This window comes from Nicotiana tomentosiformis, chromosome 12 (genome assembly GCF_000390325.3).
Source record: "Nicotiana tomentosiformis chromosome 12, ASM39032v3, whole genome shotgun sequence".
NCBI lineage: Eukaryota > Viridiplantae > Streptophyta > Magnoliopsida > Solanales > Solanaceae > Nicotiana > Nicotiana tomentosiformis.
Window position 1 is genome coordinate 131,787,893 of NC_090823.1, and position 71,455 is coordinate 131,859,347.

Here is a 71,455-nt window from a genome sequence, read left to right on the forward strand (position 1 = left end):
CAGCGGTACTCAGTAAGTGCCAAGCCTAACATCGGTAGAGTAGTGACGAGGTCAAGTCAGGCCCTACTGGAAAATAAATAATGGCATGGTAAATATTTAATAATATAATAAGATAAAATGATAATGAAAATGAATCAAGTAGTATGTCACCATTTAATTACACCAAATAATGGTAATTAATACCTCGTGGAAACAAAATATAATTCTTTTCAACTTTAAAAAAATCACAACAATAATCATAAGCAACTACGGCCATAAATCAATATCAACAACGGCACTCCCGAGGTACCGGCTCGTAGTCTCAAATCATAAATAAATTCATAATATCTCATTCCCTTATATCATCGCGGGAGCCTTCACAATTTATTTTAAAGAAAATATTTTTCCCGAAATAGCATCCCGCGTTTTAGCCATCCTTATCATACCGCATGACTTCTAGTAGTTTCCCCTACTAGCTACGCATATCAAGCCACCATTATCTCACCTCATGCGTTTCAATACCCAGATCTTATACCACCGCATGCGTATCAATATCACAATTTCCACCTCAAGTGTCCAATATTTCAATTTATCAAAATAAATCAACAACAATATTTTTTCATAATAAAGAGCTCATGCCAAAATAATCCAACAATAATATTTCAAAATTTTAATACGTTGTTTCAATTCTAAATTTAAAATGTCAAATAATTCATATTAATAATATTTAATTTAAAAAAAATCATCCTTCAAATAATGCACAGAATAAAAGAAACCAAGTTTCAAATAAACAGATAAAATAATGAGCAGGAAAAGGTCAAGCAAATTTATAAGTATAAATATTTAAATCAATGATGAAGAATATAACAAGGTAAAATTATTTAATTAATATTCAACAATGATCTACACAATTTAAAGACATAATCTTTCACATTTAGCCCGTGTACACACTCGTCCCCTCATGTACACGACTTTCGATATATTTTAACTTATCACTTCAAATACCAATCCTAGGTAAAATTTTCCCCACACAAGGTTAGACAAGTCACTTACCTCGACTTGCTCTAATTTAATCACGTAATATGCCTTTTTCTCGATTTTTCAACTCTGATCGACTCGTATCTAGTCATAATTAATTAGATACAATCAACAAAAATTATAGAATCAATTCCATAAGAAAATACTACATTTTTTAATAAAATTCGAAATTAACTAAAAAATGACCCGTGGGGCCCACGTCTCGGAAATCCGGCGAAAGTTACGAAATATGAACCCTATTCAACCACGAGTCTACCCATACTAATTTACCAAAATTCGACCTCAACTCGACCTCCAAATCTTCAAATTTTATTTTCAAATTCCTAAGTTCAAACTCCCAATTTACACCCCCAAAACATGTAATCTAGTCGGATTATTCGATGATAATTCAATATTATAGAGTAAAAAAGCTCACAAGGGACTTACCTCAAAATTTCCCGTGATTTCTCGCTCAACAATCGCCTCACCCGCTTTTGGAAATGTCAAAAATGACAAAACCTTGGACTCATCTATTTTTAACATTCTGTCCAGGAGTCTTGCACCTGCGGAATTTGAATCGCTTCTACGGATTTTTCCCTCGCTTCTGCGATCATCCATGTGCAGGTGCGTGTCCGCACTCGCGAGATGCCTTCCGCATTTGCGCTCCACAGCTATCAGCCAAGCCTCCGCTTCTGCGCATCTCAGCTCGCACCTGCGAGCTCGCTTACGCAAGCTTCCTGTCCGCTTCTGCGAACCTTGCGCACCTGTGAGGTCCATTGCACTTCTGCGTGGTCGCACCTGCGAGCCAAGTTCCATAGGTGCGATTACACGAGAAGGTAGAAACTTCAGATTTTTCTTCTAAGTCCAAATTTAATCTGTTAACTATCCGAAACTCACCCAAGCCCTTCGGGACCTCAGCCAAATATACCAACAAGTCCTAAAACATCATACGAACTTAGTCGAGTCTTCAAATCACATCCAACAACATTAAAAATACTAATCACACATAGATTCAAGCCTAATGAACTTTGAAACTTTTAATTTCTACAAACGACGCCGGAACCTATCAAATCAAGCCCGATTGACCTCAAATTTTGCACAAGTCATAAATGACATAACGGAGCCATAAAAATTTTCGGAATTAGATTCCGACTCCGGTATCAAAAAGTCAACTCCCTAGTCAAACTTCCAAACTTAAATTCCTATTTTAGCCATTTCAAGCATAATTTAACTACGGACTTCCAAATAAAATTTCGAACACGCTCCTAAGTCCAAAATCACCATATGGAGATGTTGGAATCATAAAATTCTATCCCGAGGTCGTTTTCTCAAAATGTTGACCGAAGTCAAACTTAGCATTTTAAGGCCAACTTAAGGAACCAAGTGTTCCGGTTTCAACCTGAACACTTCCAAATCCCGAACCAACCATCCCCGCAAGTCATAAATTTATAAAATACATACGGAGAGTTTTATTTAGGGGAACGGGATTCTAAAAGTCAAAATAACTGGTTGGGTCATTACATTTTGAGAAGCAGAAAAAATAGTTTTCCCCCATAAACACTTTTTGAAAAACACTTTCGAGAAAAATACACTTAGAAATACTTTTTAAAGATTGGTCAAATATTAATTGCTGCTCAAAAGTACTTTTCAAATTAATTAGCCAAACACAAAGTATTTCTTACAAAAAGTATTTTTTTGAAATGTACTTTTGAAAAAAATACTTTTCAAAATAAAATAATTTTAGAAGCTTTACCAAACAGACTATTAGTAATGCATCAAGAGTCAAACACGTTGCTCTTTGACCACGACCTTTTTATATGCATATATTTGAATTATTAATTGTTGTGACTTATAGTAATTATATTGTTATGTAGTTTTCAAATATATATAAATTTTATTTTAAAACTTAAAGATTATATGTCTGAATTCATGGTAAGTTAAAAAGTTTGACTCTCAAAATCTAAAAAATATCATCATTTTGGGACAAAGGAAGTAATATTTGACAAAAATCACCGTAACATATTGCTTTAAGGCATTATTGGGAGGGATTCTTAATTTCGTTTAGGGTTTAAGCTATGGAGAAAAAAAGAGAATATTACAAGTTTTCTTCAATAATAAAGAAATTACTGATCTTCGTCACATACTTCTCGCTCTAGTTACCTGAAAAGCTGTATCTATAAATTTTATAAATGTATATAAAAACAGTAAAAGCAAAATAACGTATAGATAATAGTATTATAATTCAAAAATGATTTAATATTTAGCTTAAGCGGGATTTTCTTCCATTGAAAAAGTTAAAAGGAGTGTGATTTTTCATTAGAATGATGATATTATCTGATTATTACTGAAACCATAATATTAATTACGTATTTTTACCTCAATTTATCATTTGACTATAATAAATTAATATGATATGATGTAACTCCTATAAAATTTTAGAAAGAATTACAAGAAAATATACGTGACTTCACACCATAACAAAAAAGGCCCATATTTTTAAGTTTTACCCGACCTAACCCATATTGTACATATTTTGAAAGCACTAGCAAATTCAAAATCTGTGTTCTTACAACCATTGCTTCTAAAAGCTATGAAATTAAATACGTGTTCTCACAACCATTGCTCTCAATCTCTCTCTCTCTCTCTCTCTCTCTCTCTCTCTCTCTCTCTCTCTCTCTCTCTCTCTCTCTCTCCCCCCCCCCCTCTCTCTCTTCTTCTCACATCTTCTACATATGCTTCAAGGGGCCATATATTTTCTGCTTCTCCTGCTGTGTCACCTGGTTGCAATGTAAGAAAATTGAAGAAAAGAAGTGTAATGACCTAACCGGTCATTTTGACTTTTAGAACCTCGCCCCCCTAAATAAAACTTCCCGAATATGTTTTTAATAATTTACGACTTGCGAGGATGATTTGGTTCAGAATTTAAAAGTGATCGGGTTGAAATCGGAACAATTGGTTCCTTAGTCTGGCTTTAAAAGGCCAAGTTTGACTTCGGTCAACATTTTAAGAAAACGACCCCGGAATTGGGATTTGACGGTTCCAACAGGTTCGTATGATGATTTCGGACTTGGGCGTATGTTCGAATCGGGTTTTGGATAACCCGAGAGAGTTTTAGCGCTCAATAGTGAAAATCAACTATTTGAAGGTTTAAAATTCTTTAAATTTGGATTGGAATAGGTTTTGGAGTAATCGAGATCCGTTTTGAATTTCGAGTCTGGGAATAGCTCCGTATAGTGATTTAAGACTTGCACGCAAAATTTGGTGTCATTTCGAATAGTATACGTATATTTCGGCGCATTTAGAGTAAGTTTGAAGAATTTGAAATTTCTAAGTTGAATCGATTTGGTATGGGGTACGATTCTTAGATTTGATATTGTTTTACACGTTTTGAGAGTTCGAGCGAGTCCGTTTTATAATTTCAAACCTATTGGTATGTTCGGACGGGGTTCCGGGGGGGCCGAGTGTTAACCGGACGAGGCTCAGATCTATTTTGAAATTTTGAAGAAGAGCTGAAGCCTTCTGCTTCTGGTACGTACACACCTGCGCTTGGACAGCTGCAGGTGCGACTCTCGCAGATGCTAGGTTTATGCGTAGAAGCGGAAAAGGGAAGGGAAGGCCATCGCCGCAGATGCGGAATTTTGGCTCACCTGCGATCGCGCAGGTGCGAAGCAGTGTGCGCAAATGCGAGCTTGGCCAAGGCTAGTGAGACTCGCACCTGCGAGGAACTTCCGCAGGTGCGAAGCCACAGGTGCAATAAATCTGCTTGGACAAAACCTTCAAACGGACGAAGCTCAGTCCACTTTTGTTCGTTTTTCTTCCATGTTTGGGCGATTTTAGAGCTTTTTGAGAGGGGATTTCAACTAACAACTTGCAAGTAAGTTAATTCTACACCCCTTGAGTTAAATACATAAATTATGGGTAGATTATAACCGGTAAATCTTAGAAATCAAGGGTTTAGATGAAAAACTTAGATTTTTATAAAAATGAGATTTTAACCACGAAAATGGTTATGGAATTGGATAATAATTATATATTTGAGTTCTTGAGATTATGGGTATCGTTTTCATCAGAAATTTTTTGAAATCCGGGCACATGGGCCCGGGGTGAATTTTAGAAATTTTACCATTTTGGATAGGGTGATTTATTTAATAGATGAATTTCGAATTATTGAACATGTATTAATTATTTTATATAACTTTTGGATAGTTTCGAATTTTTCGGCATCGAATTGAGGTTTTTACGCGATATTTTGATCGAAAAGTGGACTTCGAGACAAGGTAAGTCTATTGTCTAATCTTGTAAGAGGAAAATTACCCCATAGGTGATTAAATTAATAATTATTGCTAATTGTGGGGCTATGTACACACGAGGTGACGAGAGTCCGTACGTAGCTACTATCTATGCTAAAAGCCCGTGTAGTTTAGGACTCAAAGCATGAATTATGTGTGTAAATTGTATCCTTTATTTAATTAAATTATTTAAAATATATTGTGAATTGTTAGGGATAGATAGTAAGATATGAAAATCTTATATACTTAATTTTCTGCTTAAATTAATTAATTGTGAAAAGAATTATTCATCCTCTCGAATTTACCAATAATAATATACTTTCCTTCCGGAGGTATATAAGAAAATGTCCTCCTTTCTTGTGGAGCGGGTCGAACGTCTCAGCAGTATAGATGCATTTATGGATTGCGCCGCACGTCCCTCGACAATATACACGACACTCTGGCTCGGGTCGTACGACCTCGGCAGAAATTATGCCTAATAATAATAATAATTATTATACGATGCCTTTTATTTTAATTGCAGTTTGTGAATTTAATTAATAGATTGGAAATTATCGCATTAAAGGTATTTAATTATTTATGTTGGTTAAATAAAGTTATTGTAAACTCTGTGAATCGTATTGATTTAGATATTCTAGTTTTACTTCCATTATTATTATTGACCCTTAGTAAGTGTCAAAGTCGGCCATCTCGTCTCTACCTATTCGAGATTAGGCTTGATACTTACTGGATACACGTTGTTTACGTACTCATGCTACACTTGCTGCACTTTTTATGCAGGACCTGAGACAGGTGCTATTGTCAGATCTATCGGTGTGCACCCTCGATATCCAGATGCTTAGTGGTGAGCTGCCCTTCTAAGCCATTCTGCAGCAACTAGTGCCTCTTCCTGAATTTTTATTCTGTCTATTTCATTCCAGACAGTATTTGTAATTTTTATATAATCTACTAGATGCTCATATTTATAATTTTTGTATAATCTACTAGATGCTCATACACTTGTGACACCAAGTCTTGGCATACATACTAGTAAAATTTTTGGACTTGATTATTTTTTATTTATTTACTAGAATCTTTTCATATTATTTTAAATTGCTGCAATTAAGAAGAGTTTAATTACTCGGTTAATTTTTAAAGAATTAAATATGGGTTTAAATTACTTGTTGGCTTGCCTAGCTGTCACGGCCCAAAACTAACCCCTGTCGTGATGGCGCCTATCGTGGAACTAGGCAAGCCGACTCAGTTCCAAAACAAAACGATATTTTCATTTCAAAGATAATTTCAAGGTTATTTAACATAAAACCTCCATTTAAAGAGTTCAAATCAAAGAAAAATATAAGTGCGAAAAAGAAAAGCCCGACATCGGGGTGTCACTAGTCATGAGCATCTGCTACAATCTGTCTAATAATATCAAGGCTAACTCAGCCTGAAAAATAGCTAAATACAACTAGAGGAAGATAAGAGGGAGAAGAGCAGGGGCTGCGATCGCCAAACAACTACCTTGCTATCTCCAAGAGAATCTGCAACCAGAACACTCAATAACCGCTACCGTGTCTAGCTATACCTGAATCTGCACATAAGGTGCAGGGAGTAACGTGAGTACGCCAACTCAGTAAGTAATAACAATAAATAAAGAATGAGCAGTAGTGACGAGCAATAAAGCATATAACGTTCATATCAGGAAATCTCAGTAAAATACCACATGCTTTTAAAATCAGGATTTGAATCAAACATCTCGTTTAAACCCAGTTCCAGTAAAAATTATTTAAAGATATCTTTCCAACAGTTTTTCAAATGAAGGCTCAATGCAAAAGTGAGCAAAAATGATGAAATCATAAACAGCCCCTCGGGCAAAACATCACTCATATACAGCCCCTCGGGCAAACCTCACAATCACTTTTGCCACTCGGGCATACCTCACAATCACTTATGCCTCCCAGTCACTCAGCACTCGGCACTCGCACTCAGTAGGTACCTGCGCTCACTAGGGTGTGTACAGACTCTGGATGGGCTCCTTCAGCCCAAGCGCTATAATCTACACGGACAACTCACGTGCGATAATAATAAAGTATGCTGCAGGCGGGCAGCCCCGATCCACACTCATCCTCACAAATCAGGCCCTCAGCCTCACTCAGTCATAAAATATGTTGCAGGCGGGCAACCCCGATCCACACTCATCCTCACAAATTAGGCCCTCGGCCTCATTCAGTCATAAAGTATGCTGCAGGCGGGCAGCCCCGATCCACACTCATCCTTACAAATCAAGCCACTTGGGCATTTCAGTAAAATAGGGCATTCGGCCCAAAATATTTATATGCATTAAAATAAAGTCATAAAACTGAGTTATGCGGTAAACAAATATAAACATTACTGAGTATAGATTTTCAATCGAAAGCAGTGAGAGAATGGTAAGAAATAGCCCCTAAGGGTCCAAACAGCATTGGCGCAAGGCCCAAACATGGCATTCAACCCAATTTACAGAAATTCTTTCTAAAACATATAAGTATCAAATGGTTTCGACAAAGTATGCAACTTTACAGTTGCTACGGGACGGACTAAGTCACAAATCCCTAACAGTGCACGCTCACACGCCCGTCACCTAGCATGTGCGTCACTTCAAAATAATAGAATGATACAAAATCCGGGGTTTCATACCCTCAGGGCTAGATTTACAATCGTTACTTACCTCAAACCCGGCAAATCTCTAACCCGCAATGATCTTGCCTCTGGACTCGGCCTCCAAATGCTCCAAATCTATTCACAATCAGTACAATACCATCAATACGCGCTAATGGAATGAATTCCACAATAAAAACTACAAAAATTAGACCAAAATCCGAAATTGGCTCAAACTCGGCCCCCGGGCCCACGTCTCAAAATCCGACAAAATTCACAAAACTAGAAAGCTCATTCACTCACGAGTCTAACTATACTAAATTCATCAAAATCCGACATCGTTTGGTCCTTCAAATCCTTAAATTACCCTCAAAAAATTCCAAGCCCTAACCCCTCGTTTTCACAAATTGCCATGACTAAAACAATGAGAAATCACCATATATACAAGTATTAGGGCTCAAGTAACTTACCTCAACGAAATCCCCTTGATTCCCTCTTCAAACCTCTCCCAAAAGCTCCAAAAACCGAGTTGAAATTGTGAAGAATGACCAAAATTCGCGAAGGGTTCTATTTATGGTTTCTGCCCAGATTTTTCGCACCTGCGGCCATTTTCTCGCACCCGCGCGACCGCACCTGCGGTCCAAGAAGCCGCACCCGCGCAACTCACTTAATCACCCAGATTTCGCACCTGCGGACCCCTTCCTCGCACCTGCGGACTCGCATCTGCGGTCCCAGGTGCGCATCTGCGAAACCAACCCAAACTCCTCATCTCCGCATCTGCGCTCAAAGCCTCGTACCTACGGGCTCGCAGATGCGGCCAATTCTTCGCACCTGCGTTCCCAGCCTTGGTCCAGCATCTCCCGCACCTGCGCACTCCCCACGCGTACCAACGGCCTCGCACCTGCGACCCTTTCTTTCGCAGGTGCGGAAATAGCAGAAGGAGCAGCTCGAGCTGTAATTTTCCAACTTCAACAAATCCGTTAACCACCCGGAATCACCCCGAGGCCCTCGGGACCTCAACCAAAAATACCAGCAAGTCATATATCAACATACCAACTTAGTCGAACCTTCGAATCACTCAAAACAACATCAAATCATCAAATTACCGTCGGATTCAAGCCTAAGAACTTCTAAATTCCCAAATTCGACAACCGATGCCAAAACCAACCAAACCACGTCCGAATGTCCTCAAATTTTGCACACACGTCACAAATGACACTATGAACCTGCTCCAACTTCCGGAATTCCATTCCGACCCCGATATCAAATTTTTCACTGCCGACTGAAATCGTCAAATTTTCAATTTCGCCAATTCAAGCCTAATTCTACCACGGACCTCCAAATCACATTCCGGACGCACTCCTAAGTCCAAAATCACCTAACGGAGCTAACGGAATCATCAGAATTCAAATCTGAGATCTTTTACACATAGGTCAACATCCAGTTTACTTTTCCAACTTAAGTTTCTACTTAAGAGACTAAGTGTCTCAATTCACTCCGAGTTTCTTTCGGACCCGAACCAACTAACCCGATATAACATAATATAGCTGAATAACACACAAAAAAGTAGAAATGGGGAAAACGGGGCTATAACTCTTGAAATGACCGGCCGGGTCGTTACACTAACTGTAGTGTTGGGCGCCATCACGACATATATGTGAAATTGGGTCGTGACATGAAGTCCACCATTGAAGGCCATTCAAAGCTTTGCTTTTGAAAATATGATTTTTTGAGTTTGTTAGTTGTTTGAATTGGGTATTGTTCTAATTGATTGACAATGTCAATCAATTATTCAAAATTTAAATTTGAAGTGATTTGGAGTAGATTTGAGCAATATTTGAGTTAAATTTCAGAAAAAACGCAAGGAAGAAGACGAAGTCAGTTTTTAAGTCAGTTTTTTGTATAATTATGTATAATCTTGTATAATAGTGTATATGAGTGTATAAACACATCTTATACACTATTATACACTTTTATACACCTTTATACAAGCGTCTGTAGACGATCTTCTTCCACGATTTTCAGTTGTAATTCTTGTTCAAAACCAATCCAAATCTTCATTAAATGACTTCAAATTTTATATACAACCTCCTTATACTATTTCTAACAAGTCTAAATAACACCCACTCCAAATTTCTTACAAAATCAAATTCGGAATTTAAACCCACATATTTAAGTTTATTAAAAATCTAATTTTCACCATCCAAATGGATTTGGTTTGTTGAACTAATATTTGAGTCACAGTTACTGATTCGAAAATTAACTTAAAAGTTTGAGCAATTTTTTTTAAAAATTAAATAGTAATTTCGAGAACCTATTGGAATTGGATATTGAATATTAGCCTATTATTTTTGGACTAGTTGGTTGTAAATTGAAATGTGAGCTATAAAATTGAAAAATATGGAGCCCAATTGTTCTTATGCGAAATTTTCCCCAAATTTTATCGACTTACGATATTGGTTAGTGCAAGTGAGCTCAATGTTTGCGTTACGTGAGTGAAACACAAATTTGGCTACTTAAAAAACAAACTAAAGGAAAAATAAAGATTTTGGATTACAGTTTCAATGTGTAATTTCAGATATTTATACCAAAAAGCCCACCTTACTAAACTACGGTAGTCTCATCAAAGAAAAAGATTCGTATTCAAATCAACACCAAAAAAAATAGTCATTACCAAATATTTAGGCATTTAACTCATTGATTAAGTATATTTATGTGCTACTCACTAGGTTTTTGTTACTCTATCTAATTAATTAGGTTGGATTAGTAAGCCATATGTTTACATCAATCTTCATATATCTAGTAATGACAATGCTAGTGGTATGTATTTCTTCATCCTTAGCTGAATATCTTGACGAGGCTCGAGCTCTGAATATATAGTCGTTGCATGTAGCGTTTTGCCCATAATTAAACTTTTCGATACGAATTCAGATTAGTCGGACCCTAAAACGCATACGAAACGTGAGTGAGAGACCAAAAAAAGAATCTTCATATGAAGAAGTGGAACCATGATTTCAAGTTTATGTGTTCGAAATTCTAATCGTTTTAAGTTACTGGGTTCTAAATTAAATAATTTTATATATTTAATTATTTTTTAAAGACAAATACAATATTCGAATCAAATCTACTGGATTCAACCGAACTCGCTCCAGATACTGTGGCTCCGCACCTGTTCATATAGTAAGTAGAGTATTTATGTAACACTCATGATGCACATTGTTTTGCTATTATCCTTCAGCACGTTTTATGTCAAATTCTGACAAATGCAGTAACCGTTGGTTGACTCTCCTAATAATTAGTTAACGTAAGTTTCTCGAAAGCATGGATTAGAATAATTAAGAAATTAGAGGACGAAATCATAATTTTCAAAAGAAAGTGATCGTTAGAAAAATATTGCAATTAGTGGACTTCTTAACGGTAATGATTCTTGTCTATTGACAGCTCAATTACCGGCTAATATTGTTAATTAATTTGGATCACACAACTTTTGGACGGATAAAACAACCACTCCATAAAGGTAGTTTTGGTTCAAATATAAATTTGATGGGTTCACGAACACAATATATTTTTAAAATTTTAGCTTCAAATATGTTATTTATTACAATCTTAGTGCCTTCAAAAAATATTATTTAATTATAATTTTAGTAATTTCTCATATTTATATTAATGTTTCATATCAAAAATATTAAATTTTACTAAAACCAATAAATATAAACTGATCTCTGAATGATTAGATGGACATGACGAATTCGAATTTTAATATCATATACAAAGTTTGGTATTCGAGATTTCGCGTAGAAAGTAAAAATCCCACAATAGATTTTTCCCAATAATAAACAAAAACCAATAACTGTAGGTATACTTATTTTTTTTCTTCCATTTATTAATTTTTATCTTTAAAGAGTGTGATAGTGTAGGAGATTAGGAGTCACCGTCAAGAATTATGATGCCATAAATACAATTCTTTATCGTTAATCACATTTTTCAAGTTCGAACCTTAAAAACGAGAAAATTCTAAAAAAAGTAATTTATTTTTTAATGAATCTTACAATGTATAAATCAGAACTGTTAGGAGCCCAAAAATAATTAAACAAAATATAAAATTGATCGATTGACTGAAACTAATTATATTTGCTATCCAAAAAGTACATGAAATATATATATTATATGTATATAATAATATATATATATATATATATATATATTATCGACTATTATTTTTGGGACCAATTAAATTATATATTTTTCAAAATAATTAGGTGCAGGAAACTAATGCAAGGGTGTCAAAGGAAAAGAACAGAAAAAAGTGTCCATTGGCAGCCTGTACTTCCATTATTATTTTCCTTATTAACAAACACACAAATAATCAATTCTTTTTTTCCTCTCTTTCTCATCCCTTCTTTTCCCTTTTTTTTTTCCCATTCAAGAACCCTAAACCATCCCAAATCCAATTTCTTTTCCCTCTATGTATTTTCTGTCCCTTGTTAAAAACTCAACTTGAGAGCTATCAGTTTTCAATTTCAGTTATTTGCAAAAGTAGCCACTTTTAATCTCTATTTTGTTAAAAATGGTGTGATTTCTGGGTAAATTGTCAATTTTTGCAGAGTTGGGTATTGTTTTAATATCTTTGATCTGCCGGTGAGGAATTTGTTTGGGGTTCTAATCCGGCAATAAACGAAGAAGAAGAAGAATAAGAGAAAATTGGAGGCCCCAAAAATGGCGAATTTGGACTTGCAAATGAACCCACAAATGGAGCAGATCCATGGAGAAATTCGCGATAATTTCCGAGCCCTAGCGTAAATTCTCCATTCTTTTTCTTATTCTTTTTTCATTTAATGAATAGTTGAATACTGTTGCTTTTTTTTTTTCTTCTTTCTTTCCATTTTTGATTTGCATTATGTATTTTTAGATATAATAATTTGAAATAAAAGGGGCCTAAATGAAGTGGGACAGATATAGAGGATTCATATAGCCGACCCCAACTAATTTTGGATTGAGTCATAGTTATTTTTTTTAATGGTGTTTGGGCTAGCTTGCACTCACCTCAATTATTCCACCGGGTATACCTTACAGGTACCGGGGTAACTTTGCACACTAAAGCTTAGGGAAATGGGAAGAAGCCACCTACTGTTTTTTTGCCTCTGCTTGGGTTTAGTGGTAGTTATTTCTTGTTGTAGAGATAAAAATGAAAACTTTCAAGCTTGTACTGTAGGATAGAGCAGTTAATTGAGATATGATTGAAGTTATTGTAGTTGTTGTTTCTTGTTGTAGAGATAATAATGGAATCTTTCAGGCTTGTACTTTAGGATAGAGCAATTAATGGAGATATTATAGAATATAATGAAAACTGTCTGCCTTTCCTTTGTGAGAATGGCTCTGAATTTAATTGCTTTATATTCTTATGCTTCAACAGTGAAATGAGAGAAGTCTCCCTCTCATAGCAGTATAGCTATAATGAAAAACCCGGATGGTTAAATCTTTATTTTTTTCCTATTTTGGTGTCTTGGGTGGAACTCCACCTATGTGCATGTGCAAAAGCATAGAACTTGGATAAGAAAAGATGGTTGTGGTTGGTTAATGGTAGACTAAACAAATAGTCTAATGATATAGGGAATTCTTAATGCCAACCCAGCTAATTTGGGGTTGAGGTTTGGGTGATTCATTTATTTGAAGTTATGGGTGGAGCTCAGCCTACATGCATGTGCAAAAGCATAAAGCCTGGATACAGGAAAAAGTGTCGTGGTAGGTTGACGACTAGGCTAAACAAATAGTCTAATTATGATACAGAGGATTTTGTATAGCCCATTCCAACTAGTTTGGCACTGAAGGTTAGTTAATTGATTGATTTGAACTTGGGGTTTGGTTGGGTGTCAGTTAGAGATTTAAGTTAGTTTGCGGTGGAGCTCCTTTGAGAGATGTCTTCTAACTTGTCATGAATTCTGAGGTGGTTTCAGTATCTGCTGAGTCATTATCTTTGTTGGTTAGTAAATCTGTTAAGTTATTATAGTAGCTTAAACTCTTTTTTCTGAGGAATGATTGTCAAGTTATTGCTCTTGATTTAGGAGCCCCATTTTACTATTTTAGCTAGTCAAATAATCTCATGCTATGGCCCCCAGATGTATTATAGATGAGACAAAAAAATGTCAGAGACTGAATTGCTAAATGAATCATCTTAACGGAGAATGAGAAACTAGGCCGTTTACTAAGTGTACTGTACGTTGGACCAATAACAGATAATAGGAGATTATGATATTGCAAATTAATGCTCTTTCATTTGTTACCCGTGTCACCCATAATTGCTATTTGCTTCTCTGTCCATTAAAGTGCTTTTCGTAACTTTTTGGTTAAAATAGTAAAATATTGAAGGATGATATGACACCGCCAAGGTTTATAGTCCAGCAGTATCAGTGGGATTCTTCCAAACTATAGGTATTGGTTCGATCCCAGTACCCACTCTCCCCGGCTATGAATACATGCATAATTGAAACTTGCTGTAGTCTCCCCCCCCCCCCCCCCCCCCAAAAAAAAAAAAAAAAAAAACCTATCTATCTACACACACAGAGTTACAAAGGGCGTCTGGTCTTAGTAAGATTGTGCTTTTTGCCTGCCAGTGAAGATATTTTTTTGTAACTGTTAGCTCTTTTGTTTTAATCACGACGCCGGCCCCACTAGCTTGGAGATCAAGGCGTAGTAATAATAGTTGTTGCTTTTGCAGCAGATCGTTCAGTATTTATTTCCTCTTTTCTGTTTCTATTGTTTCATTGAGAGTGCTTTGTGGTTTCCTACCAGATTTCTGTTCCTTAACCGGCAATACCTGTGCATGGCCCTGAGCATTTCCTTTTCACTGCATTGTACACTTATTTGCATGTTTGTTTTTCTATTTTTCCTCAGAAATGGCTTTCAAAAGCTGGATAAGATCAAAGATTCCAACAGACAGAGTAAACAGTTGGAAGAGCTTACAGGGAAGATGAGAGAATGTAAAAGGTAGCACTTTTTATCTTCTCCCTGATTCCGTACTTGTATAGATGGAATTGCCCACCTTTAGTGATGCCACATTTGTTCTTTCAATTTCGAGAATTGTGTTTGATCCTTCAAAATTAAATCAGGAATTCAAACAATTAGAACGGTTTATGTCTAAGCTGAATAAACTTTTTTTTATAAAGGTCTCAAGATTAAAAAACTCAATACCGACTAAAAGACATTATAGTATTTATTTTGGTCCTGAATTTTGTCTGTTTTTTACGAGTTCTTATTTCTAGTTTACTAAGGTTATTAGAGTGCTTAACTTTATCAGAAATAACTGTGTTATTACTTGTGAATTCGAATAATTAGTTTCCTTGTTACAGTGATCGTTAATACTTTTACTTTCCAATTCTTCTTCAAGGTTAATTAAAGAGTTTGATCGTGAAATTAAAGATGAGGAGAGTAGAAATCCTCCTGAGATCAGCAAACAACTCAATGATGAGAAGCAATCAATGGTAAGTTGGAATCTCTAATTAAGAAAAGGGGTTTTGTCGGAATCCCATTTGGGCTTGAAGTGGTAAGCAACCCATGCACTCCAATGGTTGACTATCTTAGTTTATTCTATAACCACATGCTAATTTTGATTCATCTGTTTCCCTTTTTCTGTGCGCTGCGCTATGATCACTGTCGTTCTGAACATAAGCTTTGATCGAAGAGTGAGATTTGAAAATAATAAATAACCATGAAAACTCAGAGCACAATCTCAACGTACTGTAGTTACAAAAGAGTGCATTTACCTTGAAAAGGAGAAACAATTATCCATTTTCATTTAGTTAACACTGTTTACTTTTGGAAGGGACATTCTATGTAACTAAACTCTCATTTTAAGGTTACTGGATAAGCAATGAGTTCCTACTTCACATAAGTTTTTATCTATTGTTACACTTTTTACTGCAATTGAATTGAGACTTTGATGATTTGTGCACTTCGGCATTATAGTTTTGGTTTCATTTTCACTTTCCTCAATATATTTTTTTGAGTTAATACCCTAAAACCCCCTTAAACTCTCACGTTTTTGTCAGTTTCCTACTTAAACTATTCGGTGTCCCCAAAATCCCCCTGGACTATATTGTTCTTCATATTAAAACCCCCTCGTTGATGACATGGCATAACGTGTGTAAACACTCGATTGGGAGCGCGTGGCAGCTGAAAAAAGCCATCAAAATGGCTCACATGACAGAAAATAATGGCTAATTAGCCTAACCCTCTTTCACATTTATTTTTTTAATAAATATTCTCCTTATTTCAGTTATATGCACCTTTCTTCCTCATTTTTTTTACCATTCTTCCTTATTATTTTTACTTTTCTTCTTTATTTTTCACCTTCGTCTCATTTTTAAACCTTTTTTCTTCAATTCTCCGTATGAGTTTCCTTTGGAAAAATTTCTCCCTCTCTTGTTTCCTCTGAAATGATTTATTCTCTTTCTTGTTTTAGTCTCTTTCATGTCTTACACATATTGTTGAAAGAATACGAATTTAAATCTTCTTATTAAACCTAACACCTTGTAAAGAATAAAGTTGAATCTCTTGAACCTTCTTTATGTAATCTGGATTTAGAGAATGTAATTGTTGGCCAATTGATTTTTTATTTGCGAAATTTTAATTGTGTAATCTTTTTTATTTAATATAAGATGCTTTTTAAGAAATGCAACACTATATGCCTTTATTTATATTTTTACTGTGCTGCAAAGTGAATATAAATAAGGACTTATTCAATTGTAGTTTAGCATTACGCACAATCACAATTAAATCTAAAATTAACATAGTACATTAGATATTATTTTGGTCAAAACTCCTAAAATTAATCAACCATCCGAGAGTAATACATCATGAGTAAACAATATAAAAACTTTGTACAAACCATAAGCTAATATAGTTAGACAGACACACCTTTAAAAGTCCAACATGTGGTTTTAATATATAGGGGAATATAGTTCAGGGGGGTTTTGGGGACACCAGATAGTTTAAGTAGGTAACTGACAAAAACGTGATAGTTTAGGCGGGTTTTAGGTTGAGTTAAATAGCCACGTGTAGTGCTACATGGCACGTTTTTTAGATAATTAGGAGCGTGTACTAGACGCGCCTCTAAGAATGCAATGAGGGTTTTTTAATATGAAGGGCAATATAGTTCAGGTGGGTTTTGGGGACACCGAATAGTTTAAGTAGGAAACTGACAAAATCATGGTAGTTTAGGGGGATTTTAGGGTATTAACTCTTTTTTTTTTTTGCTTCCAAGTGTACTATCAAGCTGTCTGTGAATCCACATAAAACTTAAGCCACCAATCCTTCGGCACATCCTTCAAAACCAGCATGTTTTTGTCTTTTGGTGTGTTTCTCTTGTAAATCACAAGCGGCACTTTCCACTTTGGATCTCCATAAAAAAGGTTGTGACGAAGGGATCAAGATATGTGGGTGCTAATATCAATTTCGGGCATTGTCTTACCGGAGCCCAACTTGTTTGGGACTGAGGCGTAGTAATAGTAGTAGTAGATTAGTAGTCTTTGCCAAACTAACATTTTGGTTTGGTCCATTCACAGGATTAATATTATGCATATCACTTCTATGGAATACTGTTCTAAATTTGCTTAATTTTGCAGATCAAAGAGCTAAACTCATATGTGGCCTTGAGAAAAACGTGAGTTAATTTCTCCAATTTTTCTTTTTCCACTCTGGTTTCTGCTCCCAGAAAAGTTTCATCTCTTTTTATCTTAACTCGGGTGCTGTATCACGTAGAACTTGATTGTGTGGAATGTTTGGAGGATGGATATGTACTTAGCTGTTAATGAATTTTTGGATTTGCATGGCTTGGTTTGTGAATTATATAATGTGTATACACAGAGACCGACTCAAGGATGCAATCCCAGTATACATCAATAGGCTGTTACTTGTCAATAAAGTTACTCTAAAAAACTGATTGACATGGTTTGTCATTCAAAGATCAAACCTTCTAATTCTCGGGTTGGTTTTTGACATCAGTTGGATTGACTTCTTCAGAAGAAAATTTCTTGCATTTGGAAACTATACAAAAGTAGTACAGACCCACATTTTTAAGTCAAAGTTTTTGAAAAGGAATTTTTCTTTTAAAAGTTCAAGAAAATTGTGGCCAATGAAAAGTTATTTGAGTCGCAAGAAAAGAATTCTTAAAAACCTGATGCTGCTCCTTCATTATCTAATTATTAATTTATTATTTTAGGTTCTTTGATACAGTTAACAGATGTTTTCTGTTACCTCTCTTATTTCTGTTGCTGCTACGCAGGTATATGAGCAGTCTTGGCAATAAGAGGGTTGAACTATTTGACATGGGAGGTGCAAGTGAACCAACAGCAGAGGAAAATGTCCAAATGGCATCAGGTTGGAGCAATAACCCATTAGTACGGCTAAATTTTCTACAAAGGTTCAAAAGGGAAAATCATTAGATTTTACTTTTAATCAAGAATTCACAAACCACAAAATCTGAAATGCACAAACTCAGGACACATGAGGCAAGGTGGTCAGTATTTTCAAATTCCATCTAGGTGTGATTGTTTTGGAATCAGAACTGAAGATGGATTTATAACTAGACTCCTGTTGTTTTTGTTTTCCCCTCTATCCGATTCTTGGTATATTGGGGTCTAAAAAGCTTGATGGAAGAGTTGGCTGCCATTGATTCGTGGAATGGGAATAGACTTTTATACGAAAGGAAAAAAGAGAGGAGGAAACTGGGTGTGATAGCATGTCTGAACAAAACACCACCTACTCATGCACGACTCTTCAGCATGTATCCATGTTTAGATTCCGAAATGAGAACCATGATTCACAACGTCAACTTGTTTGCATAGCTTTTTGTTTTACTATATGTTACAGTTTTTGCTTGTGAAACTGCTGCATTTCCCTTTGTTTTAAGAGAAATCTTAACTGTCAAAACAAGATTGACTGAAGGGAGAGGTCTAGGGAGCATATTTATAAGGTTCTGACTTTGTTTAGCTTCTCTTTTCCAATTATTCGGACTTTGATGGAAGCATTTCTCTGAAGTAATTTTTGCTTAGCTTTCCATTAATAGATCTTAATATGCATGGCTTTATACTGTATTAGTCCCCCTAAAAAAGAGGCATTAGTGTTTATGTGCCCCCCTCCCCCCAAAGCGCGCTGATCTGCGCGACTACTAGTGATTCCAACTTCACGTTCTTGAGTTGTAGAGAACAATCCGAACTGAGACAATCACTTTGGATTCATTCACCTACAGCCCTCCTTCCCTGTTTAATTGCCACTCTAGCACGTGCATAGCCCAGCCCATGAGGGCCATTGCCGATTTGGCGTCCTCTCTGCCTTTCCTCCTGTATATCGCTGGCAGTCCTTCACGAATGCGGCACACACCTATTAAACAACCTTATGAAGCTATGAGGAATTAAAATATTACCTTTTGCCTTTTGTGATTGCAAAAAGACCTGCTGCACTTTCTTGCCACCATCTTTTTTTACCAGCACGGCAACGATAAAATGTGACTAATTACCCCTACTACTTTAGGAGTCATTATTTCAATTATGTGTCACAGCCTGTTCTATTTTGTAATGGTGCTGATAAGCTTTCCGTCTTATATCTTGTCTGTTCCGCATCTGTGTGAAGATGAGCAGAAAATCATCCGTGTTCATGTGTCAGTTGTGTTTATACTAGCTGTGCATATCCAATTTGACCTAGCAATAGTTGGATGCATCACTTGACTGGTTTATATCTTAATGTATCGTTATGAGAATGCATCAAGCAACTTGTGGACCCATTTTTCTGGTCTTCTCATTCATTTTAATTTTCTTGCAGCAATGTCAAATCAGGAGCTTATCAGTGCTGGAAATAAGACAATGGATGAAACTGATCAAGCCATTGAGCGGTCCAAACAGGTTCATAGTTCATTTTGACGCTGTTTCAAGATATCTACCATCCGTATTTTAAGCTTGTTTCGGGATATCTACCATCCGTATTTTAAAGTTATTTCTAATTTGTAGGTTGTTCACCAAACACTTGAAGTGGGAACACAAACCGCTACTACCTTGAAAGGCCAAGTGAGTATCATCATAATTGTTCATCTCCTTTGTTTTGTTGGTTTTAGAACATCCGTATAAATATTGGTAGTCTCTTTGTTATGTAGACTGATCAAATGGGTCGTGTTGTCAATGAGCTTGACACAATTCAGTTCTCCATTAAAAAGGCATCCCAGCTTGTCAAGGAAATTGGACGGCAGGTGTGTTTGTAAAGTCCCCCATATTTATGCCATAAACTGTTTGTGTTCTTTCTTTACCATAAACTGTTTGTGTTCTTTCTTTCTCTTTGTAGATTAATTAATCTAGCTCCCAACTTTTTCAGGTTGCCACGGATAAATGCATCATGCTTTTCCTCTTCCTCATTGTCTGTGGTGTAATTGCCATAATTGTTGTGAAGGTAGTTTCTCATGCCATGGGTTAGTTTAAGCAAATAAATATATTGTTGATATCCTTGCTTAGTTCAACTCAAGACCACATATTGCTGTTCTGCCACTTATCACCCACCCAAAAAAAAGAGTTGCAGTTCTGCTTAAAATTGTAGATGTGTAGGTCATGAAATTTCGGAAAAAGGCTTTCCATTTTTTGAGATTGTTATAGACGCGGTTTTGTTATATGTTATTACTATGCTTTAGTGTCTACTGTCTGCGTGGATGCATAAAAGAGCTCATATTTTTTCTATGCAAGTGCTGACTGTAGGTCGGAAAAAAGGTGTTGATTGTAGTTGGTGACATCTTCGGGCTCTCACTATTTTTAGCCTATTTCTGCATTCTACGTCTGCAATCTGTTAAGTTGTTCACCAGACTATCTGCTAAATGTTCTGTTTAACAGCTTCTTTTCTTATGCTTTCAGGTTGTGAATCCCCACAACAAAGACATAAGGGATATCCCTGGACTGGCTCCTCCAGCGCCTTCACGGAGATTGCTATATCTAAAGCCTGGACAAGATTTCGTGTAAATCTGTAAGGACGGATCTATCCAATTTTCTATATGGTGCCACTGTAAAGAAGTATCAGAGGAATGCTATTCATGGAGAGCTGTTTGTTTACTGTGATCTCCTTGCCTGAGTTGTGCATACCGTATTTGTTCTGTTGTGCATTTCTTTTTCTTTTGTTTCCTTTTTTCTATTATGTAAATCATACACGATATTTGTCTTGTATTCACCTTCTTTTCCATTTTATGGTGCATTGGATTCATTCTGTAAACTCTTGAGTGTAGAAGAGTTGCAAGGAGACGTAGAAAACAACTACTATACTCATTTATGCTATTTCTTCATTTATGTATGTCCAACACTGCTGTTTTGAGGTCGATTTAGATGACCACGTGAATGAGTTTCGTTTATTTCTTTATCTTTGAAGTGGTAAATCACTCTTCGGGTGCCAATGGTGCCCCCCCCCCCCCCAAACCCCACCCCCCACTTTTCGGTGTCTTTTCCCCATTGGTGACATGATGCTGTTGGAATTGAAACTGCTATTCACAAGAAATATCCAAAGTTGACAACTTGTTCATTCTGTGTGCTAATTTGTCTGTCTAGGTACAGTTCTGAAGAATGGTCAGAGTTTAAATTGGTAGTGATGGCTAAATGTGCAGATAATGCAGGGATTATGATGCAAAATTTGGTTTGCAATTTTCTCCTTTGGTTACTTGAAACTGCAGATACAAAGGACCCTCTGGATATTCCCTTGATAGGTGCCAAGTGCCGAGCCATGGGGTCGGGATAGACGGATTTAGGATTTAAAGTCAGTGAGTTTAAAATATCGTTATATTCGCTATTCTTTTATGAAGATGAGTTCAAACTTAATGGACCGTTAGTATAAATATAGGATAACTCTGTTCACTAATGTTAAACAAATAGGAAGAGATCACGTAGCAACTTCTTATGTCTGCTGAAAATTGAATTCCTATCTGCAATCATTATCTGCGATGATTGGTGATGAAAAAAAAATTCAAAGCTACAATTGAATTGTCTCCAGTTAATGATTTGGCATTGGGATGAAACAAAGAAGGAAAGTGACTGGGTTATGGGTATGACTAAAATTTCTATTTTTGTTATTTTGCTTGCCAAACTTCCAACAAGATAATACCGAATACCAACTCATTAATTTAGATAGCAACAAACAACTTGAATTAATGATACCAATGACATCTATAGCAAAAAGAATAAAACCTTTCAATCATATCGTTTTCACACAGATTAAGAAATTTAATTTTTAATATTAGTTAGCAATAAAATTGATCATATTAACGTTTACTATCTTTTCACATAAATACTCCAACACTATTTACATCAAGCACAATATAAAAAAAAAATAATTAATTCATTCTTGAAATATGGAAAAATCAGATATTTTGGACCATAAAAAAAGACCAAAAAATCACTTGGACCGATAGAGTAGTAATCTACTTCCAAGTTTCCTGTTTTGTATTTTGTGAGTCTATTTTACACATGATTATATTGTAATAATCAAATCTCAATATTGGTAGAGTTCAGTTTTACCAGTACAAATGAATAAAAGTTAACTTGATCAAATCAGTAACTTAGTTTGATCAAATAAAGCCACGACAAAGTTCCTTTAATAAGATTCTTCTATATTTCTATTTTTAAATTATCATAAGTACTAGAAGAAATTTTCAAATCAGTTACCAATTTCTAAACATTTTCCTTCAACGTTCTTAATTTCTTTTCCATTTCTTGTTTTGGGTATGCTGAAGATATCTTCATCATAATTTAAAATAAAGAACATCACCGCGAAATCAAACTCCACATCAACAAATCCGAGCTTCCTCTCCAAATTCAATTCACCACTACTTCGCTACAAATGTGGCTAGGGTGTTCATAAAAATCGAACCAAACCGACCAAAAAAATCGATACTTTTTAGGTTTGGTTTGGTTTTGATTTTGAATTTTAAAATCGATCAAATTTAGTTTGGTTTAAATAGAAAAATAACCGAAAAAATCAGAACCAAACCGACTATAGAAGTAACTATTTAAATATTATTTACACACACACACACACACACACACACATATATATATATAAAAAGTTTCTAAAATTTTATGGTACAATTAGTCGTTTGTATTTTTAGTCTAGTTCTTTACTATTATAATAATCTAATTCTTTGCTTGTAGTTTTCTTTTCCTAAGTACAAAGGATTTATTTTTTGTTAAAAATAATTAATTTTTAATTGAGTAATTAAATTATTCATCACTATTTGATTCAATTATCATCAATACATCTTGGTAAATGATAGATTTCTCAAAGAGCAATTGGTTTGGTAATGTTACGTTGAAAATGTAGTAGGCAGAATATGTGGTTGGTAGTGTATGTCTCATATTTAAGAAAAAACCTGATAAATAACCGAAAAATAATAAAAACTGATAAAAAACGAATCGATAAAAAATCGATTTAATTTGTTTGGTTTGGTTCTAATATTTGAAGAATTGATTTACTTTGTTCGATTTCTTTTTAGGGAAAACTGATCCAAATCGAACTATAAACAAAAAAGAGGTAAAATAGCGGATTTTGGCAGCGGAACAAGAATAAGAAGGGGGCGGAGGATGGCGGGAATTGGATTTTGGGAAATATTTTTCTATTTATGAAAATAATAATTACATTTATATACTATGACCAATGTGTAATATCTGAAATTCCACTTTACTTTGTCATTAACCCCAATCACCTATTAACGTTAATTAGGACTCGTTTGAAACTTTTTTTCACTTTTTTTTTTTTCCGAAATTAGTGTTTGGTCATGAAAATTTCAAATTTCACTTAAAGTTAAATTTCGATTTTTTTTCGAAATTTTAAAAAATTCAAAAAGTTATTTTTCAAAAAATTTTCACTTCAAAGCAATCACAAAAATTCAAAAATAGCTACAAATTATATTTCATGTCTAAACACAACTCTAATTTACAAATATTATTTTCTAACTTGAAAACAAATTTCAATTTTTTTCGAAATTTCACAATTTTTATGTCCAAATGCCTACTTAATAGAGGTCACATAGCCAATAATTAAGACTTGAAGGTCTTTTAATTAAAACCAGTTATAAAACAAAGGGTACTTTTGTTTGTTTTAAGAAAATAAAGGGGTAAAAAAGCAAAATACTAGTGCTACAATTGCATGATCTCTCTGTTGTAAGTTGTAACAAACAGAGAAGTGGAGAAGATACAAATTGGAAAGGATGTTTGGGGATCTGAGTTCCTTCTCCGACGAGAAATTCGACCCGAAAAAATGGATAAACGGCGCGTGTCAGTCACGGAACCCACAGGATCCAGTGGTCAAACACCTAATGGATTTGGAAATGAAGCTTCAGATGGTTTCCGAAGAGATCGCCGCTTCCCTTGAGGAGCAAAGCGCCGCCGCACTCCTCCGTGTTCCCCGCACCACTCGCGATGTCAGCCGCCTCCGTGATGATTCTCTCACCCTTCGCTCCGCTCTCTCCGCCATCCTCCTCAAGCTTAAAAAGGTCGGTTCCGCATTTCATTGTTGCTATAGTTAAAATGTAAAATTTTAGGGTTCCTTTTTTTTTTGAGTGTGTAGAATTTGTAATTCTGAGAATTTACTTACAAGTCTTCAATTATAGGCTTACCAGTAGTACTAGTACTATTCTTGTATTTTCTTGGTCCTGGTTCTTTATTATTACATTCCGTTACCCTATTTCATTGTTGTTTCTATTGTTTGTTGCTTTATTATCACTGTTCCTTGTACCAAGGGTTTATAGAAAACAACCTATCTACCTTCACAAGGCAGGGGATAAGGTATACGTACACATTATTCTCCCCATACCGCACATGTGGGATTACACTATTTTATTTTTTTTTTTTTGTTGTTGTTGTTGTTGTTGTTGTTGTCTTCAGTTATAAGCTTGGTATTATGAGAATATAGTTCAATAATTGTGGGTTTTTATAGCAATGAGTAATTCCCCTTTCTCACAACTTTGAATTCCTTCTCAGGCTGAGGGATCATCTGCTGAATCTGTAGCTACACTTGCCAAAGTTGATGCTGTCAAGCGCAGAATGGAAGCTGCATATGAGACTTTGCAGGTAATGCTTTTCTTAAAGTGATTTTTAACTTAAATTTCAACTCTAGATAAAAAACATCCCCTGTATCTAAGGCTACACTAACAATTGTTCCAGTTTCCTGCTAACTTTTTTCCCCCTGTATTTAAAAAACTTGTATTTTCTTGTTGGAAGGATGCTGCTGGTTTAACTCAACTAAGCTCAACAGTGGAGGATGTATTTGCCAGTGGTGATCTTCCACGAGCTGCAGAAACTCTGGCTAATATGAGGCACTGCTTGGCTGCCGTTGGAGAGGTGGTGTTTTAACTTGCTTGTTTTTAGTTACATAACAATGTGTGTCACAGTTGCTTTATTAAAGTTCCGTGCTATTTTCAGGTTGCGGAATTTGCTAATATTAGGAGGCAGCTTGAAGTTTTAGAAGATAGACTAGACTCAATGGTCCAACCTCGACTAACAGATGCTCTAAGCAATCGAAAGGTGACTTTAGTTGTCTTTCTCCTTTGTAACCCTTTCTAAAAGTTACTTTTTTTATGTTTTCAAGTGAATGCATTAAACATAGGAGACAATAAAAGACCCTCGTTATTTTATAGGTTGATGTTGCCCAAGAAATGCGTGCTATTCTACTGAGAATTGGGAGATTCAAGTCCTTAGAGATCCACTACACCAACTTCCACATCAAGCCAATAAAGCGGCATTGGGAAGATTTTAACTTGAGGCAGCAGGCTAATAAAGTTGCAAATGAGAAAAGTGAAACAGAAAGGTTATCAAATGCTCAGGATTTTCATTCATCCACGATATCATTCTCAAGTTGGCTGCCTAGTTTCTACGATGAATTGTTGCTTTATCTTGAACAGGAGTGGAAGTGGTACGGATTGCTTTTCATCAACTTTTATTCAGAATTCTACTTGGTTTTGCCCCTAGGGCTTTGCTTGACGCACTGTGAGATGTGAGAATGGGCGCATGTGATGAGCTAGAACCCTACCATTCACTAGGAGCTCGGAATTTGAATGAGAGTAGGGTAGAGGGGGAGGCCATAATGTCCCGAGTTTTGAACTGTGGGCCAACTATTGTTGGGCCAACTAACTTACCTGGGGATTTTCGGTTATCAAAAAAGAAAAAAAAATCTACTTCGTTTTTCTGCTGGACTGTAATTGGAAGTCATATGCTCACTTGCTTTCAGAAAATTTTAATGTTGTCTTACTAGAAGTTATATAATTATTAATAGAAAAAAAGTTTCATTATTGATTGAACTGCTTATATGTTAGAGTGACATCTAGATGTCGATTCTTATATAAGTACAGGTAAGGAATGAAAAAGATCTATCTATCAGAAGACTGAAATGGAAAAAAGTCCCTAAAATGAATGGTTGAGTGGTTGCAGTGTTGTGAAGAGCGTGAAGCGAGAAAAAGCGACAAACCCCATTTCGCTTAAAGCGAGAAGCGAAGCGCTCACTTTTTTGAAGTGAAGCGAAATTTATAAAAAAAAAAAATAAAAAAAAATATTGCATAGACAACACATGTAATTGTAAGCAAATGTTCAATACTTCAATGTAAAAACTAAATAGTAGCATCAATTAAAGCACAAAATGAGCATCCTATTCTTCTACAAGATTGTCAAATTCTTGTATTCCACTATCATTATTATATTGCTCGTCATCTTCTTCAACTTCTTCTTCTCCATCAACTAGGGACAAAGTAGCTGCCTCTTTTCCCTTCTTCTGTGAACTTGAAGTTGAGGTACTCCCCCTCAAACCATAAATCCTCTCCCCAATTCCACGCGCCTCCGCAACATCACCCCAAGTGAAATCAGAAGTTTCCTCAAATACTTCTTCATCTGCATGATCTTCCGGGACTCCAGTTAGCCATTCATTAGCATCATCGATGTTGTCCAAACTAATTGGATCAATTACATTGCGAGCGTTGTAACGACGCCTCAATGTTCTATTGTACTTAATGAATACTAGATCATTGAGACGCTTCAAGGTTAGTTTGTTCCTTTTTTTGGTATGAACCTGCAAATAATAAGTAATTAGTAAGTTTAGGACAATTGAGATATAATTTAATTATCTCAATATACTAAATCTTTCTTCTTAGTTCTTACATGTTCAAACACGCTCCAATTCCTTTCACACCCGGATGAGCTACATGTTAGACTTAGAACCTTGATGGAAAACTTTTGTAAATCCGGAGTGGAATGGCCATATTGCTTCCACCATTCAACTGTAGAAGTAGAACAAATTTTCAAAACATAATATTGATAAAGAAATAACTTATTAACTATAAAACAACATATAAGCACTCGCTCACCTGGTGACTTCGTCTTTCTTTGTCTAATCGCCATGTTTTTTCCAAAAAGTTGCTCAGCATTCCTATAAATACTAAATTGCTCTGTTATTTTATCTTACACGGATTCTTCAGGTATCAACTTCTCAATACATTCATAGTATCCATTCCACAGAGGTTCATCTCCTAGAATCCTTTCTTCATTGTCATAAAACAGTTCCGGGTTCAAAACAAGTCCAGCTGCATGTAAAGGGCTATGAAGCTTACTATCCTACCTTTTATCTATGATCTCAAAGACTCTTTTGTATTTTCTTTGATCACTAAACGAGACTTGAATAGCCTCCTTTGCCCTATCCATTGCTTCGTACAGGTAGCCCATTGGTGGCCTTTGCTCCCCATCCACCAAACGAAGCACTTTAACTAAAGGACCACCAATCTTCAATGCATGAACCACATTGTTCCAGAATGAAGGAGAAAGTATAATATCTGCAGATTCTCTCCTCGAGCTTCCCTTCCATAGGCACTGTTAGTGTACTCATCTGAAACAAACAACTTCTTCAAATTGCTTTTTTGCTCATACATCCTATGCAAAGTCAAGAAAGCAGTAGCAAATCTTGTCTTTGCGGGTTTCACCAAGCTTCTTTGTTTAGTGAATCTCTTCATCATATTTAATAACAAAGGCCTTTGAACAATATAGGAATGCACTCTAATTGCCTGATTAAAGATTGAACTAAAGGGTCTTTCCTTGAAAATGTCACCGAAGATCAAATTAATGGAATGTGCTGCACACGGAGTCCAATAAATATGCGGGTACCCAGCAGACATCAAATCGCCAGCTTTAACATTTTCACTGGCGTTGTCCGTGACAACTTGAACAACATTTTCTGCTCCAATAGAGTCTATTGTACTCTTGAACAAGGAGTACATTTTGGTTGAATCAGTCGAAGAGTCGCTTGCATCAACAGACTCGAGAAACAGGCTTCCCTTAGGAGAATTCACCAAGATATTGATGATCATTTTTCCATTTCTCGCCGTCCACTTATTCATCATAATGGAACAACCAAACTTGTTCCATTCTACTTTGTGCTCCTCCACGATTTTGTTCACCTCTGCCACCTTTTTTTAGATATGGCCCTCTAACTTCATGATATGTTGGAGGCTTCATTCCTGGACCATATTGGCCTACGGCCTCAATAAAAGCAGAAAAAGTGTCGGTATAATTAACACAATTAAAAGGAAGACCTGCATCATACATCCACCGCGCAAACATTGTAATTGCACGATCCCTCAAAATCGTTTTGGCATCAATTTGAGGATTACCACTTTTTCCTTCCTTATCTCCAGATTTTTGCGAGAAGTAACAATCCATAGGACCTTTGGTCTTGCCAGTAGATCCACAACTAGAAGACATTGGTTGCATCCTTTCCCGTTTTTGTGATTTTGGTGGAAGCGACGAAGCATCGTCACTTCTTCTGTTTCATCATCGTCATCAAGACTATACAGTTCTTGTTCATGAATCAGTTGAGTCTTTTACTCTCTCTTTTTATGAAGGAATGCTTTCAAATCTTCCTTCACATGCGACGGAACTTTAGGACAAGATGCGACATTTGGATCACCGCCGATTAGATGCGCTTTTTGACGATAGATTCCTCCATTTGAAATCTTGTCACAAAAAAGACATCTAATTGCCATCTTGTTGGTCTCGCAAACTCTTTCAGAGTAAGCCCAAGCCGGATCTTTCCTATCTTCTTTTGGCGCCATTAAAAGAACAACTACATAACACATAACTCATAAGAAAGGCAATAAGAACTAAGAATAAACTACAAAGGATATAAAAAATCATAGGAATTCTCTGTTAATAACTGGAAAAATTGGGCAGTAAAATTCTGGAAAAAATTTGCCAGCATTTTGCTGCTTTTTGGACGTTTAGAAAGAAAAAGAAGAAGAAGAAGAATGAAAATCAGAAGTTCCGAACATACCTCTTGAAGTCTTGAACTTGAAGTTGAAGAAGAAGAAGAACAACCCTAGTTGATGATTTGAGATTCTTTCAGAAATCAGAAGTAGATGAAGAAGAAGTCGTTGCTGTTGGAAGTTGAAGAATACTAGTCGCTGTTGTTGAAGGTCAGCGTCTAATCCAAAAAACTTATTTTTAATAAAATAGGGTTGGGTATTTTAATACAGAGAAGCGGACGCTTCTTCTCTTCGCTTCGCTTCGCTTTCCCTGCTTCTCGCTTAAAGCGATGAAGCGAGCGCTTTTTTAAACACTGAGTGGTTAAGGCATAAGAATGATAACTTGGAGATTACCACGGTTGAAGTGCTGCTATAAGACTCAGTGTGACCCCATCTACTCTAACATTGGTAGATAGGTTATCTGGCACCTGCATTTTTGGGCTATAGCGGGCTGCTCAATGAGTTGGTGATGTAGAAAAAAAAAACATGAAATGGAAAAAATTGCTCGTTCTTTCTGATTCATTTCGTTGCTTCATTTACATTGCTTATTTTTTTTTTTTGGATTTCTTTTTTCTATCCTCTTTCTTAGGTGCTCTGTTTTGTCTCTCGTATACCTATTCCCTCCTCACTACTAGTAATAAGAAATGAAAACTGAGGTCAAAGGTTACATGCGACCTGTGGGTGACAGGCTGCATATTTAAGTTGATACTATTTCGAACTGATAAGCAGAAAGAGAAAAATAAGACATAAAACAGGGTCAAAGCAGGGTAGGGGTGGCATGTGGGCCGGTTAGGACCGAGACAGGCCCAGGACTGCAAGCCCACATGGGCAGTGGGCCTAAACGGTCCTAACTGGATAAGACCGGGACCGTGGGGTGATGGGTCGGGCAGTGGGCCGGTCTTATAGGGGAGGCCCGCGAGACCGGGACCGGCTCAGAAGTGGGCCGGTTCAAGTGGTCCTAAACGGGCCCAACGGATAATTTTTAAAAAAAAAAAAAATTGACCGTTTGGCCATTTAAAAACTAGCCGTTGGCTATTTTGCAAATAGCCATTTAACCCCCCAAATTTTGTTTTAACCCCAAACTTTTTATAATTACACTTTTTCCCTATTTTCAACTATAAATACCCCCTCATTCTTTCATTTTTCTCACAAAATCATCAATTTCTCTCTAATATTCTTCTATAATTGCTTACTTAATTGTTACAATTTGTGCAAAATTGTGAAGTTGGTGAATTGAAGTCTTCAAGTCTTCAACGATAATTATTTTTCAACAAGTTGTTCGTCAATTCGGTAAACTCGTTCCAACTCTTAAGTTTTAATATTATAGTTTTGTTTGTTCTATTTACTTTGCTTGATTCATTAAGATGGTTTATTCCCTAAAAATAATATTTAGTAAAAATAAGGGAAAATCCAAGATTGGTGAATCTAGTGGCCAATCGGTTCCTTCTCCACTTCCTCGGCTCCCCGGCCGAAACCTGTTACCCGTCCTACACCTGCTATTCTTGATAGCGATAATAGTTTATTACAATTTACCGAGAGTCAATTTTGCCATAATATTGCCCCCGGTGAATAATTAAACCATGAATATATGAATGCTCTTTATGGTAATCCAACTATTGATGAAAATGATGATGAAGAAATAGATTTTGATGAAACGCAACCGGATGACGATACACCCACTAGTCCTGCTCCTGAAGTTAACCCAACTAATAATAATCCAAATGATCCCCGTCTGACCCTCCTGTTACTTCCCCTACTTTTTCTAGACAACCTTTTAAACGGGCAGAAACATCTCTTGTTTGGCCATTTTTACTCAACTAAGAGAAAAAAATAGGGTATTAAGTGTAAAACTTGTGGCAAAGAGTTAGTTTTTAAATATGTTGGAAGTTGGAAGTCGGGGGGGACGGGAAGTTTGACTAGACACATATTGCTACACCCTCAAGATAAAGCTAGATATTTTCGTATGAAAGCTTTGGCCGAGGGGACAAGTGCACCTAGTCAGGCTGACCTTAGTACCGGGTCAAATCAATTTCAACCGGGAATTAACACTGTTACCGGTGATTTTTTATATTATGATCCAAAAAAAGATCGGGAAGAATTGACAAAAATGGTTACTGTTATGTGCTTATCCTATAGTTTTCCTTCTAACCCTCACTTTGTGCATTATATTAGAAAAGTTTATAATCCTACTTATAAAGGTTTTCCTCGCACAACCGTAAAGAGTGATATTTATAAATATAAACATGAATATGAACAATATTTGCGCTATTTATTTACTCATATAAATTGTTGTGTTGCGATTACAACTGATATTGGTAGAAGTGGTAATGACTGTGATTACCTTAGTGTTACCAGTCATTGGATTGATGAGGATTGGTTAATGCAAAAGCGCATTATTGCTTATAGAATAATTAATTCACGTCACACAGGGCATTTTATTTCTAGCACGATTACAAATATTTGTAGATATTTTTGCATTAGTCATAAAATAATGTCAGTTTCAATGGATAATGCTACTAGTAACACAAATGCTGTAGCCTTGCTTACCACTACACTAAGTCCTGCATTTAGTAACATTTTTCATGTTAGATGTATTTGTCATATTTACCATTTAATTGTGGGTGATGGTATGCGAATTTTAAATGTTGAAATTGAAAAGGTTAAAATGGCTCTTAATTGGCTTTTTTATTCAAACCGTAGAAGTAGACTTAGAGAATATTTTAAAAGATGCGATGAATTTGGCATAAGTATATATATATATATATATAGAGAGAGAGAGAGAGAGATATCTTAAGCCATATTCGATAGTATATATATATATATATATATATATATATATATATATATATATATATCTTAAGATGTATATATAGTATATAAATCGAATATAGCTTATATATCTTAAGATGTATATATAGTATAGTATAGTATATATATATTATAACGCATTGCTTTGAATATCTCTTTACAATATTTTTGTCTTTAAATTTGAATTAAAAAATTTAGGTGACAATTCTATAATATAATTTACTAGGAATTGCCTTAGATATTTTTATTACCATTTTTTTCTCTAACTTGTATAAAAATAATTTAAAAAATAGTAAGTTTCTGCTGGGCCCGCTTAGGCCCGGGACCGGCCCACTTAACACGGGACCGCTAGTTCGTGGTCCCGGACCGGTTCCAACGAGAAGCCCGCGAAGCCCGGGACCGCTTAGGACCGGCCCACTTAGGACCGGGCCCGCGAAGCCCACTTAGGACCGGGCCCGACCCACATGCCACCCCTAAAGCAGGGAAAAGAGTGAGCACTTGGTTACTGTAGAAAAGCCTTTTCTAAGGGAAGAATCATAGGAGAGACCAAATTGACTGGCATTCTTTTATACCCGATCCGAGCTGTTAATGGCATTGCAGATATAGTATTCATAGAGAAACTTTAGAATCGAAATTACATTTACCAAATCATATTGTTTGGAGTAAGTGATGAGAGGATTCAAAAGTTTCTCCTTACTCAAAGAGAAATATTAGAATCATCTCATCACTTTCTTCAAGCATTATGATTTGGCGAATGTAATGTTGAATGGCATTGCGACCTCTTTTCTGCAGTTCTTATTTGATCACTTCTAAAGCACGAAAGCATCTTGGTTTTTCCGGGGAAGGGTTCGGCATTACATGGTTAATCAGTGAGGGTTTTTTTGGGGGGGAAGGGAAGGGCATTGAGTGGTTAATTGGTGACATACTAGTTTAAGTTTAATATGCCACAGCTACTAAATTTGCTAGTCTGATTTATGATGAAGATGCCTTTGATTCAATATTCACCAATCTCTTGCTTTATAACTCACCCATGGCCTTCCACACCCCCACCCCCCCCCCCAAAAAAAAACTCAAGAAGATAAAGAAGATTAAAGAGGAGGCAAAGCTTAGGACATCGCTATTTGATGTACCTTAGTGAACAATAGATCTTTTTGTTGCAGGTGTATGCTTGCCTTTCCAGAAGAATTCAGAAATCTTGTACCAAACCTACTAATTGAAACAATGTCAGCTATTGGTATGAGCTTTGCATCACAGATTAACCTTGCCACTGGGGATGCCGTGCCTGAGACAAAAGCCTTGGCTAAAGGTGAGGTTTTATTATTCTTTAGGAGTTTTTAGGAATCATGTTTTAAACATAGACTTCTTGCTCTCTTGCATAGTTTCACGTAGTTTCATCCAAGTGAAAATGTTTGTCGTGTTTTCTGATCTTTCAGTTATGATGCTGCCTTCTCTGTTTCATCAAACATTCTGAAGAATCGGTGTCCAACTAGTTTCCAAGCATATAAGTGGCTTAAAGTAGTTATATATATATATGGAAGATTGAAAATTGAAGTTTCAAAGTGAAAATCAGCTATTTGGATGCCGCTATTATCATTTTGTGCATGGAAAGAATCAGCTCTAATTTACCTATTATATTCTTTTTGGACGCCGCTATCTCTATTCTTTTTGGATACTCAAAGTTCTTGGATATTTTCCACCCATCATGCCTCAGATTTTGCATTAAATTTCAGGTATAATCGATATCTCAAATGGAGATTTGCCAAAAGGTGCCAAGATTCAGTCTAAACATTTGGAGGCCCTAATTGAACTTCATAATACAACAGGGAGCTTTGCTAGGAACATTCAACACCTGTTTTCAGACGCTGATCCACAAGTTCTGTCAGATGCTCTGAAGGCAGTCTACCTTCCTTATGAATCTTTCAAAAGGCGGTAAGCATACAAAAAGCAAATATTCTTGTTTATCACATTTGACTTCACAAATTCACATACTTTTTTGCTGCATATGGCATCCCTTATCCAGATACCACATTTTTTCTATTCTTCCTGGTTCTCCCCTTTTAAGAGCAGTGCACTTAGTCTTATGTGAAGGTCTTTTGTTTGATTGAAATGCATTTATATGGTGGGGTTGAGTTGAGTACCATTGCCATGTAAGTTATTGAGCATTGGTCCTTTCAAGTCTTGGATTATTGAGTTGGAAAAGTTTGTTCTTGACTAGGTGATTGAGTTGAAAAAATCTAATGCTTTTGATGAGGTTCTTCTTCTTTCACTTCTTTTCTGCAGGTGTTTTTAGGAATAATGATTACTTAAATTCTTGTGATATGGAGATCTTACATCACACTGTTTGCTCTCTTACATCCTAGACCTTTCTGCTAGTTAATTTTATGCATAGCTGGAACTGGTTGTTATAAATAAGTATTAACTCATAGGTCAATTAACATGAGGTTTCCTGCTTAGGTATTGTCATCATCCTGGTACTACCATAGATGTTGAGTATTTACATGTAGAAATCTCAAAATTTGGTGGTTCTCTGAAACTGTTGAGCATTTTGTTCAAGTACTTTGCCTGGTGTCATTGGAGGATCTGGATTGTAATCGCAAGGTCATCTGCTTTTGCAGTGTCAAGTATTCGTACACTAAATGCTTTTAAAATTGTGATCTAGATATGGACAAATGGAGCGTGCAGTTCTCTCTGGTGAGATTGCAGGACTTGATCTCAGAGGAGCTGCTGTTACTCTAGTGGGAGTCCAGGGAGTTGAGCTTAGTGAAACTGTACGAAGGATGGAAGAGTCAATTCCACACGTTATTTTGCTTCTTGAAGCAGCAGTTGAAAGATGCATCAACTTTACTGGTGGTTCCGAGGTGGAGGAGCTAATTCTTGCGCTGGATGATGTTATGCTACAATACATTTCCACTTTGCAGGAGAACCTAAAATCATTGAGAGCTGTTTGTGGACTGGATATGGATGCTACTAGTACAAAGAAAGACACAGGAGCAGAAAGAAGGGAAGCAGCTCCAAATGCACGTAAAGTTGATTTCACATCAAGTGAGGAAGAGTGGTCATTTGTTCAAGGTGCACTGCAGATCCTCACGGTTGCTGATTGTTTAACCAGTAGATCTTCAGTCTTTGAAGCTTCCCTCAAGGCTACTCTTGCTAGGTTGAATACAAGTCTCGCTCTCTCAGTTTTTGGGCCAAGTATTGGTAAGAACCAACCAGATGTAGTCAATGATGATGGAAGTGGGCAATTATCTGTGGCTCGAAGGGTGGCCTTGGATGTGGCAGCTGTGAAGCTACTGGATATTCCTGAGAAGGGTCGGAAGCTTCTTAATTTGTTGGAGCAGGTCAGTGGCTCCCACAATAGTTACACATATCTGGGAGCTCATCTTTCTTCTGATTCGCTTAGCAATTCTATCCTTCTATTCCTTTAATGCATCCTTGCCAATCTTCTGCTATGCAATTTGATTTTACATTGATAACTTCTCTCTTGTGCGTTCTGCAGTCTAAAGATCCCAGATTCCATGCACTTCCAGTAGCATCACAACGAGTTACGGCTTTCACAGACGCAGTCAGTGAGCTTGTTTATGATGTTCTCATATCAAAAGTACGGCAGCAGTTCATTGGTCTGTCACGCCTGCCCATATGGTCATCTGTTGAAGAACATAGTGCTAGGCCCCTTCCAACCTTCAGCGCATACCCCCAGTCTTATGTGACTGGTGTTGGTGAATATCTCCTTACTTTACCCCAACAGCTAGAGCCACTTGTAGAGAATATTTCCAACAGTGATCCCAATGCTGATGAGGCCCAGTACTTTGCAACTGAATGGATGTTTAAGGTATTATTTTTTACTTAAATATTTTATGATGAACTGTTGAGCAAATACCTACAGGTATCTGTGCTATCAACTGAGAGCTTTATTTCACATGGGTCAACAACACCATTACTCCATCTATAATGTTCAAATAAAAATTCTCTAGAATGCCAAAGCCTGAACTAACATAAACTTTAGTAAAAGTTATCACTAGGACACATCTAGAAGCTGAGTTTGACTACGAACTACTTGTGGGGAGTGCGTTGTTTGCTCTTTCTAGGAAATCGTCATTGTTGAGACACTGACCAACTAGTTATTTCCATGTCTCCAAATGTATTCTCTCACAACTATAAGGTGATTGATTTTCCTTTGCCTTTATTGAAAAGGTTGCTGAAGGTGCCACTGCACTTTACATGGAACAGCTTCGAGGGATCCAGTACATAACAGATCGTGGAGCACAGCAGCTTTCTGTTGATATAGAGTATCTAAGCAATGTACTCTCAGCTCTATCAATGCCAATTCCTACAGTTCTTGCCACATTCCAGACATGTTTTTCAACACCTAAAAATCAGCTCAAGGATCTTATAAAAACAGATTCAGGGAATCAGCTTGATCTTCCTACTGCTAATCTTGTCTGCAAGATGCGACGTATCAGTTTAGAATAATAACTACTTCTTAGTCATGCTGTTACAGGAATAAATTTCACCAATGCGCTCGACTCGTGCTGCAGAAGGACCAAACCAGACCCATTTATTGTAGAGAGTTTGTTTTCCTTTTTCTTCATAGATAGCAATTATGTTTACTTTCAAGACCTTGACAAAGTTTTTTACAAGTACCGTTGTCGAGCTATATGTGAAAGATAAACATAGAGCGAGTTGGATCTTAATTTTGTCTCTTTTTCTTTTCTTTCGCAACCATAGGTTTTGTTTGTTTGTGCAATAATAGTAGAATTCCAGCGGTACAGATCGCTTTTGGTTAAGGAAGGTTATATTGTGGGTATTGATACCTCGTTTGGTATACGCTTAGGGGTCGTTTGGTTGGAAAGAAGTTATCCAAGGATTAATTATCTCATGGGTCGTTTGGTTGGAAAGAAGTTATTCAAGGATTAATTATTTCGGGATTAGTTATTCCACCTTTCCATGAGATAAAAAAACACTACAATACCGGGATAATTAATCCTAGAATTAATTATACTGTAATTTTTTTCCAACCAAACATGGGATACTTTTTTAAAATTTAATTCCGGGGTTAATTATTCCTTATTCCTCGTATCAAACGAATCCTACTTTCTTGCTCCTTTCCCGTTCTGCAACCGTCTCAGTATAAATTATATATGGACTTGGTTCAAAGATAAAATCACTAGGTACTGTCAAAAGTAATTCCAATCTAAAATTCTGCATAAATTATAAAATGTTTGATTAGTCGCGTAAAAAAATAAATACTGCATAAATTAACATAACGTTTTGTTGGCCCTTTTAAACTACTCCCCATTGTTATACCCGCATAAGTTATGTGAGAATGTGTTTATTTTATGTAGGATAAAATGCGAAATAAAAAGATTTGCTTTAGCAATACGGTTAAGTCTAAGAATAACATCGTTGCATTATTATTCATTTGTATAATTACAACGTGAACTAAACGAACGACCCTTATAGACAGAGAAATTTTCAGAAACCACTAGTGTTTAGTGACTATTAACTTCCTATAGCTACTATTCAGTTGTTACGGTAGTGTATTCGACTAAAAATAAGGGGGTTACAGTTGTACGCGATTGTATTCACATGTCTTCGCACCATGTATTCATGAATACATTAACGGTCCAGCTGTCTAATAACGGAAATATGATCAATTAGCGTGATACACTCCTAATATAACTCAACAAAATCAATTCTAACATACATCATTAATCATTATCAACCCAATTAATTAGAATGATTTTTCAGTTATACGCTCCTAATATAACTCAACAAAATCAATTCTAATTTTCACTGTATTTCTATTTGTATTCAGTGTATTTCACTGTATTTTAAATTAAATGTATTCAATGTTTATATTCTGTTCTATTTCAATGTTTGTATTCAGTGTATTTCAATGTTTATATATCATGTATTCATGCATACTATATGTTAAATATACATACTGTATGTATAGTATGCATGCATACATGTATATTAAAAATACAGACCTTCGAAATGCATACAGGTATATTAAAAATTAGTTGTATTAAAAAAATACAGACCTTCGAAATATATAAATACAGGCAAAAAAATATATTTATACAAAAATACAACGTGTTTGAGTGAATTTGTACATAATACAATGTATTTGTATCATTGTATGTGACTAAATAGCAAAGAAGAGAAGAAAGTTCGTCGGAGATGGCGTTTTCCGGCCAAGAAGCTAAGAAAGTTCGTTGGATCCGAACAACAAATTTCTAATAAGAGTTCATCACATTGCTCCTTCCCGTTTGAAAATTTTACTTTTTTCTGTTTCATGGTTGCCTCTACACTATTCTAATGTCTCGTCGGCCATCAATACTGGGGCGTGTATCTTGAGTTGCTCGAAGAGAGAGAGGGAAGAGAGAGAGAAAGAAGAAAATTTATGAGAAAGAATCGCGTGTTAATTGAAATAAAGAGAGAGAAAAAATATAAATAACATATTTCATGCCTCAATTGTAGTATATATCATAAATACCTATTTTGCTATAAAATATAAAAGGTAGTTATAGAAAATAATATTTTAAAATAATTTTAGTTTATAATAAATAGGGTGTATACCTTTACTATAGGAGGTAAAATTTCCTTACAGGTACATCAGGACGATGATGAGTGTAACTGGGGGTGTACAAACTGAACCGGAAAACCGCACCAAACTGAAAAGCCAAACCAAACCGATTAAAAAATCCGACTAGGTTTGGTTTGATATTGAGTAAAAAAAAATGTAACGACCCGGCCTGTCGTTCCGAGAGTTGTAGCCCCGTTTTTCCCATTTCTGCTTATTTATGTGTTGTTCAGCTGTGTTAAGTTGTATCGAGTTTGTAGGTTTGGGTTCGGAATAGTTTTGGAGTGAAATGAGACACTTAGTCTCTTAGTTAGAAAGTAAAGTTAGAAAAAAGTCAACCGGAAGTTGACCTATGAGTAAACGAATTCGGATTGGGATTTTTATGATTCGGTTAGCTTCGTTGAGTGATTTTAGACTTAGGAGTGTGTCCGGAATGTAATTTGGAGGTACGCGGTAGAATTAGGCTTGAATTGGTGAAAGCTAGAAATTTGGCGATTTTGGTCGGCAGTGAAAAATTAGGTATCGGGGTCGGAATGGAATTCCGAAAGTTGGAGTAGGTTTGTAGTGTCATTTGTGACGTGTGTGCAAAATTTGAGTTAATTCCGAGTTGATTAGATATGTTTCGGCGCGAGTTTTTGGAAGTTGAAAGTTCGAAAATTCATTTAGTTTGATTCGACGCGCTTTTCGTAGTTTAAATATTGTTATGTATGATGTGAGACCTTAAGTTGGTCTGTGTTATGTTATGGGACTTGTTAGTATGTTCGTACGGGGTCCCGAGGAGCTCGGGTGAGTTTCAGATAGATTTGGGCTGCGTTGCGCTCGTTTTTCTTATGTTTCGACGTCGTTTCTTCAAGCATAAATGGTACCACATTAAGCAAATGAGCTCCGTTTTCTGTTTTGATTGAAGCATTGGATCTGTATCGTAATTACGGAGTCATAGTAAAAAGAATCATCGAATTTGGGCATCGTATGAGGAATTTATGGTCATTTTACAAAACAATTGGGTTGCCAGATTTTTCAGATTACTTACGAAATTGCACTGAATTCGTATTTAAAAATCTGCACTATTTGCAAATATTAAAACCTACATATCTTCTTCATTATAAGGTCAAATTGAGTGATTCAAAAGCCTAACTTGACTAGAATTTCACAAGGAATCCATTGGAGGCATACAAAGTGAGTTTTGAAATCTTTTGGCATGAGAAACAAGGCAGAATAGCTGGCAGAAAAATATATAAAATGAGAGTTTGTTCATTCGGTCATATTTTGAGTTGGAAAACTCGGATTTGGGCAATTTTGGGGGCGATTTTCACCATAAGGATTGGGGTAAGTGTTCTCTACTCAGTTTTGATTTATTTCATGAATCCATCTTCGTTTTGGGGATTTGATCGATGATTTCAAAGTGAAATTGAGGGAGTTCGGGTTTGAGTTTTGGAGAGTTTAAGTGAGGATTTGAGGGACCAAACGGAGTCCGATTTTGATGAATTTTATATGGTTAGAGTCGGGAGAGGACGAGGTTTATTATTCTTCTATTTTTGACTGATTTTGAGACGTGGGTCCGGGGGTCGGGTTTTGGCCGATTTCGGATTTTTGGCATATTTATGTAGTTTTTATTGTGGAATTCGATTCTTTAGATTATGTTGATAGTAGTATCCTGATTTTTGGTTAGATTCGGAGCTTTTGGAGACTGAGTCCAGAGACGACGGCATCCCGGAGTAGGATTTTACGTTGTTAAGGTAAGTAACAGTTTTAACTCTGGTTTTGGAGGTATATACCCGGAGAATTTAATATCGTGTGACTGTTTGGAGGTGATACCCATGCTAGGTGACGGCGTGTGGGTGTATACCTCGAGGGATTGAGACTTGGTCCGTCCCGTGAGGCCTCATGACCATCATCTGTGTTTACGTAGTTACTTGTTGTTGAACTTGTCTGCCTTCATGTTAGAGATCATGCTTAGGCTTTATTCATGCTCACATTATTTGTACTCAGTCATAGAAATTATTGTACATGTTTACCTCAGTCTTTATTATTTGCTAATATGTTGTGATACTTGATGTGGGTTGTGTTCCCTTTTTTGTTGATGATGGTGAGGCTAGTGAGGTACATGATTGAGTTAGGTCGAGGGCCTGGTTGTGAGGATATTAATACCATAGCGCATGAGTTGTCCGCGTAGCATGTGAGTTGACCGTGCGGGTCCAGGTATTGATACCATAGCGTGTGAGTTGTCCGCGTAGCACGTGAGTTGACCGTGCGGATTCAAGTATTGGTATGATGGCACGTGAGTTGTCCATGCTTAGCGCTTGGGCTTTGGGAGCCCCTCTGGAGTCTGTATACACCCACAGTGAGCGCATAGTGTTGAGTGCGAGTGCTGAGTGATGGAGTGACATTGCTGTGAGGTTGCATTTACTTTTGTTGTTGTTGCATTTACCTGTTAATTTTTCTTGTAGTCTTACTGATTTATGAAATTACCTGTCTACTCCTGTTTGTACTTAATTGTGGAAATAATAATTGGATTATTCTGCTTAGCTCGTCACTACTGCTCAGTTCCTTAGTTATTTCTGTTACTACTGAGTCGTTTGTACTCATACTACACCCTGCACTTTATGTACAGATCCAGGTGAGTTAGAAGGCGGCGATCGTTGAGTTCAGACCGACTATCTTTGGAGACTGCAAGGTAGTTGTTAGCGTATGCAGGACCTTGTTACTCCTCTTGTCATTTCTTCTTTGGGACAATTAGACGACTTATATATCTTAGTTCATAGTTTTAGACGCTCATGACTTAGTGACACCCCGATGTTTGGGGCTCGTTTCCGTATTTTCTACATTATATTTAGAGTTGATTTAGTTTATAAGAAATTCAAATGTTGGTATTGTTTTATTAAATTCTTATAATCGATTTAGTAGTAACATTTTAGAAAATAGGCTTGCCTCGTAACACGATAGGCGCCATCACGACCATGGTTAGATTTTGGGTCGTGACAAAAAATTCGAACAAAACCGACATATAAATATATAATTTATATATATACTATTAAGATTTTATATAGAATTTTCTTTAAAAAATGTCTAGAAATATTTGGGATTCTCTTGCGGGGTATAATATTAAATAGTATATGAAGTGCTCCATATTTATTAACCTTAAATAATGGGTTGTATGATCACTTTCTCATTCAATGTTACTGAAATGCGTCAATCTCTTTATTCTTCCACATTTATATCTTATATAAAGATCTATTAAATTCTTGTATCTTTTTTCGAATGTCAAGTGATTATTATTATTTTGGGTATCATATTAATTTTTATGTGTAATTACCAAATTCGGTTAACCTTGAAAGTGTATATCAACGCAAAATTATTGTTAGACGACTAAAAAAATAACTACCATGTGTTACTAAGAAAATTCTCCCATAAGAATATTTTAATAGATAATATGTTTATCAATTTTTTATATTCTTACTAAACATATATTTATTTATCAAAAATTTAATAAAGAAAGACTGAAATAATATTTAAGTAACAAAAACCCGAAAAATCCGACAAAATCAAATCAATCCAAAAAATCGAACTAACCCGGTCCATGTACACCCTAAGTATAACGATCAATAAAGTTTTTTTTACTTAATAAAAAAAGAGATATAAATTAGATGCTTACGGTAAAAATAAAGAGCAAAGGTAAATATATGTATGAGATTCTCTACAACAACACTATCACAAACTTATTGGAGGAGTATCCCACAATTTGGTAGCAATCTCCCTAAACAAATGAGATTAGTCTAGTAATTAATCATGATTAGCTCGAAGTACGATAGGATTCTTGTGTCAGCATATTTTTATTTTATTTTATGCTTTTGATTATATGATGAAGTTCTATGTGAAGTTTATTAGACTCCAATGGGCAAGGACGGAATCTCGTTCGTCAAAAATTACAACGTGTATATAAAATTAAATTTCTTTCATGTGTATATACTATAGAGTAGATGTTAAATTACTATAGGATTCTTGTGTCAGCACTTTTTATTTTATTTTATGCTTTTGATTATATGATGAAGTTCTATGTGACGTTTATTAGACTCCTATGTGCAAGGGCGGAATCTCATTCGCCGAAAATTACACTGTGCATATAAAGTTAAATTTTTTTCATGTATATATAGTAGATGTTAAATTCCCTTAGTTTTTTCGTGTGCTTATTTCTTAAATTTTTTTGAATTCTCTCGGTGAAAATCCTGATTCCGCTAATGCCTATGTGCAGTTGCTGGTCGAAAGATTTCAAATTATTTGTTGGAAGGTTGAAATTTGAAGATTCTTCCTGTTTTAGCTTGAAAGGAGCAACATCATATGATTTGTTTATTTAATTATGTTAATGTGATTAAATGTGGTCTGCTCCAGATGAAGCATGACAAAATTCAATTAATAATGCTAATTGTGTGTGTCAAATGTTGTTATTGATAGATCAGTTATTGGGTCCCTTGTCTTTCATCAGTCAACAAAATCCACCTCCTTTTTTTTTGTTTCCCACTCTATATTCGGTATCCGCATTTAGGCCCGATTAAATCCGAATCCCAAATTTGGGATAAATCGCTCCCTGATAAAAACGACTTCATATCCATGATTCGAATCTGAAACATTTGATTAATGATAAAAGATTACTTACCACTCCATCACAACCCTAGCCGGTAACAAAATCCACCTTCCTTCTCCTTGTTATAGACTTTAGAGTGAAGAATAGACAATGGCAGACGAATTCAACATATAACACAGTAGTTGTAGGTCTACGTACATTCACATTCAAGAACTATATATTTATATGAAATAAATGGCCTATTTATATTATATTAAGAGTTATGTATATCCATTGAGGTCATACAAGAATATATTATATTAGAAAAGATCATATTAGGCAGAAAATGCAACTACAATAACAACAATAAACCTAGTATAATTTCACAAAAGGAATCTGAGGAGGGTGATATGTACGCATACCTTACTTCTATCTTGAAGGCGTATTAGGCAGAAAATGCACATAAAAAATAAAATTAGAAAAGACTTCTTGTGATGGTTTCTTCACGTCCTCAATATTCAGTTGCACCGATCTGTAAGTGTGACGTGGTGATTAAACGTGTTAAAAGAGGATGAGTTAGACCTACAATCACAGGGGAAAAAATTTATTTTCAAAAATTACTATCTCTTGATATTCATGCGAATCCTAATGATAACAATGGAAGAGTCTAAAATCTATATACTTTTTGCTTCTCTAAATACTTTTTGATAATAAGCTATCCTTTGGCCTTTTTATTTTGGTTCAATATAAGTGTCATTTTTACATTATTAAGATGAATTGACTTTACTTTTTTAAATTTGACCTTATTTACATCTTTCAATGTGTCAAGTTAACAATATATAAATTTTAATGAACAATAAATTAGTAAGAATACTTATTTATTTTTTAGGAATTAGTATTTTAGTGTGAGAAAGATAAAAAAATAACTTATGAGGAAGTACTATTACTAAATTATCAAATGCTTCATTTTTCAAATCATTGTACCATTGTAACCTCCAACAAGAATGTACAATTCCTGGCCCACAAGTATGTACATTTGTTGACTCTATCACCTACCCAATCAAATACCTAAAAGCTTATCTTCACAACCATTATTATGGCTTGGCTTATATAATTAATTAGGGATACTCAAAATCCCCCCACCCCCCACTCTATCGGGTATTATCACTTTTAACCTATATCAAAAATTATTTATATTCGATAGTAAAAAAAATATATAAAATTTATATATTTTTCGTATATAACATATATATATACAAAAAATATACATAGTTTTAGCTATTATTTTGAGAGCGGTTATACAGTGTCATTTTTCCGACGACCATTAGGGAAAAGCTATAGCCTATCAAGGGTGGTCACCCTCTATCGAAAAATTACATTATGTATATAGATAAAATATTAGGTTTTAAAAGTATATAACATATATTGAACATTATTTGGTGGAGAACTTTCTTTCACTTATTTCAAGTTTGAACATTATTATTTTACAAAGGCATATATTCAGGTCCTAAGTTACTGTGACCTAGGTACTATAACAACCACCACAATACTCATAACTCATTTCTTCTGCTATTAAAATGCCTTTTATTTTTCATCATTCCACCGTTATTACTACATCATTAATTTAAAGAAAATATTTACTTAATAGCACTTACAATTAATGTTTAAAATGATTTTAATAATGAACGTGCAACATTTTAAAAAAAGAATTGAAGGGAATAAAAAAAAACTTCACACAGTTGATTGCCACTGTCACCGGCAAGTTTAATTTGGTCAAACATATAATTTTGAAAACATAAAAAGACATGTAAGAATTGGCGTGGTATGAACCGTCCAAGTCTTGTTTTCTTTTTGACTTAGCTAACTCCATCTTTTAAATCCAATTTTTCATTTTTTTTCCAAGGAAAATCACGGTCGATGAATGCGCACCGACTAATCTGTTCACTATGCAATAACTTACACTCACTCTAACGGTGTACCTTTTGCATGATGTGTCAGCGAGAAAATGGGAACATCGGCTTAAGCCATTAGGTGTAGGCGCTTTTCAGAGGTGGAATCTTCTAGTTATTTCTATTTGACCTGAAACCGATCGATCTAGCCATGAACATGTTAAGCAACATTTTCTGATGATGTTGAAGAATATTCTCCCACAATATTTGTTGGCAGGTCGGCTTCCGGAGTTTGAATCTCAAGCTAGGGATCACCACTTTCTTTAGCAGAAGTTTCGATATGAAATAACAATTGTTATAGGTAGATTTTGAGATGCTTGAATAGCTGCAACCTAGCCTTTTCGTTAACTGGATCCCCTACCTTCACTGTTAATTAGTGGCGGAACTACATATAAGATGTAAATCACACTAGACAAATTCAGTGAGACGAATACTGATCGAGGAGATTACTGGTGAGGAAAATCGATCATAAATCTCCCGTATAAGAAATTACTCACCCAACCAAATGGGCATCCAATCTTTCATTAATAAATGCAATCCGGAAATTCCCAATCTTCAATAAAAGGTAATAAATCAATCCCATGATGCCGCCATCCATTTTCATGAATTTCAAGAAATCGGAGTGACTTAAAGTTAAGGGTGCCTAGATCTGTCCATTGTCTACACAATCTATAATGCTAGAGTTTAAATTTTATATATTAATGTTGTAAAGATATTTGCACAATTACATTGCTTGATATTTGCAAAATCATGCATAATCAAATTTCTGTATAATATAGCATGAAAATTGATCTTGTAAAAATTCGACTTTTATATCGAATGACTGTACTTATAAGATAATTTTTGATAAATTCTTTAACAAAGTAGCAACTGGCAATAGAAATTATAACTAATCTAGTATAATAGGCTAAACTATATTGATAGTATAATTCTCAACTAGTTCTATTTTTCTCATTGAATTCGGATAAAAGCCTATGATCTTGAGCGATTGATCTAACTCAAAAAATAAAGAAGTATATATATATATATATATATATATATATATATAACACTCAAATTTCTAATAATAATGCAAGTCGACAGTCCGCTATTAAGTATTAATAATAATGTATTTTCATATAAATTGCATCATTGCATGTCCCCTCCCACTCTTCATAACCTCTAATTATAATTACTACCCACTAACCCTTTTCTCTTTTCTTATTTATAACCAATATTTTATGTTTGACCTCACTAACCAATTATTCATTAAAAATATAAAACCCCACACAAGATATTAATTAATTAATTAATTAAAAAGAAATATCCCCAACAGACAGGAGGAAGCTACATTTGCAGAGAGCACTGCAAGTCTGGTACTATTTGTATTAATTTTCAGATTCTTGATAATCAATCACATTCATTAGTAGACTCAATTTCAAAATCATTAAACCCCCAACTTTTTTTTTTTCATGCTTCTCTTTTACTGCATTGTAAGGCACTACCAAACACTGATAACAACTGAGATTTCTCTTTGCCTTTAACTTCAAAGGAAGGTTTCCTTTTTGGTATTTGCTTCAATTAAGGAAGGTCTATTTTCCATTTTCTAAAACACCCTTTTTTTTTCCTTGGTATATTTTCATATCTCCATTTTTTTCATAGAAATGGGATTTTTTATTTTTTTATTTTCTTGGGCTATGATTTGATTTGAATGGCTTTATTTCCAAATGGGGTTTGGGCATTTTAGGAGTATAAGAGATCTGGGGTTTAGATTTTGCTTCATTGTTTGGGAAGAAGTTGTGTTATAGTGTTCTTGGTTGCTTATTCTGCTTCTGGGATCTCATTGTAAATAGGTAAAGACTGAATCTTTGTGCATTATTTTGTGTTTCTGTGAGTAAAGATTGAATCTTTGTACATTTTTTTCGTGTTTCTGTGAGTAAAGATTGAATCTTTGTACATTTTTTTTTTGTGCTTCTGTGAGTAAAGATTGAATCTTTATACATTATTTGTGTTTCTGTGAACTTATGCACTTGTTTTAGCATTGAAAGTTTGAAGCTTTGATGTTTGATTTCTTGTATATTTAAAGAACTGCATAATTTGATTATATTTGATCTATTCCCTTTTCAGTTATAACAATCCTTTCTGTTTCATATATGGAATTAAATAGGTAAAGAATGAATCTTTTGTGCAATTTTTTGTTGTTCTGTGAACTTGTGCACTTGTTTTTACATTGAAAGTTTGAAGCTTTGATTATTTCTTGTATATTTAAAGAAGTGTATAATTTGATTGTATTTAGTCTATTCACTTTTCAGTTATAATAACAATCCTTTCTGTTTCATTTATGGAATTAATATCATCTCTTTTTCCCTCATAACTCTGCCTATTTGAGCTTGCAAAATGTCAGTTCCAAACCTTTTGTCAAAAAATTGTCTAACTATGATAATCCTCTAATACTGGAATAGATACAAAGTGATTCGTACAGCCGATTTCAACTTATATGGGATTGAGACATAATTGAATGGTTGATCTTTTTTCTGCCTCCTCTCGTTTACTTCATACGAGTTGCTAGTTATCAGATAATTAGAGGGGTTTCTTTCCATTGAAATAGTCATTTTGCATCTACGCATACATTAGGATAGTAAAAGTTTCCATTTTTAAATGAACAAATTCTTTAATATATATAAGTTACATGATAGGCAATGCCAACTAGTTGTGATCAAAGACTGATTATTGTTGTTACACTTAAATAGGTTTCGGTATTTGTCTGGTTGTTAGTGTAGGAATAAGTGTGATATCTAGAGAACCTCCGATTTCAGAAATTGCCAATTTACCTTAAAAGACTAATTATTCATTAGTATTAGAATAAAATATCCTTCTTGAAGGTAGGGGTAAGGTCTGCGTACATACTACCCTCCCCAGACCCCACTTGTGGGATTACACTGGGTCTGTTCATATTTTTGCTGTATTAGAATAAAATAGGCCTAATAGAGCAAACTTGATATAGAGGACTCATAAATTATTTTTGGTATTAAGGCATTGTTGATTGATTAGCTGTTTATTTGCATGGTTTTCTTCTTCTTTTTTTTTTTTTGATTTTCATATTTTCTATTTTGCAGGTTCACCAAGAATGGCGTCTGACCTTAATTTCCAACTGTCTAAGAAAACCCATATATTCCATCTTAAGGTGTGGATTTTATTAGCCATCTTTGTAGGACTTTTTATTGTAATCATTCTTTTGCTGTTGCCGTTTTGCTTTTCTCGTAAGAAATCCAGAAAGTTTCACGATACACTACCCATAAGCCAAATTCCTGATGTGTCTAAAGAAATAAGGGTTGATCAAAATTCAGCAAGCAACTACGGCGGCGTTTACAGGAATCCCCTTGCATATCAGGACACATACAGTGAGAAAGATTCGGATAAGCTTTTGGCACATTCAAATATTGACAAGATGAAAGATTTTGACATTACCAGTCAATCAGACTCATTTACTTATTTAGACAAAGGCGGAATATTTGAGTCAGGGGAAAATGGAGCTGCTGGAACAGTATATCATCCTTCACATCCAACAAATGTCCCGTCTCCTCTATCTGGTCTACCTGAATTCTCTCACTTGGGTTGGGGCCATTGGTTTACTCTGCGCGACCTTGAAACTGCGACTAACAAATTTTCTAAGGAAAATATAATTGGAGAGGGTGGTTATGGCATTGTTTATCGGGGACAGCTGATCAACGGAACTGAAGTTGCTGTTAAAAAGCTACTGAATAATTTGTAAGTTTGGATAGGCTTATACTGTTCCTTCAAAAAGTTAGTTTCCTCACTTACACCTATACAAATTATTTGACATGTGGGATATTCTATCTTTAGAGGACAAGCAGAGAAAGAATTTCATGTGGAAGTTGGGGCTATTGGTCATGTCCGACATAAAAATTTGGTTAGACTTTTGGGCTACTGTATTGAAGGAACTCACAGGTACACATTTTCTCAGTCTCTCTTCTTCATTACATCGTATAGGCAGTGCAATAACTTATTATAGTATTTTAGCAGTGTAACTGCACCTTTTTGTTGAAAACTTGAGATTCAATCCTCATCTCCTGGATTAGGAAATAAAAAAGAGAACACAAGATTTTAAGGTGATACAATGGAATTTTGTTAACCTCTTTTGGCAAATATGCAAGATTTTCGCATTTGCTAGTTTAGTGTACCTTTTTTAGTACCAATTGAAAGGAGAATAGCTTCTGGTAAACTTCTTTTTGTGATTCTTAGGGACATGTTTTATCTTGTGTCAATAACTGGAGATAAATTTCAGCATTGTTAGTTGGACCACAAATAATGAAACTGCTTTCTGCAACTTCAGAAATGTGAACTTACTTTAGATGTCACTTTGTATCGTGATCCTTGTTGTATTTTAGGTTATTGGTTTATGAGTACGTAAACAATGGGAATTTAGAGCAGTGGCTACATGGAGCTATGCGACAGCACGGGTACCTTACATGGGAAGCCCGGATGAAGATTCTCCTTGGCACCGCTAAAGCGTGAGTTGTCTCCTATTTAACTTTGCATTTACTTGTCTCACATTTTTTTTTTCCTGTTATTAATGCTTTTCATACTTGTAGTCTTGCATATTTACATGAGGCAATTGAGCCCAAGGTGGTGCATCGCGACATAAAGTCAAGCAATATATTGATAGATGATGACTTCAACGCGAAAATTTCTGATTTTGGCCTGGCCAAGTTGCTTGGTGCGGGGAAGAGTCACATTACAACCAGAGTTATGGGCACATTTGGGTAAGTACATTTATAGAGTCACATTCAGTGGTTATCATTCTTTAGTCATAACTGAGCTCCTGTTTATGTTTTGCTCGTTTTCTCACAACAGATATGTAGCTCCTGAGTATGCAAATAGTGGTCTCTTGAATGAGAAGAGTGATGTGTATAGCTATGGTGTTGTGCTTCTAGAAGCCATCACAGGAAGAGATCCAGTGGATTATGGTCGCCCTGCCCCCGAGGTATGCTCTCCCAGTGTTATTATTAGTAAAGAAGTATCTACAGCGAGCTTATTGCTTTGAGCCACAATTTTAGAATCCTCTCCCAATTTTCTCTTTCACTAGGCACATAATTCAAAAGCCCATTATCTGTTGATTATGATGTTTACTAATAATATCTTGTTGTTGCATCGAAAATAGAAATATTGACTAATATGGCTGACAATTAACTTGTTAAAATGAAATGGTTGAATAACTGAAAATTGAAAAATGAGATTATTCAGGAACACATTGAATGCCGAGATTGCGCATTGAAAATTTCACCTTTATCAAAAGCTTTAATTTCATAAATGGAACTACATATTATAGGTCCATTTGAAACGACAGTTAGTAATATGAATTTTAACTTATCCATAAAAGGTAATACGAACTTTGGAGCTAGTTGAGCGATTCCACGTCTTTGGCCCTTCTAGCAAGTATTTTGCTAGCGTGTTTCGATATAAAGACCTAACTAAGGAAGTAACTATTCCTTCAAACTGCTTAAGCATTTAAGCTAAGTTGAGCTAGATAATTAACAGTAAGATGAAAGTCTAACGGCGACTTAGGAATAAATTTCAGTTTAAGTAGATTCACCAAAGGGAGAAAAGCATGTCACACACAAATTGAGAAATGGTCCCCAAAAAAAATGCTTTCATTTGAATACATCTTGATTTTTCACATTATGATTGTTGTGCTGGTATGCTGTTTGTTTGATGTACAGGTGAATCTTGTCGACTGGCTCAAGATGATGGTTGGCAGCAAACGCTCAGAAGAAGTGGTTGATCCAACAATTGAGACAAGGCCTTCCACAACTGCCCTTAAACGAGCTCTGTTAACAACTTTGCGATGTCTTGATCCAGATTCGGATAAGAGGCCAACAATGAGTCAAGTTGTTAGAATGCTTGAATCTGAGGAATATCCAATACCACGAGAGGTTACATACTAACTGAAGATTTTCTGAGTTATTTGGTTGGACAGTTTTTGTTAATCTGCCAGATCTTTAAGCTTTTCAATGCTCTAAATTTGTTGGTATTTTTAGGGTCGAAGACGGAGAAGGAACCAGGCAGGTGCTGAAGAAACAGAATCTCATAATCGGAAGTCTAACACAGATAGCAGTGAAAAACCAATTTTGACGATGAAGAGTAGAAGTGATAAATAAGCACATATACACGCACTGGGGCGATCCCCAGATTGATGACTGAAAGTTACTGTCTATGAAATGAGAGGAGTGGCACATAAAGGATCCATAATTTTTTCAATTTGGTATATCTTATCATACTTGTAGATGTTTGAAAGAATCATTTTTATGTGCATGAAAATCAGTATATATAAGTTCCTCATTTTTAGTTGCCATAATTTTTGTTACCTTTTATTCTTGCCAATGGCAAAGGTTCAATGGTTTCTGCAATACAATTGAAGTGTTTGGGTCAAACTTTTTTGTATGTTGAATTTGTGTGGAAGAAAGACAGCTGCAACTCCCCAACACCAATATACACCAATAACCTGTGAGTGGAATTGTACACTAATTTTCTTATTTTGAATGTTAACCTCGCGTATGGTTCTTATTTTTGTTTTTTTATAATGGTGGCATCCAGTCAAATTGCGTGCACCTCGACTATCACTGAATACCTATTATCCTTCCACCAACATAATTGCCGGATAATTTTGCAATCCAAAGTATATAGGTGGGAAGAAATCACCTGTCTTTTTTTTTTTTTTTGGTCTCTGATGGGATTTAAACCCTCGTCTCCCATAGTTTTTTTACATCTCATTTTACCACTAGGCAGCACTACCTCTTGTATGATTAACTTTGATATCAAACACAATTGCAAGTTGCATGATAAGTATCCTATCAACACAAATAGACAGTGATTATCTTCTCAAGAAATTGAAATGATAAGAAGGCACACCATAAGGACAAACTGTAATACATATGAAATCAGTGCTAAACCATGCTAGTGACTTAGTCAGCAATCTGCAATTTATTTCCTTTTCCAGTGACTGTCTCCTATAACTGTGGCTTGATACACCTCAACTGAATCCATGAAAATCAATAAGCAAAGCCATTTTCATTACTGCAAATATACAATAGTTCTTTGGCAATCAACAGAACAAAAGGAAGGGGCCCGGGGGGGGGGGGGATGGCATTAATGTGCAGTAGTTTCCTAGGCAACCACTAATATCGTGATCATCTTGACTCATACAAAAGTCAATCTCAATCTTTGTCATTTCACGACGTAAAGGCTGGGGAACGGAGAAAATTCACAAGCTTGATGTTTAACTTGGTACAGGTCGAGGCAACAGAGGCTGAAGAGCCTTTACTACAATGCTCATATTTGGGCGGAAATCAGCTTCATATTGCACACATAAGGCAGCAACTGCAGCCATCTGTTTCAGCAATGCAGATGTAAGAAAATGGAGATAATGAAAATCAAGCAGAAATGATAAAATAAAATGAAATGTTTCATCTTCACCGATTCAGAACCTCCTTTTGTTATTAATTAACATACTTTGATGGAAGAAACAGGAATATAATCTCATTATGCAAGAACTTTTTTGATCGAGGGCACATACCTTTGCGACTGCCTTGGGCGGGTATTCTGTATTTAGTCTAGCATCAACACACTGCTTCACTTTATCTTCACTAAGCCTTGGCGTTGCCTGTTTACAGTGGTGTTTAAAATCAATTAAAAATCAAAAAGAACCACTCCATTGAAAAATACTGCATCAGATAAAGCATGTGAAAGTCTGGAAGGCTATACCCAAGTTACAAGACTCTGTTGTCCACGTGGCAATGTATGATCTACAGGTTTACGGCCAGTAAGTAGTTCCAGTAGCACAACACCAAAGCTGTAAACATCACTCTTTGAACTCAACTGACCAGTCATTGCATATCTGCAACACAGGGATGAGGGTGGAGGCGGGGCGTTGGAAATTCCATCAGCATAAAAATGAATCAAACTTACAGTTCAATATTAGATTAGTCACGGGGAAGATCAACTAATAAAAGCCTGTTGATTATTTGTATTATGCAATCAGAAATGGACTCACTCCGGTGCATGATAACCAAACGTTCCTAGAACACGTGTGGAATGAAGACGAGCTGCCATATCAGGGGCTTGATTTGATAAATCAAAATCCGCAATCTTAGCGACATCATCATCAAAGAGTAAAATGTTGCTAGATTTAATATCACGATGAATGATATGAGGCTGCGCTTTTTCATGCAAGTACTCCAGCCCTCTTGCAGCCCCAACTGCAATTTTAACTCGTTGAGCCCATGACAATACCGGACCTGGCTGCGCACCTTTCACACCTTTTCTTCCTGCAACAACAAACTGAAAAATTATACATTTTGCAGCAAAATAACAAAATATGTTTTAAAAACATTGTAAAAAGCATGATTGTCCACACAGAAAGTACCAATTCTCTTCTGTCAAATGGGCCATACATACAGAAGAAAATAAAAATGGAAGTTCCTATTCCGACTGACACAAATTCCTTTTGTTCAACATGTATACAGACAAAAATAGACATCCGCATTAAATAATACCAGAAAATAGTCGAAATACAGATGAAATGAACCAAACACTAAATAAAATCCATGTGCATACACTTCACTGAATGTTCAACAGACACACAACATGCTGTTAATAAATGACTAAATTTCTCCCTCTGCGCCATACTACTCCTCTTAAACCAACTTTTCAACAACTTCAAAATACTTTTTTTTAATAACAATATCAATAGAATACGCAATCTAACTAATTTCTTAATTTTTAGTGTTCATTCAAACCATGTTAAATGGGAATTGAGATAGAGTATATTTTGAAAACAGAATTATATACAACAAAAAGGCGAAAAGAAGAAAGAAAAAATTGATGGGTTCTTAATCAGCAAGGTCCTATGAAAATATCTAGTGGCAAACTTACTCTTAGTTATGGAACTTTACAAAACACTTTCATGAGACGTCATAGAATACTTCAGAAAGGAACTTCAGAAATTCGGATGAAGCATGTGTTGACCACTAATAAGGGAGCTTTTACTGCACGGCGCATTAAAGTGGAGTCTGAAGTGTACTTTGACATAGTTGGATTGAATAACAATAATTTCCAAACACAAAATACGGAGATGAGTTCTTGGGATTTGCTAAAAATTTGACTCATCTCGGCTTGAGGAACCAAATGTACAAAGAATTATGGATAAACCTACATGTTTTAGTATTAATGAGAAGGTAAGTATTAAAACTTGGTTCCGACAGGGATTATAGCAAACTTACCATGAAGAATGTCATGAAGAGATCCATTTGGGGCATACTCATAGGCTAGCACACGAAGACCGCCATCCACGCAATAACCGAGTAATTCAACCACATTTTCATCTTTTAGTCTTGAGACCATTGAGACCTGCAATTACATACGTCATATCTAGGCAAGGTTACCAAGGTATGTGCAATTTGACATAGTCAAATAAAAGATAATACGGAGGAGGAGCTAACCTGCGCTAAAAATTCTCGATCAGGTTGCTTACTCGAGTCTAACTTTTTAATGGCTGCAGCCCGGCCGCTTTTCAAGACACCATGGTATACCCTTCCATATGATCCCTCACCTATCAAAGATTTCGTACCAAAGTTATCGGTGATGTCCTTCAACTCATCAACAGCAATGGAAGGAACAGCAATGGGCTGGATGTTCACAGTCTGCATCTCTTTTTGTGCACTTTCTGTGGCACGCTGACCTCCATTGGTGCCTATGAAAAATTCTCCAGTTAGGATTCTACGGAAATAATAAATTCATAGAATTAAAGCAGGATATTAGATGAAGAAAAGGGCCAAAAATAATAGCTAAAACCCCAAGCAATCAACCAAAGACTATAACTTTTTACATGATCATTTATCAATTCTCAACGATTCAATTGGAACGTGATCACGAAGCATCAAATACAAACATACTAAATCTTTGAGCTTCCACTTTATTGATACCCAAGTAAAGAGTTTCAACAGTTTCTTCCCACTTCAACAATAAAATAAATTCCCAATGTTCAAGTATTCACCCCAAACCTAGCGTCTAGCCCTCGGGGATTTCTCACTCAGCAAAATTAGCATACACCATAACCCTAGAAATCCCGACACCAAACCCCACTCCCCCAACCTTTCCCTTATCTGAAACCTCTAATGTGAGGGGATAATTCCTCCAAGAACTCCTAGGCTTAGAAGGGATATTACTAGAATTACTACTACTACTACTACTATGCCTCAACACTAAACGAATTTAGTCAGCTCACGCGATATTGCTACAAAGCAACTATTACTACGCATCAATCTCTAAGCTAAGGTCAGCTAAGGCTTAGAGGGGATATTGCTACAACAGTTACTACTATGCCTCAATCGTAAACTAATTTAGTCAGCTAAGACGATATTGCTACAACAACTACTACTACCACAATCCTAAGCTAATTTGGTCAGCTAAGGCTTAGAGGGGATATTGCTATGACAATTGCTACAACTGGCCTCAATCCTAAACTAATTTAGTCAGCTAAGGCGATATCGCTACAACAACTACTACTACTATGCAACAATCTCTAAGCTAAGGACAGCTAAGGCTTAGAGGGGATATTGCTACAATAATTACTACTATGCCTCGATCGTAAACTAATTTAGTCAGCTAAGGCGATATTGCTACAACAACTACTACTACTATGCCTCGATCCTAAGCTAATTTGGTCAGCTAAGACTTAGAGGGGATATTGCTATGACAATTACTACTACTAGCCTCAATCCTAAACTAATTTAGTCAGCTAAGGAGATATTGCTACAACTACTACTACTACTATGCAAAAATCTCTAAGCTAAGGTCAGCTAAGGCATAGATGGGATATTTCTACAGCAACTACTACTACTATGCACAATCCTATCTAATTTGGTCAGCTATACAAATCATCTTATATTCGTTCAGCTAAATTCGGGCTCATTTCCACAGAAAAAATATAATGGAAATGGACACAAAGTACAAGGAGGAAACTAACCAGCTGAATTGTGAGACATGAATGGACCATTATCAGCAGCTCTGTGCATTTCATCCTCCTCACAACAGCTAAAACAGCTCATACTTCTTTTCAACAAAACTCTGCAAGAATTCGACCAACTTAAAAAGCCCCAATTTTGAACAAATTCAAAGAATCTTGAACAAAGAAGGAAGAAAAAACAATCTTTAAAAATAGGTAGCCCCCTTTTTTTCAAAAAATAAACAAAAATTGAAAGCAACCCAAGATTTATATACATACAGAATTTCAGAAAATCAGCAAAAAAAAAAAAAAAGGGTGGGGGGCAGAAATTAGAAGTTCTTACAAGATTCTGCAATAGATGTAACGTTTCTTGGAAATGAATGTTGTGAAAATGTGTGAACTGAGAGAGCAATAAAGGAAAAAGAGAGCAATCAAAACCCAATGTGACACGCTATACGAAAAAAGTACTAGTGATACTATAGAATTAATTTTTTATTTTTAATTATTAAATTTTATTATTAGCAGTAGTAATAGAAGAAACAGTGTGGAAAAGAATAATTTTGGCTAGTTGATGCGTCTCTGTCATCCACCCTTGACTTAGGCTCTTCTTTTTTATTTACATATGCACTGACACATAACATAAAAAGTGTTTGTACTTTGCGCGCACACACACTGTGCTGTTAATGGAATGAAATTAACACATTCTTTTTTTTTTTCCACCTTCTTTTTTGTTACTGTTAGGAATCTCGTGAATGGGAAATGGAAATATGTTTGAAAAACATACAAAAAAAATAAAAAATAAAAAATTGTGTGATTCACAATTAAGGAATAATCGCATCTGGATAGGTAATTTTTCTTTTGAACTTTTCGTAGTGAACTTATGTCGGATATACTCGGTCAATCGGTAGATTTGATATATTTGAACCGTCGAACTTTGATGTATACCTAGACAATCATAAGTCACGCAATCAACCATTAACCGTCTTTGGTTCTCATTATTGTGTTCGTTTCAGCCATCATTGTTGTGTTCGTTTCAGCCATGAAAATCGTCTGGTTTCATAAGTGCATATAAAATTGGCCTTACAGAATTCTCCTTGAAGCGGCTTACACTTCACACTTATATAGGTGATTTCTAAACGTGTTATACCGTAGATACACTATTTGATATACCCCGTACCAAATTTAGAAATCATTAAAAAAACCTTAATGTTTTATCCTTGGTATTGAACATTGTCTTTATTACGAGAATGGACTAAAATTTTGTTTTACAATGTTGAACCGTCACTAATGACTTTGTTTGATCTTCCTGAACCTAAATCTTGAGATCTCTAGTCTTCTAGGTAGAGCTACCACCATAATGACTTGTCATCGGCCATAATCTCATTCCCCTCGATGATTTTTCAACTACCTCTATTTAGGCCTTTTGTAAGTGGATCTGACACATTATCGCTTGATTTCACGTAGTCAATTACAATAATTCCATTAGAGAATAGTTGTCTAATGATTTTATGACTTCGTCGTATATGATGAGATTTCCTATTGCCGCTTGACTGTCACAATATATGCATATATGTGACAACTATTTGGGACAAAATGAAATATCTTCTAGAAAATTTAGGTGACATTCAACTTCTTCATCGGCCTTGTCTAAGGCTATAAACTCAGCTTCCACTGTAGGGCGGTCAGTGCACGTTTGCTTGGATGATTTCCAAGAAACCGCTCATCCATCGACTGTTTAGAATCGGTTGAACCGATGATCTAATTTGCATCACTATACCCCTCTATTATCGTGGGATACTTATTGTACACAAAGCATAATTTTGAGTATATTTCAAATAAGACTCGTTTCATGTTGTGACAGTTCAATACAAACTTTCTTATGTCGTAGACTAATACGTCCTGACTTTCTACTGCATATCAGATTATTGACTACATTTAATGCAGCAATATTATATTATAACAACAACTGAAATGGTTGGCATCAATTATGACTACAACTTTTTAATATCTAATACATTTCGCAACCACTCTGCCTTTTACTAGCATTTGTATGCTATTTATTCATATTCCATAATTGAATACACGTCTATACGATATGCAAATTATAACACTTTCATTCATGAAGCAAATCCAACTTGCTATGGATTTTTATCATTTTCATTGGTTGGTCCACTATATTATAGACCAACGTATTAATACATTCGTTCATGAACGGTCATGTCCATACTAAAACGTACAGACGCATCTTTTCATGAAAAGTCACAACCTTCAAAGTGACATCCTTTCATAAAAGAACTAAACATTATAAATTTTCAAGAAATAAAATAACCTTTCGAGGAGGGCACATGACCAATTTTCGAATTGGTAGTTTCATCAACTAGTATTCCCTAAGACTGAACAAGTAATGAGTTTACCGACTACCATATTGATTTCCAGTATTTATGGGAATATATACATCATATCTAACATTGGCTTTTGTCATGCATAAGCTAAACGCCCCCACATTTCAAATATTTTATGTGCCTTTTCTATTATTCGTTATCAATATATCATAAACATGACAATATTAATTGGTCAAATTTCGCATGTCATTGTTTGGGTGCTTGTTTTAGTCTGTAAAGTGACTTAACAAGTTTGCACACCTTTCTTTTTTCGCAAGAACCACAAAAACTTCAGGTTGTTCCATATAAGTTTATTCCTTTAAATCTCAATTTAAGAAGGTTGTCGTTACATTCATTTGATGGGATAGGGGTGTACAAAAAAAAAAAACCGTTAAACCGCACCAAATCGATAATTCGATTCAAACCGGAAAAAAATATCCGATATTGTTTGGTTTGATTTGATTTGGTTTGGTATTAAAAAATAAAACCCGACCATAATTTATTTGGTTTGGTTTTAATTAAAAAAAGTCAAACCAAAACCAAACCAACCCGATAGTACATTTATATAATTTTTAAAAATATTTTATACATATAAATATTTATTGTAATTAAATTTATAAATATTTCTTAAACTTTTTCACAGGATTATCTTTTAACGTATTATTTTAAGTTTAGACTTAACATTCTTGAATGGTAAATAAATTTTGTAGTCCATAAATGTAGTAACTCAAACAAAGTTCAAATCAATACTAATGCTCACAAAATAAATTCAATTCAATACTAGGAATGCCGATAGTGTTGGATAATTATTTTAGTTCTACATTGGTTTTTAATGAAAATGCATAACTTAGTTTATCTTTTTTTCTAGTGCTTAGTTATGTAATTAATATTAGTAATTATTAGCTATACTTATTTTAACATAACCTATATAGTATTTTTAAATTATATTAATTTTTATTATGGCTTATTAATTAGCAATATTTATTTTATGTAATTTTATTATTTTATCTATGTTATTGAATATTTTATTATAATGTTATGACTTATCTCATATTATTATGTTAGTTTTTTAGAAAAAATATTATATAGTTGTATTTTACTAGGACTTAAGAAATATTTGTAGCACAAGTTACATATTTTATGCTACGAAGACTTTACCGGAAAAAAGCCGAAAACTCGAAAAAAACTCGAAAAATCCGAGAAAAATCGAGATTGAAAAACTCGACTTTATTAGTTTGGTTTGGTTTATAAATTTAAAAATCCAACACTATTGGTTTGGTTTGATAATTGAAAAATCCGAACCAACCCGGCATATGTACACCCCTAACCGTAGTCAATGCTACTTATATCCATATGTACGTAATACTCGTAACCGACGAGTATGTACAGTCAAGGCCTTCTCATTATCTATACTATTTGACAATAGGTCTTACCTTATACATGTCAATAGTATCATCATCTTTTACTTTCTTTTTAAAAATTCGTTTGAAATAACAATACAATACGATACAATGACTAACAACCATCCAAACAAACTGTTAGGCTTAGGCTTTCCCCCGTGAAATGACCAATTGACCAAAATGATCATCTATATTTTAGTATTATTATTTGACAAATGATTTAATTTGACCATGTAATAATAGAACTAATAGCTTTATTTTTGTCTAATTTTATCCTTGTTAGGAAAATATCATTTTAATTTTTTCCCTTGACCTCAAATGGAGCTCAAACTTGAAAGTAACTTTAGACCATAGTTAAATATTGACAGATAAAACATGGACCTTTTTCCCTGTAATTTGAACACAATGAGTTCACTCATTTTAAACCGAAACTCCATTAATAGTAAGGACAAATACAAGATAATTTTTTAACATCAAAGGTATATAAGTAAACTTAAAATCTAACAGAGAGCAAATTTGAACATTTTCAGATGATATAGAAAATTTGGACCTCTTTTTTTTATTGAAAATATACGAAAAAGTTGTAATAAATAGATGAAAATAATTCAGTTAATATAACTTTCATTGAAATCTGAATTGTTGTTGATGTTGCATGTGGGTCATTCTATCTTTGTTATATCAATAACGTAGCTGCTAGTTATATACCACTTGTGTCTTTTTTCCAAAATGATTTTCACAAACTCAATTTTCTTTGAAAATAGAATTTTTATTTTTTACATTCAAATAATATTGACGACCAAGTGGTAGAATGTTGAAACTTGGTCTTTACACATTAATTATAGTGCACTAAATACATGTGTTATGTGTATTTTGTCAGAAGAATAGTTTTTTGCGTTATTTTAGTTTTCGAGTGCAGATAATGCTCCTCCTTTGCGATCGATCTGTTTTAAGAAGTTAATTGTTGGTAATAATTCTAATAAGGAGTCTAATAGAAACTCTTTCTGGTAACAATATTATTTTGCTCCAAAATAATACATAGGAGTTTGTTTGTGGAAAACTCAAGAATAATTATATTATTTCAGTTTGTGCCTCGCAAAAAGAAAAATCTATTGTCATTTTAGACTATATTTTTCGTCACAAGAATAAATTTTTGCGTTATTTCAGTTCCGGACTCTACAAAATTTCCAACAATAAACGCCTCTTTTAGAAGCCCACGAGTTATGTAATTATCCCATATGGGCAAATATAGAAGGCTGTAATTATGTAAATAGCTAAATTTGGAAATTATACTCTCTCAACGGCTTTAAAATAGTAAAAACTTAAAAATAGTACTAGAAAGATTCGAATATGCACAAAATAATCCTTGTCCCTATTGTTAAATCTATAAATAGCATCAAACATGGAAATGATTAATCATCCAAAAAAACAAGAAATTGAAGTTTCTCACTTAATAAACCTCAATTAGGAAAATCAGCTTTGAAGGAATTGAATCAGAAATAGAATTCCCTTCATTATAACAAAGAAATAAAGGTAAATATTTTCTTTATACATGAAATGAATTAGCCTTCATATGAAATTTGATTAAATCTTGATAAATCTTCCTTACGTTTTTACAAGCGACTGATTATCAGCGACGGAATTAGAAATTCTAACAAAAGAATTGTTATTCCCGGTCAATATTGTTGTATTTGTAAATATTAATTCTGCAAAATATAAGTTAACGTAATGAAACAATAATAATAAATTCGAGCCCACTGAATTCACAGTGTTTCCTTAAGGAATTTAATCCCCTCCTAGTACCCAAGGTAATGGATTATTTCCTCCCAGGATAGAACGAATAACACACTGGTGTAGCGGTACTTCAAACCCCAGTGTTTCGGCGAACACAAAGTTCGGTAGCAAATCACACTTACAGTTGCTTTGTTTGAAGTTAAAAACAATGCAGAACGAAGGAGTATATACTCAGAAAAACGTATGGAAGTTCTGAGAGGAAGGAGTGCAATGTATAGCCAATTTGTTGAGCGAATTGTATGTTGAGTTGAGTATTTCTTCAACATTTGCTGCTCATATATATATAGCAGCCAAGAAGGAGTGCAAGACCAAACGTCCACCCTTCATGGTGGATCAAGCATTACATATTTGTGGAGCAAGCACTTCATATTTGTGGAGCAAGCACTTCATGGTGGGAAGACCATTATCCGGCTGCCAAATTATCAATACACGGATTGGAAAATATCCGTTTACAAATACGGATAATCTTACGTTAATATTTACTATTAACAAATAAATTTGGTCCAAAAAATTAATCAATCAATCGATCATTTGACCAAATCCAAATCCAAATCCAAATCCGAATCCGAATCCGAATCCGAATCCGAAGCCGAAGCCGAAGCCGAAGCCGTAGCCGTAGCCGAAGCCGAGCCGAGCGAGCGACGACGACGACGGCGCGAGGCTTGCTTTCTTCTTAACTCTTTAAGAGCTACAAGAAGAGCAATTATATATATACCCACCAAAAATGTCTTCCACTTCCAATATGGGACAATGTCTCATTGTTAAGAGGGAAAAACTTAAAATTTTACTCAAAATTTTATTTTCCCTCCATTTCCCATTCACCCTCATTTTAAGAATATTATATCTTAAAAAATAAAACCTCAACAATCCCCCACATGAATGGGGAATGGCTATATCACGGAAGTATGCATGAAAAAACTGTGTGATTTACAAGCAAGGATTAATTGCATCTGGATAAGTAGGTTTCCCTTTGAACTTTCCGTAGTAAACTTATGTCGGATATACTCGGTCAATCGGTAGATTTGATATCTTTGAACCGTCGATCTTTGGTGTATACCTAGACAACCATAAGTCACACAATCAACCCTTAACCGTCTTTGGTTCTCATTGTTGTGTTCGTTTCAGCCATGAACACCGCCTGGTTTCATAAGTGCGTAGAGAACTGGCCTTACAAAGTTCTCCTTGAAGCGGCTCACACTTCACACTTAAATAGGTGATTCCTAAACGTGTCATCCTGTAGATACACTATTTGATATACCCCGTATCAAATTTAGAAATCATTAAAAAACCTTAATGCTTTATCCTTGGTACTGAACATTGTCTCATCACGAGAATGGACTAAAATTTTATTTGACAATGTTGAACCGTCATTAATGACTTTGTTTGATCTCTTTGAACCTAGATCTTGGGATCTCCAGTCTTCTAGGTAGAGTTACCGCCACAATGACTTGTTCTCGGCCATATCCCCATTCCCCTTGATGATTTCTCAACTACCTCTCTAGTTAGGCCTTTTGTAAGTGGATCCGACACATTATCACTTGACTTTACATAGTCAATTGTGATAATTCTTCTAGAGAGTAATTGCCTAACGGTTTTATGTCTTCGTCGTATATGACGAGATTTACCGTTATACATGACGCTCCCAGCCCTTCCAATTGCCGCTTGACTATCACAATGTATGCATATTGGTGCCAACGGTTTGGGCCAAAATAGAATGTCTTCCAAGAAATTCCGGAGCCATTCAGCTTCTTCACTGGCTTTATCTAAGGCTATGAATTCAGCCTCCATTGTAGAGCGGGCAATACATGTTTGTTTGGACGACTTCCAAGATACCGCTCCTCCACCAATAGTGAATACATATCCACTCGTGGACTTAGAATCAGTTGAACCGGTGATCCAATTTGCATCACAGTATCCCTCAATCACCGCAGGAAAATTACTGTAGTGCAATTCAAAGTTCTGGGTATGTTCTAAATATCCCAAAACTCGTTTCATTGCCATCCAATGAGATTGGCCTGGATTGCTCGTATATCGACTCAGTTTACTTATAGCACAAGCTATGTCTGGTCGTGTACAATTCATGATATACATTAAGCATCCCAATACACGAGCATAATCCAATTGTGATATGCTTTGGCCTTTGTTCTTTGCTAATGCAAGATTCACGTCAATTGGAGTCTTTGCAACTTTAAAGCCCAAGTGCTTGAATTTTTCAAGTACTGTCTTAATATAATGAGATTGTGACAATGCCAGACCTTGAGGAGTCTTATTGATCTTAATTCCCAGAATTAAATCAGCAACTCCCAAGTCTTTCATATCAAACTTGCTATTGAGCATACGCTTAGTAGCATTTATGTTGGCAATGTCATTACTCATTATCAACATATCATCCACATATAGGCAAACAATGACTATGTGATTTGGAATATTTTTAATGTACACGCATTTATCACATTCATTTATCTTAAAACCATTTGACAACATTGTTTGGTCAAATTTCGCATGCCATTGTTTGGGTGCTTGTTTTAGTCCGTAAAGAGACTTAACAAGTCTACATACCTTCTTTTCTTTACCTGGAACCACAAACCCTTCAGGTTGTTCCATGTAAATTTCTTCCTCCAACTCTCCATTTAAGAAGGCCGTCTTAACATCCATTTGATGAATTTCAAGACCATACACTGCAGCTAATGCTACTAATATCCGTATGGACGTAATTCTTGTAACTGGAGAGTATGTATCAAAGTAGTCTAGACCTTCTCGTTGTCTATACCCTTTGACTATGAGCCTTGCCTTGAATTTATCAATAGTGCCATCATCTTTGATTTTTCTCTTAAAAATCCATTTAGAACCCAAAGGTTTATTTCCAGGAGGAAGATCAACCAATTCCCATGTATGGTTGTTCAATATGGATTCTATTTCACTATTGACTGCCTCTTTCCAAAATAATGATTCCGAAGAAGTCATAGCTTCTTTAAATGTTTGAGGCTCATTCTCCAATAAGAAAGTCACAAAATCTGGTCCAAATGAAGTAGACGTCCTTTGACGTTTACTACGTCTTGGATCCTCCTGATTATATGTACTTTCTTTTGTTTCTTCCCGAGATCGTTTAGATCCTTCACCAAACGACTCACATTCCTTTTTATACGGATATATATTTTCAAAGAACTCAGCATTATCTGATTCTATAACCGTATTATTATGAATGTCGGGATTTTCTGATTTATGAACCAGAAATCGATATGCTTTACTATTTGTCGCATATCCTATGAAAACACAATCAACGGTTTTCGGTCCTATCTTTACCCTTTTGGGTTTAGGAACTTGCACTTTTGCCAAACACCCCCACACTTTAAAATAATTCAAGTTGGGCTTCCTTCCTTTCCATTGTTCATATGGAATGGATTGTGTTTTGCTATGGGGCACTCGATTTAATATTCGATTAGCCGTAAGAATGGCTTCCCCCCACAAGTTCTGTGGCAAACCAGAACTTATCAACAACGCATTCATCATCTCCTTTAATGTGCGATTCTTTCTTTCCGCAATCCCATTAGATTGGGGCGTGTAAGGGGCTGTTGTTTGATGAATAATTCCATATTCTAAACATATTTCTTCAAAAGGAGATTCATATTCACCACCCCTATCACTTCTTATCATTTTTACTTTCTTGTTAAGTTGCGTTTCAACTTCATTTTTGTATTGCCTGAATGCGTCTATTGCTTCATCTTTACTATTCAGTAAGTAAACATAGCAATATCGAGTACCATCGTCAATAAAAGTTATGAAATACTTCTTTCCACCGCGAGATGGTATTGACTTCATGTCACAAATATCTGTGTGAATTAAGTCTAAAGGATTTGAATTCCTTTCAACTGACTTATAAGGATGTTTAACATACTTAGATTCCACACATGTTTGACATTTTGATTTTTCGCATTCAAACTTGGGCAGTACTTCCAAGTTAATCATTTTCCGCAAGGTTTTATAATTGACATGACCCAAACGTACATGCCATAAATCATTTGACTCAAGTAAGTAAGAAGAAGCTGAAATATTATTATTATTTTCAACAACCATTACATTTAGGTTGAAAAGGCCCTCGGTGAGGTAACCTTTTCCCACAAATATTTCATTCTTACTAATTACAACCTTGTTGGATACAAAAACGCACTTAAAACCGTGCTTAACAAGAAGTCCAGTAGAGACTAAATTCTTTCTCATTTCGGGAACATGAAGGACATTGTTCAAAGTCATGACCTTGCCAGAAGTCATTTTTAGAAATACCTTCCCATATCCTTCAACTTTTGCCGTTGAAGCATTTCCCATATAAACTGTCTCTCCGGGTTCAGCAAGAGCATAGGTAGCAAAAGCCTCTCTAACTGCACAAACATGGCGAGTGGCTCCTGAATCAAACCACCACAGTTTAGGATTTCCCACCAAGTTACATTCAGAGAGCATGGCACACAAGTTATCAACATCATCATGGTTTACTACCATGTTTGCTTGACCCCTTTTCTTGTCTTTCTTCGGAGCACGACACTCCGTAGATTTGTGTCCGGTTTTCCCACAGTTGTAGTAGTTTCCACTGAACCGCTTCTTGCTTGGGTTGTATTTCGGACCAGAAGCCTTCTTCCTCTTTTTGTTAGCTTCAACAATATTTTCTCCCATTATTGTTGAATTTCCACGGCCTCTCTTTTCAGCAGCTTTATTGTCCTCTTCGATTCTCAACCGAACAATGAGATCTTCAAGGGACATTTCCTTTCGTTTGTGTTTTAAATAATTTTTGAAGTCCTTCCACAACGGAGGCAACTTCTCAATCATTGCTGCTACTTGGAATGCTTCGTTGATTACAAGACCTTCAACAAGTAGATCATGAATAATCACTTGCAATTCCTGGACTTGAGTAATAATAGACTTGCTATCTATCATTTTGTAGTCCAGAAATTTTGCGGCAACGAATTTCTTCATCCCGACATCTTCAGTCTTATATTTCTTTTCAAGCGCATTCCACAATTCTTTGGATGTCTCCATGCTACTGTATACATTATACAGATTATCATCCAGTCCGCTAAGAATATAATTCTTGCATAAAAAATCAGAATGCTTCCACGCTTCAATCACGAGAAAGCGTTCATTATCTGGAGTTTTATCCGGCAGATCAGGAACATCTTCCTTGATGAACTTCTGTAGACATAACGTAGTTAAGTAGAAGAACATCTTCTGCTGCCAGCGTTTGAAATCAATCCCGGAAAATTTTCCGGGTTTTTCTGCCTGTGCCAACGCCGGTGTTCGGCTTGTCGTTGCGTTGGCAGTCGCCATCGGAACAGCTTGGTTTTCGTTTTCAGTCATCATCTTTTTCAGAAAAGAATGACACAAACAAACGTTTAATACACGTTTTCAAACTGGAGTAAAAATCACGTAGATTTTAATATCCAACAAAACGCCACGAAGGCTTAACTCTCCAAAACGGGAGTACACAAACCACAAAGGTTTTAGTTTGCAGAATAATAAGAATAATACAAGTACAGAAATAAATATTAAATTCCTTAAGATTGTTATTCCCGGTCAATATTGCTGTATTTGTAAATATTAATTCTGCAAAATATAAGTTAACATAATGAAACAATAATAATAAATTCGAGCCCACTGAATTCACAGTGTTTCCTTAAGGAATTTAATCCCCTCCTAGTACCCAAGGTAATGGATTATTTCCTCCCAGGATAGAACGAATAACACACTGGTGTAGCGGTACTTCAAACCCCAGTGTTTCGGCGAACACAAAGTTCGGTAGCAAATCACACTTACAGTTGCTTTGTTTGAAGTTAAAAATAATGCAGAACGAAGGAGTATATACTCAGAAAAACGTATGGAAGTTCTGAGAGGAAGGAGTGCAATGTATAGCCAATTTGTTGAGCGAATTGTATGTTGAGTTGAGTATTTCTTCAACATTTGCTGCTCATATATATATAGCAGCCAAGAAGGAGTGCAAGACCAAACGTCCACCCTTCATGGTGGATCAAGCATTACATATTTGTGGAGCAAGCACTTCATATTTGTGGAGCAAGCACTTCATGGTGGGAAGACCATTATCCGGCTGCCAAATTATCAATACACGGATTGGAAAATATCCGTTTACAAATACGGATAATCTTACGTTAATATTTACTATTTGCTTTCTTCTTAACTCTTTAAGAGCTACAAGAAGAGCAATTATATATATACCCACCAAAAATGTCTTCCAATTTCAATATGGGACAATGTCTCATTGTTAAGAGGGGGAAACTTAAAATTTTACTCAAAATTTTATTTTCCCTCCATTTCCCATTCACCCTCATTTTAAGAATATTACATCTTAAAAAATAAAACCTCAACAAGAATTCCAAACAAGTGAAACAATTACTATACTTGGGATTCAAACCTTGTAACCTGCAACAATGTTTGAACAACTTTTACCGCTATTTTAGAAACTTTTGCATATTATAATTTTTACAATATTCATGGCATTGTTCTTGATGTTCAATATTTTCTCAAATATTGAAGCCACGAGTAGATTTTCGAACGAAAAATGAGTGGTGGTTAAAAACAACCACACAAATTACCTTACCGTTCGATGTTTTTCCTTTGATGACAGTTTCCCACTAAATCATTTGAAGTCAAATCAAGAATTCAGTTTCAAAGTTAATATTAGAAGAGTTTTTCCTACTGCTACAATGTTCAATTGCTCTACAAATATGGGAACTTTTGTAGCATTTCGATCAGATTATCAATGTGTTACAGATCCAGAACCTTGTCAATGGATGTTTGACGAGAATTTTACATATCTTTACAGTTCCAAGGATAAAGAATGGGTACTTAACGAGTACAATCCGAATTATGAGTCTCTTAAACGAGGAGGAGTCATGAAAGGATATTATGTTTACTAATTGTATGCAGAAAATGGCCGATCAGAAGTAGAGGCGGATCTAAGATAGGTTTTGTCGAAAAATAAAGGAGACACAATATATTAACGTGGTTCATCAATTGACGACATACATCAACGGGCGAAGACGAACCGTCCAATGTTAGAATGCCACTTGGTAGAATCTCTTAACTGAAGGTTGGTTAAGAGTTCAAGTATTAGGTATATTGGTTATGGATTTTAAGCTAGCTAAAATTGTTTAAATTTAGTGTTGAATTACTTAGAGTTTAGACAAATAGGTGAAATTAGGGAGGAAAAGATATTTTATGTCCACTTGAATAAAATAAAATGATTTTACAAGAAGCTTCTATGTTTTATTTACAAATGCAATTCTATATTAATACAAATGAATACCAAATCACCCAAAAAAATAAAAACAAATTAAGGCCCTTGGTCCCGAAAATAAATTTTCAATATTTTTACGTGACACTATATACTTATTAAACTGCTCTAAATGATTGACATATTTTTATATTTAACTTATTTATCATTAACAAAAAGCTATTATGTCCAAATAAATGTTACTCCCTCTTATTTGATTTTTTGGCATCTTTTTTGTGGTCCATAATATTTGATTTTTTCAGATATCAAGAAGTAATTAACTTCTTTTTTTCAAAATTGTCCTTAGAGTAAAGAGTTTAGGAGTATTTGTTTATATTTTCAACGAACAAATTAAGGTTAATATGGTCCATGTCATTATTAATTAATATTACAAGGTGAATTACTTAATATGTATAAAAATAACTAAAAAATTAATTAAAGTGAATCGGAGTTAGTATGTTATATTTAACAATCATAAATTTCAAAAATTTTACCATTACACAAATTTTATGAAACATTCAAACCATAAATTTCTAAATTTTATTATTTTTAAATTTCGTATTAATTCAAATTACGTCTCGTAAATTAAAACGAAGGTCACTACACAATAAAAGGGCAGTTTAGGCCCTGGCACAAATGGCAATAGACAAAAAAAAATGACGACCAATTCCTTTTCTTTATCTTCCTCATCTTCTCTCTTTTCCTCAGCTCTACTTCCTCCCGCCGGCGGTAACCTTCGCCGTCTCCTCCACTTCCGGCAGCCACTCACTATCACCGCCGCCACTTCTTCTTCAGTGGCATTTCCAAAGAAAAAGCACTGGAAACAAGGTGAATATCCAGGTTTTACTGAACAAAATGGGTCCCATAACAAAAAAAGAACACCTATTAAGAATATTAAGAAAAAATTGGACAGAAAAAACAATGCTACAGCTTGGGTTAATACTGTTACTGAAGCTCTTTCTGATCATATTGATAAAAAACAATGGCTTCAAGCTCTTCAGGTTAGTTCTTGCTACTACCCCTTTCATATCTTGGTTTCGCTTTTGTCTATATACCTTTGTTTAATGGGATAAAAAGTCAAATTTGCCTCTATATTAGTTGAAATTGAACAACTTTATCATGTTAAACTTTTGCTCTAAAATTACCCTATGTTAGAAAAAAAGTCTCATTTAAACCATAATCTAAATTTGAGCCTCTTTTCCTTTAAAACCCCTAACTATCCCCTAGCCCCCCCTCATTGTAAGCAATTAAAAGGACAGCCCGGTGCACTAAGCTCCCGCTATGCGTGTGTCCGGGGAAGGGGCGGACCACAAGGGTCTATTGTACACAGTCTTGCATTTCTGCGAGAGGCTGTTTCCACGGCTCGAGTGGGTGACCTCTTGGTCACATGACAACAACGTTACCAATTACGCCAAGGCTTCCCTTCCCTCGTTGTAAGCAATTGGGTGTGTTAATTTGATTTTGGAAACAGTTTTACATTCTTCTTCCAGTGTTACTTGAAGTAACAGCTGCTCAATTTCTTATAAAGAAACTTGTTTTTTTCCTTTTGATTGAGAAATAAGGCTAACTAAAACCAGTCTACGGTGAAATGCAACCATGATTGAAGATGCTAAATGGACTGGGTAGACCTGAATCACAAGGTCTGAAGTTTGCTTAAAAAAACTATAATATCTTGAAATTGATGCAGAAATAGCTAGAGAAAACATAATGCAAATGAAGGAGACAGAGGCGATACCAATAGTTAGTCGTTGTTGACACACTTACATTAGGTTCGGTGCTTTTCTTGGAGTCTTCTTAGTCTTGTTAGAGACTTGTATGTTAGTGCAGTGATAAGTCTTAGATTTAGAGAACCTTTAGTTTCAGAGAATCCTTAATTTTGCTTTAACGGACAAATTATATACCTGTATTGAAATGAAGTAAGACCTGAATAGAGCCAAATAGATAGAGCAGATTCTTATAGCTGATCCAACTGGTTTAGGATTGAGGTGTAGTTGATTGACATAAATAAAGTGAGCTAAATTGAAAGAATTACTTGGGTGCTTGAGCGCGCCATATTTATATCCATGTTTTTCAGCTGTTATTAGCTGTGTGAATGCTATTATAGGAGGATTTGACAGAGAGGATTCCTTCACCTTCTGTCATTCATTTGATCTTGTTACCCTGCCTCCATTGCTCAGTGCAGCTATCTACCCTCGTTCTATCTACATCTAGCTTCCAGTCATGCCCCTATATATATTATGAGTTCTATCTGTAGTCTGCATCTTAATATAGCCAAGGAAAGACTTCCCTAAGCTCTTACTTTCCGCAGAAAATATCCAGTTTTCCTGTTACCATCTGCATCCACCTTGGCTAGGAAATTCAGAACCATGTTCCGTGTGGAAGATTAATGGATATCTTATATTTCTTTTATCTAATGACTTATCCATGAATAATGAGATGCATTCCAGCCTATATACTGTCCAAAACTGGAGTAATCACTTTATTTAGACCACCCCGAGTACCTTAAGCTCTTTGTTT

General features: G+C 35.4%; 5 protein-coding genes and 1 long non-coding RNA gene across 10 annotated transcripts in view; 4 read left to right on the forward strand and 2 right to left on the reverse strand.

Annotated features, from left to right (window-relative positions):
- Positions 1-12,216: 12,216 nt before the first annotated feature.
- LOC104116302 (novel plant SNARE 13) lies at positions 12,217-21,605 on the forward strand. 2 transcript variants are annotated; one of them, XM_070191464.1, is made up of 11 exons: positions 12,275-12,697; positions 14,793-14,885; positions 15,286-15,379; positions 17,522-17,559; positions 18,181-18,275; positions 19,716-19,795; positions 19,901-19,957; positions 20,044-20,136; positions 20,259-20,333; positions 20,786-20,894; positions 21,467-21,605. In XM_070191464.1, the coding sequence occupies exons 1-10, from the start codon at positions 12,618-12,620 to the stop codon at positions 20,888-20,890; spliced, it is 810 nt and encodes a 269-aa protein (XP_070047565.1). In that variant the 5' UTR covers positions 12,275-12,617; the 3' UTR covers positions 20,891-20,894; positions 21,467-21,605. The 2 variants fall into 2 exon arrangements, with proteins under 2 accessions (XP_009625421.1, XP_070047565.1); XM_009627126.4 differs by lacking the exon at positions 21,467-21,605 and having other exon boundaries at positions 12,217-12,697; positions 20,786-21,281.
- Positions 21,606-24,053: 2,448 nt separating this feature from the next.
- LOC104116304 (conserved oligomeric Golgi complex subunit 7) lies at positions 24,054-36,686 on the forward strand. The gene is made up of 10 exons (XM_009627129.4): positions 24,054-24,402; positions 24,890-24,979; positions 25,130-25,249; positions 25,331-25,432; positions 25,546-25,820; positions 33,156-33,301; positions 33,726-33,924; positions 34,655-35,333; positions 35,492-35,824; positions 36,187-36,686. The coding sequence occupies exons 1-10, from the start codon at positions 24,118-24,120 to the stop codon at positions 36,463-36,465; spliced, it is 2,508 nt and encodes an 835-aa protein (XP_009625424.1). The 5' UTR covers positions 24,054-24,117; the 3' UTR covers positions 36,466-36,686.
- LOC138903467 (uncharacterized) lies at positions 27,129-27,398 on the reverse strand. The gene is made up of 2 exons (XR_011412568.1): positions 27,262-27,398; positions 27,129-27,174 (listed from the first exon to the last, which is right to left on the reverse strand). It is a non-coding gene; the product is annotated as an uncharacterized lncRNA (long non-coding RNA).
- Positions 36,687-46,327: 9,641 nt separating the features above from the next.
- LOC104116305 (probable receptor-like protein kinase At5g18500) lies at positions 46,328-51,443 on the forward strand. Of its 2 annotated transcripts, none has more exons than XM_009627131.4 (8): positions 46,328-46,443; positions 48,184-48,835; positions 48,932-49,036; positions 49,477-49,599; positions 49,681-49,851; positions 49,943-50,072; positions 50,809-51,021; positions 51,127-51,443. In XM_009627131.4, the coding sequence occupies exons 2-8, from the start codon at positions 48,195-48,197 to the stop codon at positions 51,244-51,246; spliced, it is 1,503 nt and encodes a 500-aa protein (XP_009625426.1). In that variant the 5' UTR covers positions 46,328-46,443; positions 48,184-48,194; the 3' UTR covers positions 51,247-51,443. The 2 variants fall into 2 exon arrangements, with proteins under 2 accessions (XP_009625426.1, XP_009625425.1); XM_009627130.4 differs by lacking the exon at positions 46,328-46,443 and adding an exon at positions 46,493-46,920.
- A 607-nt stretch (positions 51,444-52,050) lies between these two features.
- Positions 52,051-56,566, reverse strand: LOC104116306 (pto-interacting protein 1). 3 transcript variants are annotated; one of them, XM_018777720.3, is made up of 9 exons: positions 56,434-56,566; positions 56,112-56,212; positions 54,586-54,836; positions 54,367-54,493; positions 53,139-53,412; positions 52,850-52,982; positions 52,662-52,748; positions 52,322-52,475; positions 52,142-52,279 (listed from the first exon to the last, which is right to left on the reverse strand). In XM_018777720.3, the coding sequence occupies exons 2-8, from the start codon at positions 56,191-56,193 to the stop codon at positions 52,365-52,367; spliced, it is 1,065 nt and encodes a 354-aa protein (XP_018633236.1). In that variant the 5' UTR covers positions 56,194-56,212; positions 56,434-56,566; the 3' UTR covers positions 52,142-52,279; positions 52,322-52,364. The 3 variants fall into 3 exon arrangements, with proteins under 3 accessions (XP_009625427.1, XP_018633236.1, XP_033517237.1); XM_009627132.4 differs by having other exon boundaries at positions 52,051-52,475; XM_033661346.2 differs by lacking the exons at positions 56,112-56,212; positions 56,434-56,566 and adding an exon at positions 54,972-55,103 and having other exon boundaries at positions 52,142-52,475.
- Positions 56,567-69,560: 12,994 nt separating this feature from the next.
- The window catches only part of LOC104103065 (pentatricopeptide repeat-containing protein At3g06430, chloroplastic), a 3,624-nt gene continuing 1,729 nt past the window's right edge, over positions 69,561-71,455 (forward strand). The window contains exon 1 of the mRNA XM_009610941.3: positions 69,561-69,939. Coding sequence (XP_009609236.1) covers positions 69,595-69,939 — 345 coding nt within the window. The 5' untranslated portion in view covers positions 69,561-69,594. The remainder of the gene's footprint in view (positions 69,940-71,455) is intronic.

Coding starts and splice junctions, on each gene's coding strand:
- LOC104116302 (XM_009627126.4), top strand. CDS start 12,618: ATGGCGAATTTGGACTTGCAAATGAACCCACAAATGGAGCAGATCCAT. Junction 14,886..15,285: donor AAGATGAGAGAATGTAAAAG/GTAGCACTTTTT, acceptor TTCTTCTTCAAG/GTTAATTAAAGAGTTTGATC. Junction 20,137..20,258: donor TCAAGGAAATTGGACGGCAG/GTGTGTTTGTAA, acceptor CAACTTTTTCAG/GTTGCCACGGATAAATGCAT.
- LOC104116304 (XM_009627129.4), top strand. CDS start 24,118: ATGTTTGGGGATCTGAGTTCCTTCTCCGACGAGAAATTCGACCCGAAA. Junction 33,302..33,725: donor GACAAAAGCCTTGGCTAAAG/GTGAGGTTTTAT, acceptor ATTAAATTTCAG/GTATAATCGATATCTCAAAT. Junction 35,334..35,491: donor TTCTTAATTTGTTGGAGCAG/GTCAGTGGCTCC, acceptor TGCGTTCTGCAG/TCTAAAGATCCCAGATTCCA.
- LOC104116305 (XM_009627131.4), top strand. CDS start 48,195: ATGGCGTCTGACCTTAATTTCCAACTGTCTAAGAAAACCCATATATTC. Junction 49,600..49,680: donor CTCCTTGGCACCGCTAAAGC/GTGAGTTGTCTC, acceptor TCATACTTGTAG/TCTTGCATATTTACATGAGG. Junction 51,022..51,126: donor AATATCCAATACCACGAGAG/GTTACATACTAA, acceptor TGGTATTTTTAG/GGTCGAAGACGGAGAAGGAA.
- LOC104116306 (XM_009627132.4), bottom strand. CDS start 56,193: ATGAGCTGTTTTAGCTGTTGTGAGGAGGATGAAATGCACAGAGCTGCT. Junction 54,494..54,585: donor ATCGAGAATTTTTAGCGCAG/GTTAGCTCCTCC, acceptor ATGTAATTGCAG/GTCTCAATGGTCTCAAGACT. Junction 52,983..53,138: donor TTTGGTTATCATGCACCGGA/GTGAGTCCATTT, acceptor CCTGTGTTGCAG/ATATGCAATGACTGGTCAGT.